The sequence below is a fragment of the Camelus ferus genome, chromosome 9 (assembly GCF_009834535.1).
Source record: "Camelus ferus isolate YT-003-E chromosome 9, BCGSAC_Cfer_1.0, whole genome shotgun sequence".
Classification (NCBI taxonomy): Eukaryota; Metazoa; Chordata; class Mammalia; order Artiodactyla; family Camelidae; genus Camelus; species Camelus ferus.
The window spans coordinates 7,149,838-7,221,102 of record NC_045704.1 but is presented as its reverse complement, the minus strand read 5'-3'; the positions used below and the strand labels follow the sequence as shown (position 1 = coordinate 7,221,102).

Genomic DNA, 71,265 nt, shown 5'->3' with positions numbered 1-71,265 from the left:
TACAAACATTTGTGTCAGTTCTTTATATGGATGTATGATTCCTTTATCTTTCATTGATAACTCAGTGCAATGTGTGAGTCATGGGGCAGGTGAATGTTTAACTCTTTTTGAGAATAAGAAACTGATCGAAAAGAACTATTCCCTTTTGCGTTCCCATCAGCACTGTGGGAGAGTTCCAGTTCCTCAAAGTCCATGAGAAGCGGTTTTTTTTTTTTAAGTGGAGATACTGGGAATTGGACCTCATGTATGCTGAGCATGTGTTCTGCCGGTGAGCTACACCCCAGCTCCCTGTGGCAATCCGGAATGTCAGCCCTTTGAGTCAATGAGTAGTGCTATCTCTCTGGTTTTCATTATACTTCCCTAGAGATTTGTGACCTTGAACGTTTGTATAATGTGCTGTTTACCACGTAGACATCTATTGTACAATTTTTGATCATATCATTTCCCAATTTTTTTCAATATGTTTTTGCTGTTTCCATCATTTAAGTCCCAGCACTCAGTAAAGCAATAAATTTAGCTGCACTTTGTAGGTTTTGCCAATTTCCAAGGTATAAATTCTCCCACCGTGTAAGTGGGATGTACTCAGAGAAGGAGCTGAGAAATTCTCCTTGGGGTCCCCTGGGTGCTTGGTGAAAACTAAACTTAGCCTGTGTGAGGGGAGACTTGAAAAGGCCAGGCGGACAACAGGTTTCCGGACTGGGAGGTGGCTGGAGATGCCAGCGGCCTCATGCTGAAGAGAGAATCCTGACCAGCCAGAGGGGAGGGACCTCCCTGCACACCCTGGGAGGGGCAGTAGAATCCCTGAGTGGCCTCATCTCAGTAGCCATCTGGTGCTGGAGCCGATATGCAGCCTCCTCAGAGGGGCAGTGGGAGGAGAGTGGGAATGAAGTGGGGGGCTGGGAAGATCCCCTGCACAGCCATATTCCCTCTGGCCTCATCTGATTCCTTGTAAGGGATTCTCATCCTCTGAACACTCTTCAAAGTTCTTTTCATCTTTCTTTTTTTGTGATTATTGACTGATGGTTTCCCACTAGTATTTCCCCTTCATGGACTTCACCATCACTTGGGGCTGCTTTTCCAGACACCCCATCGGGCAAGGGGAATACCGTGGGCCTCTCCTTCCCTTTTGAGGTATCTCAGGAGGACTCAGGTCCAGAAACATCAGGTGGAAGGGCCTCTGGATCCTGAGGAAACCTAGTGAGGCTTTTTCTATCAAGGCCTACATGAGCCATGTCTGATTGAAGGTCGCATCTTAGAGGTGACAGTGAGGAAGTGGTGATCCTAGTCAGGTATATGGAGTCTGGTTGGAGTGTGACCTTGGTAGTGGTGGGGCAGTAATAGGTTAGGAGTAAGGCCGGAACCTAGGAAACGGAGAAGTGTCTGGCGCCCTGCGAAGGCAGTTTAGATAGGACCCTTCTGAGTGTGTAACCAATTCTCCCTCTGTGGGTAAACTTTCTACCATTCATCCCTAAGGCGATGCCCTGCCCAGAATTCTAGTCCCTCTTGCCCTTGGTGTTCCCTCAGCACTGCTGAACAGTTCTTCCAACCTATAGGCTTGGTGACCTGCTGACGACTCCCCACCTCCTGCCCTCAACGTGCATGGTGTAAACACTGGGATTCCCTCAGTGAAGTGAAAAGTCAGGTGTCAGCCTCTGAGGGAAGAATCAGAGATTCAGTCTTTGGAGCAAAGTAAAGACTGAATGTCTGTAGCAATTGTGTTGTCCTAGACATATTGTTAAGAGGAAAATTAATGTCAGACAAAGAAGCACAGATCCAGGAGACTTAGCAGGAGAAATGTACAAAAACTACCTGTAGACATTTTGAAATTACGGAAAATCAATGATAAGAAATCCTGAAAGGAGCCAGAGGGGGAAAATACTCATTGAGGAACAAATTTAAGAATTTTTTTATCTAATATCTCCTCAGAAACTATGGAAGCAAGGAGAGGTGTGACGTATTTAAAGTGCTGATTTGAAAAAAAATCAACCTGGAATTCTGTACTATCAAAATTATCCTTCAATAGTGCAAGGAAATCAAACCCTTTAACAGACCAAAACAAAACAAAAACCAAGGGCATTTGTTGCCAGTAAACCTGCCATGTTAGTCTATTTGAGGTGCTGTAACAAAATACCATAGATTTGTTTATCAATGTAAGTATTTCTCTCTGATTCGGTGGCTGTGTTGTACCAGGTCAAGCTGCGCCTGTGGGTGAATTGTGGTGGGGTGGGGCGGGCAATGTGGAAATCAGGAGCTTTTCATATTCATGTATAAAGCTGGGGGGAAATGGAGGGACTTTGCTACTTGCAAAAAAAAATTCTTTAAAGTAAATAGATCTTAAATATAGAAATATCCTCATGGTATAATACTTTCTATGAAAAAACCCAAAACCCTCTATGACCCTCTTCCTGGTTCATGTCCGTGCCTTGCTGTATCCTCATGTTAGGGAAGGCGTTAGGGGTCTCTCTGGAGCCTCTTACAAAGGCACTGTTCCCACTCAGGAGTGCTCTGTACTTGCTATGACCGAAGCATCTCTCAAGGACTCTACCTCCTAATACTGTCATCTTTGCGAGTCATGCTTTCAACACACACAAAATTTTGGAAGGACAACACAAATATTCAGACCATAGAACTTGCCTTGCAAGAAATGTTTAAAAAGCTTTACAGATGCCAAAAAAATGATAGAGGTCAGAAAGTTCAATCTATATGAGGAAGAGGATCGAATAAGGAATAAATGAAGGTAAAATAAAAAGTGTGTCTCAAAAAAAGTAGTATTCTTGTTCTTAATTGATCTAACAGATAACAATTTGTTCAAAATAGTAATACCAAGAAGATAGTCTGTTATGTATGCTTATGTGCATGCTTACCTTTTGTGTATATGTTTACGCTCTTATGTAAGTGGAATGAATGACATCTATGATTAAAGGGACTAGAGGGAAGAATTGGGATTACTTGTTATTATGAGGTACACTGTGAAGCAGAAAGGTGTTATTTGAAAGTAGACTAGAGGGGAGGGCACAGCTCAAGTGACAGAGCATATTTTCAGTATGCACGAGGTCCTGGGTTTAACTCCCAGTAGTACCTCCATCAAAAAAGTAAGTAAATAATTAAACAAAATTACCTCCTCCCTGCAAAAAGTAAAATAAAAGAAAATGGACTTGGATTAGTTGTCAAAAGTTTACTGCAGACTCCTGGGCAATAATTCAAAAGATAAAAAAAGAAGTATAACTGATACTCTAACAAGAGAAAATGGAATCATAAACTAAGAAAAGCAGAAAAGGAAAAAGTGGAAGACAAAAATTGGAACAAAAAACAAGGGCAACAAATACAAATTAGTAACAAATATGGGAGATATTAATCCCAGTATATCGATAAACCCTTTGAACAGGAAGGAGTAATTACAAAAGATTTTCAGAGGAGATAAAAGCTGAGATCCTGCTATGTGTTGTCTATAGAAACTGTCTTAAGCCTCTAATTTTATAATAATTTGTTGCAGGGCAATAGAAAATGAAGAGGGACAAATGCAAAGAAATGAAATAATTGAGAAAGGCAAGGTTTGCGTAACCAAGTCAGAGAGCACTCACTTTGAAGTTTCTAACTATGTGACGTGGTGGAGTCAGGTCAGTGTGTTAAGTAAACACTCATTTGCTGTGGCTTCACTGCTTAACAATATCGATTAGCTGTTGTCGCCATACCAAGGAATGTTATATTAATGTTTATTCATGAAATTATTCAGTTTATGACTGGGTTAGAAATGGCCTTATGACTAACTACTGGGGCAAAAGTTAGTTGGTGAGCTATTTAGCTAATTGGAAATCATTTAGGTCTTTGTTTACCAAAACACGCTTGACCTGATTGTATAGATTCTGTGAATGGAGCTATGGGAAGGACACAGCCTCATTACAGCTTATTGCATGAGCTTTAATCCCAATAAATATTTACAGAGCGTACTGAATTTTAGAAATGTGCAATAATACTCTCAGTATAATATGAGGGTTTGGAATTAAACATGCTTTAAAAAATTTTTAACATTGTCTTCTTTTGGTTGGGGGAAGTAATTAGGTCTATTTTTATTTATTTACTTTTTTTTTTTTTTAACGGAGGTATTGGAGATTGAACCCAGGACCTTGTGCTAGCTAAGCACACACTCTACTGCTGAGCTATACCCTCCCCCTAAACATGCTTTTAAATCCCACCATTGGCATAGAAACAACTACGTAGATCAACAGAACAGAATATAGAGCCCAGAAATAAACATGTGCATATATGGTCAATTTACTCACACCAAAGGAGTCAAGAATACACAAGGAGGAAAGGATTGTCTCTTCAATTAATGGTGGTGGGGAAAACTGGACAGACACAAAAGAATGATTATCTTACACCTTACACAAAAATCAATCCTAAATTGGTGAAAGACTTGAACATGTGACCTGGAACTCTTAAAACTCCTAAAAGAAAATATAGGGGAAAGCTCCTTGTCATTTGTCTTGGTATTGTTTTTTTGTTTTTTTGATTTGATAACCAAAGGCAAAGGTAATAAAAGCAAAAGTAAACAAGTGGGATTACATCCATCTTAAAAAGCTTCTATGCAGCAACAGAAACCATCAGCAAAATGAAAAGGGAATGGACATAACGGGATGAAATACTTGCAATGGGTTAATATCTAAAATATACAAAGAACTCATACAACTTGATAGCAAAGTAATAATTCAATTTTAAAATGGGCAGTGGACATTTTCCATTAAACATACAAAGGGGCAACAAGTATATGAAAATATGTTTAACATTACTAAATATGCAAACAAGGTGATAACATCACATGTTAGAATGGCTATCATCAAAAAGACAAGTGCTAACAAGTGTTAGTGAGGATGCTGAGAAATGTGAACACTTGTGTACTCATTCTGGGAATGTAAATTAGTGCAGCCACTATGGAAAAAAGTAGGGAGTTTCCTCAAAAAAAAAAAAATAGAACTACCATACTATCCAGCATTTCCACATATGGGTGTAATTCCAAAGGAAATGAAAACAGGATATTGAAGTGATAAGTGCTCTCCTATGTTCATTACAGCATTGTTCACCATACCCAAGATGGAAACAATCTGTGTCCATCAGTGGATGAATGGATAAAGACGATGTTTTAAACATATATAACGGAATACTGCCCAGCCATGAGAAAGAAGGAACTCTTGCCATTTGTGACAACATCAATGGACCTTTAAGGCATTGTGCTGTGAAATAAGTGAAACAGGAAGACAAATACTGTATAGTATCACTTACATGCAGAATCTTAAAAAGTCAAACTTACAACGTATAAATGTTGTTGGGGTGATGCGGGGTGGACGAAATAGGGTAAGGTTGGTGAAAGGAAAGAAACTCAGGCATAAAATGAATAAGACCTGAGGATCTAATGTAAAATATGAGTATGATTGATAACAGTGTATTGTATAATTGAAGTATGTAAGAGAGTAGAACTTAAATGTTCTCTCACACACCCACAAGATATGTGAAGTGATCATGTGTTAACTAGATGGGAATCATTTCACAGTGTATACATATATTAAATCAGCACTATGTTCATATTGATATCTTACAGTTTTAAGTCAATTATAAGTCAGTAAAGCTGATTAAAAAATAAAACCATAAATAAGTCAAACCCCCCAGACATGCCTTTCTTGATCAAACTAACAAATATCAAATCTATCTGATGCTTCGTATTTTTAAATTATCTGACAGATTTGTAGAAAGACCCTGACTTATAGAAATGGAGTTCCAAAAAGTGTTCACTGACATGATGAATCCAAACTTACTCAAAATCTGTCAGAGATTTGTATTCCCCAACTCATTTTATGGTGCTAGAATAGCATTCTCAAAACTTATAAATAAGTAAGTTTTATTTATAAAATAAATTCAGCTATGCTTCCTGAATGTAGTACGAGTTTAAAGCATCTCAGTAATTCAGGAATGGTTTATTAGAAAATACATCTAATAGCATTCAACATATTAATGAATTATAAACATGTTTAGCTTAAATGCAAAAAAAAAATCTATTCACATCAGAAAACAACACAACCATGCAGAGAAATCTGTATCATTAACTGTTCAAATTTTATCAAAGAATACACTACAATAAACCAGAATTTTAGCAATAAAATCAAGTTTTGGTTTGAGATTAGCAAGCAAACAAGCCTGTCAGTATTAGTGCTTACTAGACATTCTACCTGGTTCTATGACACAGACAATAAAGAATTAAAATAGTTGGAAAACCACTTACAGATCTTTAATCTCATTGTCTGATTAAATACATATAAGAATTTAAAAAAATAAGATGTCATGAATGCTGTGTTTACGACACTTCATCAATTTGCCATATTTAAGATCAATATCCAGAAATAAATTACAATTCCACAAAATAGAAGCACAAGGGTATTAAGGACCTTTTAAAAAATATTTGCATTAAAAGCAAAACAACTTACAGATACTCAGGATGAAATTAACAAAATATGTGCAAATTTGCATTGCTGCCCTTGGCCTCTGGGAAAAGATTTGTCATCCTAATTCATGGCGGAAAGATTTGATATCTGAAAAAAATAAGGGAAAAAAATCCTAATTTATTTATTAATTTTTTATTTTTTGATATCCTAATTCTTAGCCTGAATGTCTGGGTAATCAGTACCAATTTAGGTTTGACGCCTTTAGAAAGGGGCCAGTGCCTGCGCTGGCCTTGGATAGGGAGGAGTCGTTTCCCGGCGCCCTTTGACGGCGACCCTGGCCTTTTCTGCTGGAAAGTGGGAGTTACAAGACCCAGAGTGCCCTGCGCGGCGGCCGCGTCACTGAGCCGACAAAGCCGCGGGAAAAGGCATTTCCGTTTGGGCACAAGGTTCCCGCCTCCTCACGGTGGCGGCCATTTTAACTGCTCTGCGTCTGTTCCTGCTCCGGGCGCTAGGTGGATTCTGAGGTGGCGGTACTGAGAAGGTCCGAGAGGAGGCGCTGTTCCCGTGCACAGGAGCCACGCCGCTCGGGCACCCCGCGCCAGGCCCGGCATGCGGACCCCCGCGCCCGCCCTCAGACCCCGATGGCGGCGGCCGCGCTGAGGGACCCGCCGCAGGTGGACGCGCGTCCTCCGGGCCCGCACCGCCCTCTCCCGCCGGACACTAGCGGGGCGCCTGCTCGCGTGCCTGCGGCCCGGGCGCCGGGGTCCAGGCCGGGGAGGCGGCCGCCGGCGGGGCCGTTTCTGACAGGCGGCGTGACGGCGCGGGGACGGGCCCCCCGGCGGGGGGACCCGCAGGTGCAGAGGCCTGGAGGCCGGGCTGAGGCGGGGGGTCGGGAAACCTGGGGTCCGCCTTCTGCTCGCAGGGAACAGAGTGTTAGCGGGATTAATCCTAGAAAGCCGTCGCAGGTTGTACCCAGTTGTGAGGATTCTAGAGGCCACGGGGAGTTTTGAATAAAGGGGGGATACGTCAGAGGTCAAAGCGTTCCCACGAGCTGTTTCAAGGAAGAACAAGGTGGAGGGGGGTGATGAGGACGTTTAGGCGCTGGGAGGTTGAACCTCGGTTAGAGGCCACACAGCTGGTAACAGCGGACACTGAGCATTGAGGCCCGGAGGTCAGTCAGCCAGCCTTCGGTCACCTGGCTTCAGGGCCAGATCGGAGTACATGCAGGGGCCCACAGAATCCCAGCATGGACGCATTCCTTCAGGGCCTACCTCTCGACTCAGGTTCTCACGGCTTATGGGACCTGCACAGGGAAGTAGAGGGTGTCCCCCTGCCTCACTGGCCGGACTCCCACCTCCAGGTCCTTTGGAATTGATTGTGTCCTGAGATGCTTCATGCGATTTCCCCTGCCTCCTTTAGTCTGGCGATCCTCAGATCCAAACCCAGGTCTCCAAGTCCATGCCAGAGGTTATATGGAGGTGCTCCCATTTCTGACAACCATTGTAAATAGATGTGGAAGGTTAACGCAAGAGGTGGTTCCAGGATGTGCACATACCTAGAGGTGAAATTGAGCTCAGGAATGTTCGGGAACCACAGCTCTCCTCTCTTTCAGGTACAGATAAATAGCAGATGAGTAGGAGTCAAGAGAGGAATGACTGCCTGAGATACTAGGTGTGTGCTGTAGAGGTAAGTAGAGGTTTGGTTCACAGGAGGGAAGTGAAGGACCAAAGCCTTAACAGGCTTCATTTGGCTTTAAAGTAGAAAATAGACCGTGGGCTTGAGAGAGGAAAGACCATCATTGTGGAGGCCACTACCATAGTCCACGTGCGGGTTAATGGAGCAGGGTATGCCCTGGGAAATGGTTGTATTCTGGCTGCATATTTTTAAAAGAGACCACTAGATTTTCTAACTTGGTGGATAGCGAGGGAGTGAAACACAGAAGTTACTGATGACCTTGGCTTTGCAACTGTAGGATGGAAGCTGCATCAGTTAAGATGAGCAAGCTGGTTGCAGGTGTAACATTCGCTAGGTTTAACAGGAGCTTTGTTTTGACCATGTTTAAGAATCTGAGGTATTTCGGACACCACTGAGTGGAGGCATCAAATGAGCAGCTAACATACAGTTTTGGAATTCTTGGTAGTGATTCAGGTATGATATCCAAAGTATGATTACAGGGTGGCCCAAGATGAGGGAGCAGTGGGTCACATTTAGGAGAAGCAAACTTAAGGTTGTGGTGGCAAAACTTGTAGAGGGAGAGGTGTGGGGGGTGGGGGCAAAGGATTGAGTCTCTGGCTTAGATACCTGGGTGATGGTGTCAGCCTTCATAAACGTAGGTAAACGGCAATGAAGTTTTGGTGTATGAGATAGTCTGGCAGGTGACCAGGGCTTCCCAGAGAAGAATGGACATAAGGTGGATGTAGAAGCAAGGGGTAATTCACGCATATTCACTCAGGCAGAGCTGGTGCTCATTCAACCACTTGATAGGCTCACCAAGATTTGTGAGGACTTTGATGGTGCCTGGGGTGTTTCACTCAACCTGATGTATATGGTCGTGAGCAAGTAACATTGTCTATGAGAATCACTAGGCTTGGGGTGGGCCATTAACGGGGCTAGGGTTTGAATGAAGGTAAAGGAGAGGAGAAAGGCCACCGCTGAAGGACAGCTCATGTGGCACAGAAGTAGCACGGTACTCTGGGTATCTGAGATCCACTTGTGCTTCTGTTTGTCTGAATCTGAGGCAAGGATCAGAGCTATGCAGTAAGGCCTTTATAAATGATTTCTGACACTGCTACTGGGACTTGTGGGAGGTCTGTGGTCATATCGGATCCTGTTTGACTTTGTCAATTGTATTGTGGGTGCTGTCTGCCAACTTCTGGTGTAAGGCCTAAACCCAGTATGATGTGCTTCCTTGACACTGGGTGAAACCTGGGTGCCCTCAGATAGTGTGCATGCAGGTTTCTCTCCCCACTGTGTTCCTGTGGGTAGTGTCTCCTAACCTAACAACCGTTTTTTACAAAGGAAACCAGGTACAGTTCCTGCTTACCTCTTTGTAGCAGGTATCAGTTCCCCAACAGCCTCCAGAATTATTATATAAGCCAGTCACATCCTGCTGTGGGAACCATGGATATCCCAACCTCTTCATCCTACAAAGGTTGCATCGCACAGCCCTTGTTTGTTTACTCTTCTGGAGTGCAGCTCTCTTGCGGCTTTGTGTGGTGAGTGGTGTCCTGTTCTCAGAGGTGTGAATTTATGTGATTAGTAAACTGCTTTTGGGCTCATCTCTTCAGTCTCAGGTGTCTTGTGTTAGGCCACCATCATAACCCTATGGTGGGGTTAGGAGGCTGATTTAATTACAAGTAACATGTGGGAAGTAACATAGGGGATGCCTATGGTGTGCAGCAGTGAGGTGGTGGTGGCCATAGTCATGTGGCTGTGGGATACAGAGACAGAGGGATGTGCAGTCTAAAGAGTGATGTGTGCTTGGAGAGGAAGCGTGTCTGATGGTCTAGGGCATTGCATTGATAATTACATGACAGTGGCCATAGCAGGGGATTTGCTTGGCAAGAGGAAATGGATCCCTTTTTGCCAGGCCTTTAGATGAGGTATATATATCCTTCCACCGAATACCCAGTGATCAATGGGCCCCTGGGGAGACAAGCACACCAGTGGTGCCAGGGCCTGGTTGTTCCTCTGAGTTTTGAGGCTTGGGCATTGGGTGGTCATAGGGTAGATGTGTGGTGAAATGGATTGACTCCGTAGATGTAGACTGTTTGTGGTTTCATTTGTCACTGTGAGCTTTAAAGATGTGAACTTTAAAGATGTAGCTGTGACCTTTTCCTGGGAGGAATGGGGTCTCCTTGATGAGGCTCAGAGATGCCTGTACTGTGATGTGATTCTGGATAACTTGGCACTTAGAACCTCCCTAGGTAAGAACCTCAAACCTTTCCCCATGCCCTGAGCTATTCTCTGCCCTTTCCTTTTCCCCAGTAACAAGTCTGTCCTTCTCACATCAGGACCATGGTCATTGCTTTTGTCCCCAGTTCCCTGGGTAGCTGCTGTGGTTGGTTGGGCTGAGGTGTTTGCACTGCCATCTGTTCTCCTTTAAGAGCCAGTATCTGCTTCCCTGCAGCTTTCCCTGGAAGGATCCAGAGTCAGGAGTCTTGAATTCAGCCTGATATATCCCACTATACTTGCCCTCCTCTTGGCTGGATGACCTTGTCCAGATCCAAGGCCTGTGTGTGCCTCAGATTCTGCTTCCTTCTTCTCATTGACATTTCCTCTCGACTGCCTGTGCCAGGAGTTACATCTCTGATGTGGACCATGGACTGTTCTTGCAAGACCCAAAGTTCTATTAAAAATATTTAGATTTGTTTCCTCTGGGCTATGATGTGATGAGTATGGGTCAGCTGCTTGTATGTTGTGTCTTTCCCCTGGTACTTGCATCATCCAGGTCCCATACACTTGTTCATTTCAGAAGTGGGGTGGCGAGCCCTTGGTTGTTCACAGGACGGATATGAGTTCAGACTTTTAGCCAAAATGGCTCCAAGGGAACTTGCTTCTGTGCAGTAGTACCCTGTGGGGGTGCATGATGTCAATCCTGTGTTCAAGTGATACCAGAAGTTTATTTTGTTTGACTAGTATTTTGATGCTATGTCCAGAGGCCATACCTTACTTCTGAATTTTTTGCCCCATTCTTGACAGTGCTGACTTGTCATTTCTCTCCTGAGGTTCTTCCACTGTTAATTCAGCCTGTGGCTAATCCTCACATCTCTGCACTCCCTGTATCACTCACTTTTCTCAGGGCTGTATCTGTGCTGTCTCTCACATTGGCCCAGGTATTTTCTGTAATCAAACATGTACCCATTCTTAAAACATCCCTGACTGACAGTTGCTCTGTTGCAGTCATATTTTCTTGGGCCTGGAAATACCCATCTACATTGCAGTCATGTGTTACTGGCAGACAAGATCTTGCTGAGAGTTGTTTGCAGAGAAAGTAATTTTACACCCTGCTTCCCTTCCCTGTGACATACCACATAATTGTGTCTTTTCCTTCATATGGCCTTCCCTGTCCTGTGGTCCTTATAGCCCAATATTGCTAAACAGCCACATCATTCAGCCACCTGAACCCAACTCACTGTTCTTGTAAATACTCACACAAACTCGTTGATGAGTTTGTCAAACACACACTTGTGTGAGGGCTGCCCCTCCCACTAAAGTCAACGTGTACTTCATCGACATTTCTTGCTTTCAGGTTGTTGCCATGAAGCGGAGAATGAGAAGGCTTCTTTTGAGCAGAGTATTTCTGTTCAGAGTGTCACAGGTCAGGACTCCCAAGACAGATCTGTCTTCCAAAAAGGCCCACCCCTGTGACATCTGTGTCCTGATATTAAGAGACATTTTGCTCTTGGATGAATATCAAGGAATGCAGTCAAACAAGAAACTATACAGATATGAGACATGTCAGAAACAACCATTAATGTCACTGCAAACATTCATCAGCATCAGAAGTAGTGCACTGGGGAGAAATCCCCAGAGGTGATGTGCCCACAACCTCATTTGTGAAGAGCTGCAAATGACATGGGTCAGGAAGCCGTTACTCTTTAGGGTGGTTGGGAAGGACTTCTTGGCCAGCTCTCAATTCCTCCAGCAACAGGCCACTCACTCCTGGGAGAGGGGAAACAGCAGAACCAAGTGTGGGGCGGCCTTTCAGAAGGGAGAAACTTATCATAAATGGGGAGAATGCACAAATGCCTCAGCCCCAAACACACACTTGTTCAGCTCCAGCGACTTCTCACTAGAGAAACATGTTTTATATGCGGTGAACTTGAGAGAAGCTATAACCTCAGTCAACATTGGAAAGTTTACAGTGGAGAAAGAACTTTTGAACCTGGGGAATGTGGGGTATTTAACAAAGATTCCAACCTCATTGAACACCAGAGAGGTAACACTAGAAGTAGGCCTTATGAGTGTATGGACTGTGGGAAATCATTTACCCAGTACTTCAACCTCATTACACATAGGAGAGTTCACCTGAAACAAAAGCCATATGAGTGTGATGTATGTGCAGAATCGTTTAGCCAAAGCTCTGCCCTCCTTCAACATTGGAAAGTTCACACTGGAGAAAGGCCTTATGAGTGTGGGGAATGTAAGAAATTCTTTAGCAAGAAGTCTCACCTCATCATACTCTGGAGAGTTCACACCAGGGAAAGGCCATATAAATGCAGTGAATGTGGGAAATCATTTAGCCAAAACTCTGCTCTCTCAGCATCAGAGACTTCCCTCTGGTTCAAGGCCTATGAGTACAATGAATGTGGGAAATTCTTTGCTGATAATTCTACCTTCATTAAACAAAGGAGAGTTCACACTGGAGAAAGGCCTTATGAGTGCAACAAATATGGAAAAGCATTTACCCAAAATTCTTCACTCTTTCGACATCAGAGTTCACTGGAGAAAGGCCTTTTAAGTAAAGAAAATTTGGGAAATTGGTTAGCTGAAGCTAACCATCAACATCAGAGAACTCACCTGGATCAAAGCTGCAGGAGTGCAGTGAATGTGGGAAGTCTTTTGCTAAGAACTCCAGGCTCATTAAACACAGGAGTAGTCACACTACAGGAATTCCTAATGTAGGAAATGTTGAAAGTCTTTTACCTACAACCCCAGTTTCATAGAACACCATAATGTTCTGGATAATGGCCTTGTGGATATGATGAATGTGGGAAGCCTTTAGTGAAAACTCTAACCTCATTACACACTGGAGAGTTCACAGCCTTCAGTCTTTTATTGGATACCACAAAGTTCACTTCAGAAAAAGAATAGTTGTGCAGGGATGGGTTATGGCTTACTAAAACACTAGGGAGATTCCTTATGAGGGTGCTGTCTGCTGTGTTGAATTTATACATGTAATAAACCACTTAAATTTCAGGTATACGGGAGCTGCATTGCACTTCTTAACCTGCCCAGGACACTTACCAGATTTACATCACTGCCAGTTTACCCCCACCGCATGGCAGGTGCCCATGACATGCATCACTGAACCAGGGAAGGAAACCTTGATGTCCCATTTGTGGGAGCCTTTGTAAGAAGCCTGAGCACTCACTCCTTTCTTTCTAATTTCTGTGATGGGTTACATCACTGACCTGACCAGTTTTTGGCCTAGAGGACTCTGCTGGTGACTTGCAACTGGGACTGCTCTTTTCAGGGATATTGTTGGTCTCGCGTGACTCCTGTGATGGGATTTTCCTCCCTTTACGTCTCCAGCCCAGGAACAGCCTGCTTCTCATTTTACTGGTTTGTGTGAAAATGGAGGCCTTACTCTTTAAACTCCTTTAATCTTGGGGTTCTGTGCACTGTGGTGATTTGAAGACAACTGGGTTCTGCCAACAATCAGGGCTGAACAGCTTTCCTCAGGGATCCCAAACTCTGCCTCAGAAGGGACAGTATGATGGCAGAATATACCTCTCTGTAGTGTTGGCCTAGTTGGCCTTGCTGTCCGAGGCCTCCAAGAAAAGACTGGGGATTTGTGGTCCTTATCTGTAGCCTGGATGCATTGGTATTTTGTTGGTTCAGAGGTCAGCCTGTGGAGGAGCAGTTGTGATAACCTTCAGTGTTTCCAAAGGCACGAAGAAATTGTCTTGTTTATGGGGTATGTTGCACTGTGTCCAGCTGGTGAGGGAAATCTGTTCCCCAGGTCCTGCAGTGGAGCCATGTACCTGAATGTTCAGAATTCCAGATAGCGGTATCATAGGTTTTGTGATTGTATGGGCAAGGAAATCCTATTTGTTACAGAAACACTGGATTTATAGGGAGGGGAAGAGACCATCACAAGCTTTTTGGAGTGTGCCTTCTTTGAAGGGGGCTCCACAATAATCCAGTCACTACTGTTGTGAAGGATGAGCAGGTGCAGAAATTCTCATGGCCTCTAGAACTAAGTCTCTTGTATAGGGAGGTCTTTGTGGGAGGAAATAATTCTAAATGTTTTGTGAATTCCTATAGCATCTCTGAGTGTTCACCTCAGATCTGTTGCTGTGCAGGAAAATGAGGATAGTGAAGGCCCTTTGTAACTCAGCCTGCCTTCCCATCGATTCTGACGGAAATTGCCTCATTGCTTCTGATATTTGCCACCACTAAGGCAAGGTGTCCTTCCTAGGGCATGAAGGAAGAAATGGTAGAGTCAATATAGGTTTGCCAAACTGATGGTCCAGAACTGTAGAAAATCAAAATTCTTATTTTAAATCATACTTTTAGAGTTTTAGTAAGGTATAAGTGACATGCAGCAAACTGCTGATATTTAAACTTGACAACTTGGTAAGTTTTGGCAATCATATAAATCCATGAAACCACCATCACAATCATAATAATGAACCTCTCCCTCTCTTGGTTTACTCATTCCATCTAATAGGGTCTCTGTCTACTGTCTCTGCCCTCCAGGCAACCATTGGTTTATTTTCCATTATAATAGATTAGCTTCCATTTTAGAATTGTATATAATTCTTCTCATAAAGTGTCTACTGTTTTTTCCTTTGAGTAGCTTCATGTGGCTCACTCATTTTGAGAGTCATCAATGGTGCTTAATGAGTAGTTTGTTCTTTTTGTATTGCTGAGAAGTCTGTGGGTGTACCACTGTTCCTTTGTTCTTCTATCTTTTTATGCATGTTTTGTGAATGGTTTCCAGTTTTTGATTCTTGCAAATAAACCTGCTAAGTTATTTGAACTTAGTTCTTCATATACATATGTTTCATTTAATTTGTGTTAACTTGGGGCGGGGCAGTGCAGTGCCTGAGTTACAGGGTAGGTGGGTAGATAACTTTTTAAGAAATTGCAGATTATGGTCTTTTGTATTCCTGCTAGTAGTGTATGAGGCACACAGTTCTTTCATATCCTTGCCAACAGTGAAAGGCTGAAAGAAGCCAATTTCTTACAAACAAGGAACAAAAGGGGCAGGGAGACATGGAAAGGATTTGTACCCTGGAAGGTCCCACAGGGTCCTGCTTAGTTTCACTCTTTTGGTTTTACCAGAATCTGTGTATCCTAATTTGCAATTCTTAGGACCCCAGATGAACTCTTTTCTTATCTGCAGTCTTCTGCATTGTTTTGTTGTTGTGGTGGTTTTGTTTGATTGTTTTTTGGGGTTGGGTGTTTTGCTTTGGTTAATAACCTAGGGATATAAAAGTTGATTGAATTGAGATAAAAGTTGGTAGGAAAATTGGTATGTGTGAACAATCCGATTGCATTGTGCGGATGGAAATTTATCTGATCAGGGAATGTTTCCACTACCAAGTATTATATAAAAGAAGGCATGTAAATCCACCCTTCAAACAATGGTAATTGGACATGGTAAAGGGAACCAGTAAGATTGCATTAGCTCACACAGTGTGGAGTAGATGCTGGAGTGTTGTTAGGGACAAATTCTCTGTCGGCTAGAGCTGTGTGGAATGTAGACTGGGCTTAATGGCAAAAAGCCCAGGAGTGATATGATAATTTACAATAAGAAATATATATTTGGTCTTCATCCCCTTTCTGACACAGAGCTCCTAAAACCATTGAAATATTCCCTCTAAGAGCGATGAAGGTGTCTTTTGTTATCTTAATGAGGTGACTTTTGGAAGGCACCTAAGGATGGGGTTGGTGGGCTGGTGGTGGAGCCAACCACGTGATCAGAGAGTTTGAATTTTCATTCCCAGTCCTGAGCACTGGGGAGGGTAGAGGGGCTGGAAATTGAGTTCAGCCCCTGGTGACCAATGATTCAATCAGCTGTCCCTATGCTCTGAAGCCTCCAAAAACCCCGAAAGGACAGTTTGGAAAGCTTTCATATTGGTGAACATATAGAAATTCTGGGAGAGTGGCACACTTGGAGAGGGCATGGAAGCTCTTTGCCCCTTACCCGTACCTTGCCCCATGCATTTCTTCCATCTGGCTCTTCATCAGTATTCTATATCGTATCCTTTAATAAAGTGGTAAAATAGGTAATATTTCTCTGTCTCCTGTGAGCCACTCTAGCAAGTAATTGGATCCAAGGGGGAGGAGGTCATTAGAACTTCCGATTTGTAGCCAAGTTGCAGAGAAGTTGGAGAGAAGTAGCTGGGGACCTACTACTTGAGATTGGCATCTGAAGAGAGGGACTTGGTAGACTTCTCTCATGAACAGTGTCAGTGGCTAGATTCTACTCAAAGAGATTTATATATGAAAGTGATTGTGTAGTATTATGAGAACCTGTCATTTCTAATGTTGTGCCACTCTCTATTGCCAGGGACTCTCCTCAGTAAATGCCTAAATTTCTGGTCCATGTTCCCAAGGAAACGAGCAGCTCTACTGTGCTATTTCTGATGCTTATCTTCCCATTTCAACAACATCTATCAATTTTCCCTCTAATCCTTCTTGTGGTGGCCTCTCCTCCCTGAGGACTATAGCTTTGTGACAGTAAGGAAGATGTGACCATCCTACTGGAGGAAGGGAAAGAGCCTTAGATGCTGGTAGAAAAAAACCTGTCAGAAGGTATGTTTCCAGCTTAGTTGTGGTGAATTAGCCCAAAGAAGTCTTTGTAGAAAAGATCCTTGTAGGAATTGTGGAGACATTTTAGGATATTTTAGCTACTCTATTCTAGGATCCCAGATGAAAAGGAAGTTGAGAGATCTTCAGCATAGATACCAAAAGGACCATCCCTCTGTCTCCATTTACTATATGTCTGTATCTGTCATGGCATCTACTCTAAGGTGGAAGTATTTACCATCATAATTCAAATAGATATTTTATTTTTTTAAGTGGCAAAGTATTATTTTTTTAATTAATTAAATTTTTGTGGGTTTTTTTTTTTTTTTGAGGGTAAGGCAAATTATTCTCAAGTCCACTTAAGGAAAATATACTACGGGGTTTTGGCTAGGAAAATCTGTCAATTAGGTTGAAAAATAATTTTCTTCTAAAGCTGAGCTTCAAAGACCAGATATGAACATAAGTATTACAGGAAACATAGAGCACACAAGATGGTTTCTAGGAACAACAAGATGGTTTCTAGGAACAACATTGCCAATGTTCTATAAATGACTGAATGTAGTCACAGACCCTGCATAAAAGCTGGGCATCTAAATCTTCATTTTCCCTAGGAGCACTTACATTAAAATTATTTTGTTGGCATTCCTATTATTTTTCCTTAATATAGTACCATACATTGCCCATTTTAAGCAGATTAAAATGGCAGTAAATTCATGGGTTTTTTAAAAATTAAAGCATAGTTGATTTACAATGTTCTGTTAGTTTCTGGTGTACAGCATAGTGATTCAGTTATACCTGTGTGTGTGTATATGTGTGTGTGTGTGTGTATATATTCTTTTTTTATAATAGGTTATTACAAGATATTGAATATAGTTCCCTGTGCCATACAGTAGGACCTTGTAGTTTTATGTTAATTATAGTTTGGAGAACCAAGACAAAATGTAGTCTTCATATGAATATAGGCTCAAAATGATGGCTTTGAATCCAGAATGCCTTTCTCAATTTTTTTCTGATTCTACCATTTTTCACATACTAAATGCTTATATTTAACATATTCCCCTATCACTCTGTTTATGCCTCTGTGGTTGGACTCTATTCTCTCTGGTGTGTTCAGAAATCATTGAAATATCTGAGTGGAAGAGGGCTTTGTATTTGTTCCATTCTCTAACTTCCAGCATAGAAGTTTATTTTTGAGACATATAGGTGATGCTGTGGTCATTATGAAAACAGTATGGCAATGCCTTAAAAAATTAAAAATAGACTTACCATGTGACCCAGCAGTCCCATTCCTGGGCATATATCCAGAGGAAACTCTAATTTGAAAAGATAAATGTACCCAAATGTTCAGAGTAGCAGTATTTACAATAGCCAAGACATGGAAGCAACCTAAATGTCAATTGACAGATGATTGGATGAAGAAGTTGTGGTATGTATATGCAACGGAATACTACTCGGCCATAAAAAATAATAACATAATGCCATTTGCAGCAACACAAGTGGACCTGGAGATCATCATACTAAATGAAGCAAGCCAGAAAGAGAAAAAAATACCATATGATATCACTTATATGTGGAATCTTAAAAAAATAACACAAATGAATTTATTTTCAAAACAGAAACAGACTCACAGATGTAGAAAACAAACTTATGGTTACCAGAGGGAAAGGGAGTCGGGAGGGATAAATTGGGCTTTTGGGATTTGCAGATACACACTACTGTATATAAAATAGGTACACAACAAGGAGCTACTGTATAGCACATGGAACTATATTCAGTACCTTACAATAGCCTATAATGAAAAAGAATATGAAAAGGAATTTGTATATATGTATAACTGAATCATTATGCTATATACCAGAAATTAACATGGTAAATAGACTATAATTCAATTTTTTTTAAAGAGAAAAATATAGGGGAAAGGGTAATGATTTGCTTTATTGATATATTTCAGGTTGGAGCTGGAAAAGATAGAAAGATGGGGAAAAAAAAGATGGAAAATCAATGAGTATTAACACAGGACAGTAGTTATCCAAACAATCCATCCCAAAGTTTAGTAACAAAAATTATAAAGTTAGTATCTCAAATGCTCCAAGTTTGACAGGGACTCGTAATATCTGGTGCAGTCGGATGGGCAGTATGGAAAGCAGGTAAACATTCCTGACCAGTGACCATGACCTTTGCAGAAAGCCCCACTGGGGAAAGTGTTTATTTATGCAATACATTTGTAAGCAGTTTCTCTCTAAAGTGAATTTATGAATGTGTGAAAACTTTTGACCATCCTGATCCATTCCTAGACTGAGACAACCTCTCCAGAAAGTGTGTTTGGGCACGTGAAATACAGTCAACACCATCTAGAGGCCAGTTATTATATATCTGAGAGCATTTTTATGTTTGTTAATTTTCCCCATTCTCAACAGCATGAGCGTTTTTTAACATTGATCATAGAGAGAATGAAGTTATCATAAGCAGGAAATAAGTGAAGTAAGTTCCTTGAGAAAATTGAAGATGACATTTAGATTCAGATGCAGATAATAGCTTTAGCCAGAGTCAGGACCACTTCTGCAGAGGTGAGAAAGGAAGAAGGCAGTAGGATATAGCTGCTTATGAGTAGGCAAGGGGAAAGGAGCAAAAACAGAAGTATGGACTTACGATGAGTGAGCAGCTGTGTAGAAAGTGGGAAAGGTCTGAGTGGATTTGGGAACGGGTGCATGAGTCAGAGCTGACCAGTGGCACAGAGCAAATATGAGGAAACCAGTTAGGATTTGGGGAACAACATTCAGGCAAGAGTTGATAACTTGGAATAGGAGAGTAGTGTCGGAGCTCACTGACTTGGTCAAGGTGGTAAATCCAGGGGGTGAAAATAATGGAAGATGGACAGGATGTGTGGGTGGCTGCATGATGGGTTTGATAGAGAAAGGACTGAGGGATCTGAGGTTCCAGCCTTCTCAAAATGTTGGCAGGCAGTGCCACCCACTAAAACAGGGAAATTTGGGGGTCTGGGCAAGATCATGGGCCCTTCTTAGGATTTTTGTATTGAAGTTGATGCATGGGATTGAGGAGAGGTGAAGATTTAGAACAGTTTTGGAGGAACAGTGGAGAATCTGGCCAGCTAGAGAAGCAACCAGAAGGAAGAGACTGTGACTCTGTGTCATAGCCATCAATATGCTTAACGACTCCAGCTGCCCACATCAGCCCCGATATGAAAGAGCAGGTTACCTCTTGAGGTTGTACAGGACAGCGAGAACAGGAGGACATGGGGGGAAAGACTTTTTCAGTATCTGACTAATAAAAGAGGAGGGTCAGCAGATACAGTGAAGGTAGAAAGGGTGGGATGATATTCATGGGTATATTAAGCTAGGAAGTGTGACTTTTCAAGCGTGTCCACAAGTAACTTTGAGATAGTAGTATTCATTATGACTACATTACACGAATAATATTAATAAATAACTTTTGTTGAGCTACTCGTTATCTGCTTACATGGCATAGAAACTATTATGGCTGTCATTTTTCAAGAGATGTCATTTTTCAAGAGTAGGCTGAGTGCAGCCAACATATATGTTCACCAAACTCACTGGGTCTTCTCTTGGGCACAGAGCTCAGCCTCATTTTCCTGCCCATGCACACAGGGTTGGCCCAAAGACCAGTCCTTGTCAACAGAATGTGACTAGAAGTCATATATGTGGAAGTGGGTGTGACTTCTCCACTTCCTCTTGTTTCCTCTTGGTCACCTAGACAGTGCCAGGGGAGCCTTAGAGCCATATATTGACCATAGAAGGCATTTTGGTCCCAGAATCACTGTGTGGTGCAGAGCTCACTGCCTATACACAGGAACGTATCTATGAATGAGAAAAGCTCATCCTCTGATAAACCATTGAGATGCTGTACATTTGTGAAATAAGCTAATTTTAACTTGGGCTAACTTATATCTTGAGGTACAAAGACATTTTACAACTCTTCCAGAGTCACAGAGTGATGCACTACCCATGCGATGATAACCAATGTGTTAAGCCTCAGCAGTTGTATCTCAGAGCCTGACTCTTACCTGATACAAATCGTTCCTCTCCCAGTAGAAGCCAAGAGTGGGTTGGGGCTGAAGGACAGAGCCACCACAGACCTCAGGGCTCTGTAGCCACCCAGGTCCCTAGAGAGATTACAGAAAACTCCCACTGGCTGAGGCAGTGGGTCCCTGACAGTCTACAGGCTGCAGTGCCTTTCTCCTACTTGGCTCTAGTGTGCTCACATGGAATGGGTACGTATAGGTTAACAGACTAACAAGATGCACTTAATAATTGGCTGAAGATGTATTTTGTATGCAGATTGCAATCTGCCCTAAATAACCAATACTACAACTGAGAAAACTCAGCACTGATAACATGTTTACATTAATTTTAAATATGATTTTTTATGCCAAAGTTATTGGACTTATGAAAGAACCCTTATATTTTAGAAACACATTCTGAAGAGATTATACATTGAAATACATGATGTCTGGATTACAGGTTAAATAATATACTAATGTGGGGGGGTAGATGAATCAAGACCAACCATGAAATGATAAATAATAATGGAATATTGCAAAACACTGCAGTCATTCCCATGCCAAAATGGCATTTGTTCTGCTGTTCTCTTTTTGAGATTGATTCAGATTCAGATAGGAATTAAACATATGTCAGGATATGAAGTAAGATATATTAAATAGTTAAAAGTGTTGCTCAAAATTGGACAGTATATTTAACTATACAGACAGGAGATGTTCTCCGTGAAGACCACTGTCAGAGACCCATCTTTGTACTCCTTTAAGGTGGCCAGCATCCTTCTATCTTCCTTATCACAACACTATCTTGGGTATTTGTTCTGTGTTGACCAAGCATACGCAGGCTGACAGTACAGAACTGTTTATAAAGCTTCAGTTTCCAGTGTCCCCATTGTGTGTCTAAATGACTCTGCAGTGGTAGGTACCTTTAGTGTTTTTTTTTTTTTTTTTTTTAGGTTAAGAGTTATGTAGTAGGTACCTTTGGATTGGTGGATTTGAGAGCATCTCGAAAGGTACTTTCAGGCTCTGGGACACACTGAGCTTCACAGAGTCTGAAATTCACATCTTCAAACCCTTGGGTAATCAGTTACAAATAATACACCTCAAACATCTGTGAGTGCACCCTCTTTAAGAAGAAACGCCCATCCTCAGTCTGTGGCCTTAGTGTTGATGTTTCCCAGCAACCTTCACGGTGTGGCTTTCTCCTGGACGTCAGACGCGGAACATCTGGGACCTATGCCTGTGGCTCTGTGGGAAATACATTACCCAGAAGGCTGTGCAATGGGTGGCTGCGACGATCAGCCAATTCAGTCAAGAGAAGACGCGCCTCCGTGTGAGGTAATAGCGTTGGGGCGGGACTTCCGGCCTCCACGTAGTGGGCGTCATTTTGAACGTGCTGTGGGGCGTTTTCTCAATTCAAAAGCTTCAGATACCGGGAAGAGGTGACAGGACTGAGGAGGTCCGAGAGGAGGCGCTGTCACCGCTGCACCGAGGCGGGTTCGAAGCTCCGCGACGCCGCCCAGGGACCCCGCCCCAGGCCTGGAATACGGACCGCCGCTCGCGGTCTCCTCTCTTCTCCCGCTGCTGCCCACCTCGCTGCGCCCTCAGACCCCGATGGCGGCGGCCGCGCTGAGGGACCCGCCGCAGGTGAACGCGCGTCCTCCGGGCCCGCACCGCCCTCTCCCGCCGGACACGAGAGCCCTGAGTGCGGGGCGCCTGCTCGCGTGCCTGCGGCCCGGGCGCCGGGGTCCAGGCCTGGGAGGCGGCCGCGGGTGGGGCCGTGTTTCTGACAGACGGCGTGACGGCGCGGGGAGAGGCCCCCAGGCGGGGGACCCGCAGGTGCGGAGGCGTGGAGGGCGGGCTGAGCCAGATCTGGGGTGTAGCAATTCTCCATTCTTAATGCTAGGAGCAAGATGCAGCAGGGTGAGAGTCAGGCGTGCAGTGTTGTTGCATGAAAAGTTGGCCAACTATTATACAGGTAATATGAGGTTTGAATCCCAGTTGGGAGGTAGTCTTAACCAGGCATAATATCCCTCTGGCTTGCAAAGAAGGGAACAAACTACTGGGATAAGGGAGGAAGCAGGCAGCACAGGAGGATTAATTGCAAGAGTCGTAGTGAATGTTGATGGACCAGAGTGACCGCCCTGGATGTGTGAGAAGTGGTTGAATTCTGGATCCATTTTTGGAGAAGGGCCTCTCGGAATTGGGGGTGTTGCTCTTGGTGAGAGAAGGGAAGTAGTGAGGGATGACCCCAGGGTTCTGGGTCCTAGTAGGCGACGGATGGGGACGTCCCTCTGGATGGGGACGTTAGTAGTAGGTTAATTTTCCTTGGCGATTCTGTAAGTTTATTTCCGCTCTTAAGAGTCTGAGATGTTTCAGAGAAGAGTGAGTGTAGGCAACAAGCGGGCAGCTGGACAGGCAGGTCTGGACAGCTGGGGAAGTCGTTGAGGATGGAGACTTTCAAAAATGATGGCCGTTATGTGCACCAGGGTGAAGCTGTGGATCACATTTAGGAGGGGAACGCAGGTTACTGTGGCAATGCTATTAGTAGGTGGAAAAGATGGGTGTGTGCTATGTAGTGGCTCTCTCGCTGAGTGCCTGGTTGGGTTTGCTGGGCAGTGCAAACGCAAGCGAGGTGGAGAAGTGGCAGTGGGAACGGTGTGGGAGAGGAGTTGATCGGGCAGGTGGCCAAGGCTTCCATGAGATGAGTGGACGAGAGATGGCTGGGGAGACGTAGCGGGAACTGAGACAAGATGGCAGGGAGGCTGGGAGTGCTGCTTATTTAGCACTGAATGTCTTCTCCAGAATTTGTTTGGCAGGGAGATCTTTAGGGCTGTTTTTTTATTTGTTTGTTTGTTTTTCTTTTAAACGAAGGTTGAGTGAAGAGAGGAGTGTTGTGGCTACTGAAAGGACAAAACTGGCAGTAAATTCACCTGTGGTTCTGGGTGGATAATATTGAAGCAAGGATTAGAGGTAGGTGGGGAGATCTAAGCAGCATTTGTGGCTTTCTCTGGCATTGGATCCATCAGAGAGCTGGGGTTGTACCAAATCTTACTTGAATTTCTCAAGCATTCTCTGGATGCGGAGTGCCAAATGTGAGGGTATGTTCAGGGAGAGTCCTATAGTATGGTGCAAGGAGGTGGAAGGCTATGAAATTCTGAGAGATTCGGTCTACAGAGGATGTGCACATCAAGAGGAAATGTGAGCTGATGGCCCCAGGGCCAAGGTATTGAAGATTTACAGATGAAGCATGAGTCTATATTTACACTGGGCTGTGTCTGGATTCCCACAGTTGGGGAGATCCCAGGGGAATTGCTTGGCTGGAGGGACAAGACATTGCAGGCCAGGCCCAGAGCTGAGATGGCATCTGTGTGCCCCTGTCTGTTGTTGCTGAAGACTGAACACAGTGATTAACGGGCAGTGAGCAGACTGCGGGCATCAGTGGCACCAGGGCCTGGCATCCTCTGTCAGGTGGGAGGTCTGGTGGAGGGTGGGAATGGCATAGATGTGTGGGGAGTTGGATTGTGGGTTGTCAGAGGGAGAACGTTCAAGATTTCGTCTGTCTCCTTCATGACAGGGTGGTGTGACCTTTCTGGATGTTGCTGTGCGCTTCTCCTGGGAAGAATGGAGGCTCCTTGATGAGGCTCAGAGACACCTGTACCTTGATGTGATGCTGGAGAACTATGCACTTGTATCCTCACTGGGTAAGACCTTTCTTCTCCCCAGTGCCCTGGTCTAGGCTCTGTATCCTGCCTCACCCTCCTTTCCGAGGGAGGTGCTCCATCCTAATCACGTGTGTAGGCACTGCTTGCTTCCCCAGCTTTCTGGGAAGTTGTTGTGGCACGTAGAAGGCTGGATTAGAAGGATTCAAGGTCAGCAGTCGTGCAGTAAGGCTGATGGATGCACCTTGCTTGCCCCTTCCCTGGATGGGGCAGTGTGTCCAGATCCATGTAATTTCTGTGGCCCCTCCTTTAACTGACAATTCCTTGTGCTTGCCTGTGTGTGGAATTGCAGCCATTGTCATGAGGGCTACTTTCATGGGCTGTGGGTTACTGTTCAGCTCTATCCTGTATAGTTCTTTTTGTGGTGTTTGGACTTCTCTCCCTGTTTCATCTTGACCCAACTTTATTGAGATACAACTAACACGATTATATGTATTTAATATATATAATGTTATGATTTGATATACATATACTTAATGAAATAATTACCACCATAGAGTTAATTAACACACCTCTTACCTGACATAGTTACTTTTTTTCTTTTCTTTCTTTTTTTTTCAGTGAGGACACTTAGGATCTATTCCTTTAGCAAATTTCAAGTTTACAATACAGTATTAATATCTATAGTCACTGTGGTGCACATTAGATCCTCAGAACTTACTTGCATTATAACTGAAAGTGTTTTGGCCAACATCTCCCCATTTCTCCAGCCCTCAGTATCTGGCATTCTACTTTATGGTTCTCTAAGTTTGTCTTTTTTTGTAGATTCTATATATAAGTAATATTATACAGTATTTGTTTTTCTCTCTGTGACTTATTTAATTTAGCATAATGTCCTTTAGTTCCATCCTTGTTGTTGCAAGTGGCAGTTTTTCTTTTTTCATGGCTGAATGTTCCTGCATGCATGTGCATGGGGGAGTTACGTGTGTGTGTGCATGCGTGTGTGTGTGTATGCTGTATTTTCTTTATCAATTCATCACTGGTGAACGCCTTAGAAAGTTTCCATATCTTGGCTATTCTGAATAATGCTGCAGTGACTATGTACATGCACATATTTTATGGAGATACTGATTTAGTTCCTTGGCATATATACCCATAAGTGCGTATGGTGGATCATATGGTAGTTTTTTTTCCCAATTTTTTGAGGAATATCCATGATATTTTCCATGACTGCACTAATTTATGTTCCCAGCAATGGTGTTCAAGGGTTCCCTTTTCTCCATATCCTTGCCAACATGTTACCTCGTTTTGATAATAGCCATTCTAACAGGTGTGACGTGACATCTTGTGGTTTTGATTTGCATTCCCTTTGATGGTTAGTGATTGTGAGCACCTGTTGACCATTTGTAGCTCCTTTCACTCCAGTAAGTGTTTCTTTTGCTGTTTACTAATTTTTTAATTTGTTGAGTTCCAGTTGTTTATTTTGGCTTTTCATGTCATATTGAAAAAAAATTACTGTCAGGAATAAAGTCATGAAGACTTTTCCCTATGTTTTATTCTAGGAGTTTAAGGTTTCAGGTCTTCTATTTGTCTTTAATTCATGTCAAGTTCTGTAAGATGGGGATCCAGTTCCTTTTTTTTGCATGTGGATATCCAGCTTTCCCAACACTATCTATTGAGGACACTCTCTTTTCTCTATTGTGTGTTCTCTGTGCACTTGTGAAAGATTAGTTGACTGTCTATGCGTGGGTTTGCTTCTGGGCTGTCTCTTCTGTTCCATAGTTCTGTCCATTTTTATACCAGTACTATACTGTTTTGAATACTATAGCTTTGTAATATAATTTGAAATTAGGATAGCAGTGTTTTTCATTTTGATCTTCTCTCTCAAGATTGCTTTGGCTATTCAGGCTCTTTTGTGCTTCTATGCAGATTTTAGGTATGTTTTTTCTATTTCTGTGAAAAATACCATTGGAATTTTAATAGGAATTGCATACAAACTGTAGATTACTTTGGGTATTATATCATTTTAACAATATTAATTTTCCAATCATGTATACAGATATCTTGCCACATATTTCCATCTTCTCCATTTCCCTTCATCAGTGTTTCATAGTTTTCACTGTACACATCTTTCTGCTCCTTGGTTTTATTCCTAAGTATTTTATCAGTCTTGATGCTGTTATAACTGGGATTATTTTCTTCTCAAATAGTTCATTGTTACTGTGCTGAAACGCATGATGTTTTTCTTTATATATTTTTATTGACGTATAGTCAGTTTACAGTGTTGTGTCAATTTCTGGTGTAGAGCTTCAGTCATACATGAACATACATACATTTGTTTTCATATTCTTTTTCACCATAAGTTACTACAAGGTATTGAATATAGTTCCCTGTGCTATTCAGTATGAATTTGTTGTTTCTGTATTTTATATATATTAGTATCTGCAAATCTCAAACTCCTAATTTATCCCTTACCACCCTCTCCCCCCACCACCTCTTAACCATAGGTTTGTTTTCTATGCCTGTGAGTCTATTTCTGTTTTATAAAGAAGTTCATTTGTCTTTTTTTTTTTTTTTAATTCTACATATGAGTAACATCATATGGTATTTTTCTTTCTCTTTCTGGCTTACTTCACTTAGAATGATGATCTCTAGGTTCATCCATGTTGCTGCAAGTGGCATTGTTTTGTTCTTTTTATGGCTGAGTAGTATTCCACTGTATAAATATACCACTTCTTCTTTATCCAGTCCTCTACTGATGGGACATTTAGGTTGTTCCCGTGTCTTGGCTACTGTAAATAGTGCTGCTTTGAACATTGAGGTGCATGTATCTTTTTGAATTAAGGTTCCCTCTGGATATATGCCCAGGGTGGGATTGCTGAATCATATGGTAAGTATTTTTAGTGTTTTGAGGAATCTCCATACTGTGTTCCACAGGTGATTTTTCTGTTGATTTGTATCCTGCAACTTTTTGAATTTGTATTCTAGTTTGGTGGAGGAGTCTTCAGGGTCTTCTATACATATGACCATATCATTGGTATAGATAACTTTACTTATTCATTTCAGATTTGGATATCTTCTTACTTTCTTTCTGTTTTCTATTCAGCAATGCTGAATAGAAGTGATAAAGAAGTGGCCTTGTTCCTGATCTTAGAGGATAAGCTTTTAGCTTTCACCATTGCAAACTTTGTAGGCTGTGACTTGTCATATACGGTGCATATTATGGTAAAATGCATTCCTTCTGTAGCTAATTTGTTGAGAGTTTTTATCATGAAAGTATGCTGAACTTTTTAAAATGCTTTTTCCATATCTATTGTGATAATCATACGGTTTTTATATTCCATCTGTTAAGGCAGTATATCACGTTGAATTGTGTATGTTGAGGCATTCTTGCATCTCCGGGATAAATCTGACTTGATTAAGGTATATTATTTTTTTATTGTGCTTTGAAGCACAATATTGTCTTGAGGATTTCTGTTTATGTGTTCATCATGGATGTTGGGCTGCAATTTTTTTTCTTGTAGTGTCCTCGTAGTCTTTGTAGTGTGAGGCAGCAGGTTAATGCTGGCCTCATAAAATGAGTTTGGAAGTGGCTCGTCCTCTTTAATTTTGGGAGTTTGTGGATGATTAGTGTTAATTCTTCCTGAAATGTTTGATAGAATTCACTGGTGAATGTATCTGGTCCCAGACTTTTCACTGTTGGCAGATTTTTGGTTACTGATTGCATCTCCTTACTAGTTTTATGTTTATTCATATTTTCGGTGTTCTATCAGTCTTGAGAACTTGCGTCTTTGTAGAAATGTATCCATTTCTTCTAGGTTATCGAAATTTGTTGACATTTAAATGTTCATAGTAGTCTCATGGTCTTTTTTGTTTCTGTGGTATCAGTTGTAATATCTCTTTTTCATTTCTGATTTTATTTTAGTCTTCTCTTTTTTTCTTAGTGTTTCTTAAGGTTTGTCAATAGTTTATCTTTTCAAAAAATATGCTTTTTATGTCCTTTATCTTTTCTATTTTTCTAGATCTATTTCATTTGTTTATTTATTAGGTTTTTTTCGGCAGGGAGGTTAATTAGGTTTATTTATTTATTTACTTTTAGAGGAAATACTTGGGATTGAACCCTGGACCCCTTGCTTGCTAAGCATGCACTCTACCACTTTACCTATACCCTCCCCACTATTTCATTTATTTCTTCATTGATCTTTTTTTATTTCCTTTCTTCTATTAAATTTGTTCTTTTTCTAGTTCCTTAAGGTATAAATTTAATTAGTTTTTTTGAGTTTTTGAATTGTTTTGCTTGTTGATTTATCATTTTATTTGTTTAGATTTATTTTTTTATTAAGCTACCATTGGTTTATAACATTATATAAGTTTTATATGTACATTATATTTCTCCTTCTGTATACCTTACAGAAAATTTATTTTTCATTCATTCTTACCGTATGGTTGATTCATTTAACCTTGTGGTGATCACTACTCTGTTCTCTGTATCCCTGTATTTAGTTTGGTTTGTTTGTTTTTATATTCCCTATATGAGTGCATCATACAGTATTTGTCTTTCTACATCTGATTTATTTCACTTAGCATACCACCCTCAGGGTCCATCCATGTTGTCACAAATGGTAAAATTTCTTTTTTTTTAATGACCGAGTGGTACTCCATTGTGTTTATTGTGTCTGTGTGCGTGCATGTGCGCATGTGATTGACACATCTTTATCCATTCATCCGTTGGTGGCACTCTTGTTTCCATATCTTGGCTAATGTAAATAATGCTGCAGTGAACATAAGGGTGCATTTTTTTTTCAAATTACTGTTTTTGTATTCTTGGAATATATACCAACTAGTGGAATAGCTAGTTCATATAGTAGTTCTATTCTTAAATTTTTTGAAGAATCTTTATTCCTTTTTCTGTATTGACTGCACCAATTTTCATTGCCACCAACAGTGTATGAGATGGGGAAGGGTATAGCTCAAGTGCTAGAGCACATGCTTAACATGCATGAGGTCCAGGTTGAATCCCCAGTACTTCCTCTAAAAATAAATAAACCTAATCACACCCCCCCAACAAAATAAAATAATTCAATAATACAATAGTTAATAAATAAAAATATTTTTAAAAGGCATAGGAAGTACTAAAACAAACAGTGTATGAGAGTTCCTTTTTCTCCACATTCTCATCAACATTTATTATTTCTTGCCTTTTGATAATAGCAATTATAACACAGATGAGTTTTGATCATTGTGGTTTTGATTTGCATTTTCCTAATAAGTAGTGATGTTGAACATCACTAGTGTGCATTTTGGCCATCTGTATGTCTTTTGAAAGATTTCTGTTCAACTCCTCTGCCCATTTTTTAATTGGATTGTTTTTTGTTGTTGTTGTTGAATTGTATCAATTTGGGGGGGTAATTATGTTTATTTACTTGTTTATGTCTTTATTATTTTAATGGAAGTACTGATTGAACCCAGGACCTGGTGCATGCTAAGCATGCATGTACCACTGAACTATACTCCCCCCTGCCCATGAGTTCTTTATATATTTTGGATATTAACCCATTGTTAGAGATATCATTTACAGATACCTTCTTCCATTCAGTAGGATGTCTTTTCATTTTGTTAATGGTTTCCTTTGCCACGCAGCTTTTTGGTTTGATGTAATCCCATTTGTTTATTTTTTTCTTTTGTTTCCTTTGCCTGAATAGACATATCTAGAAAGGTATTGCTAAGACCAACATCAAAGAATGTACTGCCCATTTTTTTTTCTAGGAGTTCTGTGGTTTTCGGTATTGCATACATGCCCTCAGCCAGCCTGTTTTGTTGTTCTTTATGATTTCTATCTCTTTGTTGAATAACTTGTTAGTCTATTTAATTGCCTGACTGTGTTTCCTTGCAGCTCAGTGAACTCTGTTAAAACAATTGATTTCTTTGTCTAGCTCTTCACTGATTTCTATTGCTTTGGAATTTGTTTCTGATAAATTATTGTAGTTCTTTGATGGTTTTATCTTCCTTAATTTTCTTGTGTTTCCTGTAGCCTTGCATTGATGTCTGCTGATTTGATGGTGTAGTCATTTCTTCCAAATTTCATGGTACAGTTTTGGTGGGAAAAGACCTCCACCTGTGGTTTATGCAGCAGCTTGGTGGGCTGTGGCCAAACTGGCTCCAGTGGAGGCCAACCGTGTGGAATCCGTACCGCTTCTGCACCTGATGTCAGCCTCGGTGAAGGTAGTGGGGGTCTTCAATACATGAGGCTGAGGGTGTCTGCAACGGTGGAGAAGGCTGAAGGGGAACTCCTGATCTCTTTCCTCCCATGGAAGGAGGACCTTGTGGCCAAAGGGATTCCTCTTGTTGCCCAGTGGCTCTTGGGCTCCCTGTTGGTTATGGTGGCGCTGGCGTCTGACGCGCGGGCACCTGTGGAGTAGTGGGGTGTTGTGTGAGGATCCTTGTAGTCTGACAGCGGTTCTGGTTCTGGGACATTGGATGGCTCGATGGCTCCCAGTGCTCTCGGCTTTGGTTTGTGAGATGTGGCTGCACGTCCAGTGACCATGACATCTGTGTCAGGGTGCTTGTGTCGAGACACTAGTTTTTGGGATTTGGCTGGCCTACAGTGAGGGTGTCTGGTGTCTGTGACCACTGTGTGCACAATGCAGCAGTGGAGTCAGGGTCTGGGATGCAGGCACACATGGAGCAGGCACAGCTCTGGGGGTGAGGATATGCACAGGTTTGGGGGATGTGGCGGCCCTCATCCTGGATCGGCACAACAGCAGCTCCTTCTAGGGGTCGGGCGCAGTAACCTCGTATTCACCAGGGCATGAGCCATAGTGATGGCTTTTAGTTAGCGCAGTAGCAAAAGCTCCAGTGTCCTCTGGAAGCAGGCAACCGGGGACTGCAGCGGTACCCGCCCTGTGGCAGAGAGAGATAGCCCAGCCCCTGTTTCCCAGCCCCCTCCAAGTGTCTTTGCCAAAACAGTCTCCAGCAATCCTGTCTGTGTGCTTATTCTCTTACGCTCCACCGAGTTGGATTCGGTTCTTAATTGAGCCCTCCAAGGCTAATTTCACTCACGGAATTTGAGCCGATTGTGTTGGGTGTTAATGGTGGTGTCTCCTGTTCTGCTCTCTTGTGGACATCGCTTGCCTTTTGCTCGTTTCTTGGTCCTCTGTGTGCAGTTGCTTTGGAACAGTGCTAGCATTCACTTGTCCTATTTTTCATTCAGTACTTGCATCCTGTTGTCCCATTTAGCTGCTGAACTAGGGTTTATGGGGATGAGTCCTTCGTATATCACAGAATGGATGTGACGCCAGCCGTAGCCGGGTAGACTCAGAGGAGCCTAGCCCTGATGCATGGTAGCTGTGGAAGTGTGACATCAGCTATATTTAGAGCATACCAGGAACCTGTTTAACCAGAGTTTTGGTGCCGTAACCAGTGACCACATACCATTTCTATCTTTCCTTCTCCATTGTTCACACTCTGCTGACTTATCATTTCTGCTGTTTACTGTGACTCTCATCCCAGGGAAGCTCTCCACCCCTGTGGACTCCACATCTCACCTGTTTCTCTCACTGCTCTTTCTGTAATACTTTTCAGCACTGGCCTTCACTTGTGCCATGAGATGTTCACATATCCTTAAAATGACCTTGAAGACAGATCGATTGCAGTTGGGTTTTTATGGGCATGGATGTAGACTTCTGTACAGCCCCAAGTAAACAGCAGAAAAGGTCCTGCAGGAAGCCGTTGGGAGAGAAAGAAGTGAGTTGTAGACTCTGCCTCTCTTCCTTGTATCATACCCTCTGTGTCCTTCCCCTGGTGAGGTCTCCACTATGCTGTGACCTTGAGACCCAGTAATGCACAACAATCAGCTGTTCCCTCAACTGAATTCCAACCGTCTTGTCTTGAAAAGCATCCCCTAGACTCAGACCTAGATGAGACAGATGCACATTTGTGGTGAGTTGGCCCGTCCGTGTATCAACAGGTACTTGACCAGCGTCTCTTTCTGTTCAGGTTGCTGCTGTGGAGCAGGGGATGCAGAGGCACCTTTTGAATGGACAGTTCCTCTGGGAGGGTCACAGGCCAGGACTCCCAAGGCAGCTTTGTCTTCCCAGAAGACCCATCCCTGCGAGATGTGTGGTCCAGTCTTGAGAGACATTTTCCACTTGGCTGAGCACCAGGAAACACGACACAGCCAGAAACTATTGAGGTGTGGGGTGTGTGCGAAACACTTTGATTTTAGTGCAGACTTTCAGCAGCACCAGGAGCAACACATGGGAGAGAAGACCTTCAGAAGCAGCATAGACAAGGCATTGTTTGTGAAGAGCTGCAGATTCCATGTGTCGCAGAAGCCATTTACTTGGGGGACGTTTGAAAAGGACTTCCCTGCCATCGTGGGACATCTACAGCAACAGACCCCTCAAAGTGTGGAGAAGCCAAACCCAATCTCCCAGTGTGGGTCAACTTTAAAAAGCCAGATAAGTCATCATGCCTGGGGAGAGTGCAAGAAAACCCTCAGCCCCAAAGACACACTTGTTCAGGACCAGGGTGTCCACACTGGAAGACGGTGTTTTGTGTGCAGTGAATGTGGGAAAGCATTCAGGTACAAATCCTCGTTTGTTGTGCACCAGAGAGTCCACCCTGCAAAAAGCCTTCATGTGTGTGGTGAATGTGGAAAATCCTTTAAGCAAAGCTCAACCCTCAGTCAACATCAAAGCATTCATCCTGGGGCAAGGCAGTACAAGTGCAGCAATTGTGGGAAGTCCTTAAATCACAAATCTGTGTTCATTCATCCCCACACATGGTGCAGTGGAGAAAACAGTTACGTGTGTAGTGAATGTTCGAAATCTTTTTCCTCTGGCTCAGCCCTCAGTTATCATCAAAGATCTCACACAGGAGAAAGGCCTTATGAGTGCAGTGACTGTGGGAAATCTTTTATCTCTAGGCCTGCCCTCAGATATCATCAGAGATCTCACACGGGAGAAAGGCCTTATGAGTGCAGTGACTGTGGGAAATCCTTTACCACTAGCTCTAACCTCCATTATCATCAAAGAGTTCACACGGGAGAAAGGCCTTATAAATGCAGTGAATGTGGGAAATCTTTTAACAATAGGTGGGTTCTCATTCAACACCAGAGAGTTCACACAGGAGAAAGGCCTTATGAGTGTACTGAGTGTGGGAAATTGTTTAAATACGGATCCCAGTTGAATCAACACCAGAAAGCTCACACTGGAGAGAAGCCATTTAAGTGCACTGAATGTGGGAAATGTTTTAACAATAGGTGGACACTCATCCAGCACTGGAGAGTTCACACAGGAGAAAGGCCTTTTGAGTGCAGTGAATGTGGAAAATCCTTTAATCGAAGAAATAACCTCGTTTTACACCAGAGAATTCACACAGGAGAACGGCCTTATGAGTGCAGTGAATGTGGGAAATCTTTTACCTTTAGTTCCAGCCTCCGTTATCACCAGAGATCTCACACTGGAGAAAGGCCCTATGAGTGCAGTGAATGTGGGAAGTCTTTTATCTCAAGGTCTGACCTCCATTATCATCAGAGAGTTCATTCTGGAGAAAGGCCCTATGAATGTAATGACTGTGGGAAATCCTTTATCCAAAGAAATAACCTCATAATACACCAGAGAATTCACACAGGAGAAAGACCGTATGAGTGCACCGAATGTGGGAAATCTTTTACCTGTGGTTCTACCCTCCATTATCATCAGAGAGTTCACACTGGAGAAAGGCCTTATGTGTGCAGTGAATGTGGGAAATCTTTTATTACCACCTCCAAACTGCGTTGTCATCAGAGAAGCCACGCTGGAGAAAGGCCTTAAGAGTGCACTGAATGAGGGAAATTTTACAAGGAAGTCTAACCTCTTTCAACATCAGAGAGTTCCCACTACTCAAAGGCATAGATGTGCAGTTTCCTTGTACAGTGTAAGGGTCCTGGAGGAAACCTGAGGAGGAGCCATCTGTCTGAATTGAATCTCATACATGTGAGCATGCAGAGTGGGGAGGTTCCCTGTGAGTTTCAGTTATGTGGGAAGTGTGTATGGCTGTGTTACACTTTGGAACATGCCCATGGCGCTTCGAAGATTTATGTCACTGACATCTCTGTAGTCAAGGCCATTTCACCTGTACCACCTGGCAAGCCCACACCGTGTGCATCAGTCACTTCCCAGTGCACTCAAGGAAGCTGATTCCTCTTCTCCCATGTATTGGCCAAATTAGGAGTCACTTGAGCCCTAGCAGATCCTTCCCTTCGCTTTTGAATACCTCGAGCAGGGACCTGACCCAGTGTTGGTCCGTAGAACATCATATGACTTTGCTGGCAGCTTTCCAACAAGGAAAACAATTTTCAGGGACATGTTGGGTCATGTGATACTTGCGATGAGTTTTTCTGTCTTGCAAGTCCTGAACTCCAGAACTCTCTGCCACACGTTCCTTTGGCTTGAACGATAACAATGGCCTTATTCTTCTAAGTCCTTATTCATCTTGGGAGCTCTGTTCCTGTGTAGGGTAGTTTCTAAACAGATTTGTGCTCTGTTTTACGGGTCTCACACTCTGTGCCTGAGGAGGGACAGTATGATTGCAGAAAATAACTTGACACTTTTGACCAAATTTGTATTGCTGCCCAGAGCCTCTTAGGAGAAACTGCAGGGCTTTCTGTTCCTCCTTTGAGGTTTTTAAGGAAACTCGGGTGACTCTGTGGAGGGGCAGGTGTTAGAATCTTAAAATAGTGCTTCTGAGAGCAGCATGAATTCCTTTTTCCAGAGTAGAGATCACAGAGTGTTCCAGCACTGTTGAGGGGATGTCTTCTAGAGGTCGACAGCTGTGCTCCCTGGCATCCACGGTTCATTGGGTAGTTTCACTGGTTCCAGAGGAAGCTGTAATTGCTACAGAACCTCTGCTTTAGTAGGTAGTGGAGGAGACTGCAGCCAGCTAGATGGAATGTGCCTCTTCTTAAAGTTCATCCACAAATGTCTGTTTGACGATGACTGTGCAAGATGAGTGTGTGCACAAGTCTTAGGGCCTGTAGGCATGTTTGTCTTGTGTAGCTGAAGACACGGTCAGAGAGGTTACCCAGGAAGTTTTGTGGATTGCTGTAGCCTCACGGCCCTTACTGCCCAGGCAGGAAAGAAAAGAGAAAAGGGAACTTATATTCTGAGGAGGTGACCCTCTGGGTCCACGCAGCCTTCCTCCTGACTTGCATGGAGATTTTCATTTTCCCCATATCTGTTGCCACTGAGCCAAGACCAACCCCCAGAGGGCACAAGGAGAGAGAGGGTGGAGTCAGAACAGGGCTGCCAAACCTATTTTCCATAAAGAGTGGGACACAGAAGTTTTTTTAAATCTTGAGCCAGTTTTTAAAGCTTTATTGAAGTATGGTTTACATGTACTCAACAGCTTATATTGAAATTACACCATTTGAGAAGTTCTGATGTAGGTATATGAACCTGTGAAAACATTATCCTCATCCTGATAATGACCATCCCTGTCACAGTGGATGTATGTCATGTCCTTTTAGAATCTCTCCTTGCCTTTCCCACCTCACCAGATAACCACTGATTCACTTTCCCTTACAAGAGATAACCTTTGCATTTTCTTTTATTCATACAGTTTGAATCATAAACGGTTTATTGTTTTCTTTCTGATTTCCTTTGTATTTTGTGATTTTGAGGTGTTATTTGGGTAACTCACCTTTTTTTTCCCCCCGAGTAATATTCTTATCTTTGGATATGCTGCTGTTGTTTTAATTATCCATCTCTTTATGGGTCTTGAGGTTATTTCTAGGTTGTGACTACTGGAAATAAACCTGTTACAAACATTTGTGTCAGTTTATATGGATATATGTTTGTTTTATCTTTTGTCCATAACTTAGAGTGGAATGTCTGAGTCACAGGGTAGATCTGAAATGATTGTACTCTTTTGCATATTAACCAGCAGTGTTAAGCTCCATTTATTCCACATCCCTGCCTGTGCTTGATGTGGTCAGTCTTTTATATCAGCTTTTCTTAAGTGTATAGTGCTATCTCAGTGTGTTTTACTTTCATTTTTCTAATGATTCATGATCTTGAGCATTTTTCATGTCTTTATTTGATACCTGTATATCATTTTCTTGTGCTATTTCGATTTTTGTTATTTGCTTATTTTTTAAATGTGCATTATGGCTGTTTTCTTTTTCATTTACAAATAAGACTGAAACAAAGACATATGTGGGATTTTACTCATTCTTAAATGGAGTGAATAACATTTGCTGTATGGAATAATTGTTTTTAATACAGGTAGGATATTTCCTCATTATTTTTCCTTAAATTTTTTGTGTCATCCACAATGTCATGACCATAGACCCCATGTACGTTTACGTTAAGTCTGCATTGTTAACATAATTTTTGTCACTTAAGTCCAGGCATTCAGTAATACAGTAAATGTAGCCCTGCTTTGTAGTGTTTGCCAATTTCTGAAGTGTAAATTCTCCCACCACTAATTTGGAAAGCACTCAGAGGAGCTGAAAAAATCTACTCGAGGTCCCTCAGGTAGGAAACTCTGCTTGGTGTGAACAGGAGGAGACTTTCCCAGGCCAGGCAGACAGTAGCTGCAGGGCTGTGAGCCAGGTGGAGGTGCAGAAGCCTCACAGGTGAGAGTTGTAATTCTGATTGGCCAGAGAGAACGCAAGTCCCTGAAGACCCTGGAAGTGGTTAGTGGAGACCCTAGTTGGCCTTGTTAGTGAGAAGGTATCAGAGCAGTCACACTATTCTGAGCTGCCTCCTCTGATTCCACGTGTTACCTTGCAAGGGAGTCTCACCCTCTGAACTCTCCAAGTTCTTTTCATCTCCCTTTCTGTAAGTGTTGACTGTTTGCAATTGTATTTACCTTCTATAGATTTTGCCACCAATTTAGGCTGCTTTATCAGACAGCTGGACTCTAGGACCACATGCTGGATGTGGGGCCATTGCCTGCCTTCCCGGTTGGGGCAGGGTCTTAGAAGAACTGGGGCTAGGGAGTGTGCAGGGCAGAGTTCTGGGTAATTCTTTCTCAGCTCCACACCTAAAGAGGGAACCTGATTACATCTTTCCTCCCAGATGCACGTGTCAAGTCAGTGGGGACACCTGGGATCAAAGGTTGCATCTGAAAAGGGACACAGAGGAAGGGGCTGAACCAGGTGGAGTACAGGTGTGGGGATGGTGGAGGACCACAGTAGGGGATGTCAGACCCGCAATGCTCGCTGGCAGAGTACAGGGACTGCAGGGGACATCTACCATGTGTCTGCACCCTGTGGAGATTCAGGAAGGACCTTCTGAGTCACTGCTTGATCTCACAGAGAAAATTTGTTCCAAATAATATCAGTAATATATTCCACTATATATGCTTATGCTTATGCTTATGGGTGTGTGTGTGTGTGTGTGTGTGTGTGTGTGTGTGTGTGTACACAGACTCCAGTGGCAGTGGCTGCGCTGAGGGACCTGCCTCAGGTGAACGCACGTCCTCCGGGCCTGCACCGCCCTCTCCCACCGGACACTAGAGCCCCGAGTGCGAGGCGCCTGCTTGCGTGCCTGCGGCCCGGGCCCCGGGGTCCAGGCCAGGGAGGCGGCTGCTGGTGGGGTCCTGTTTCTGACAGTATAATGGTGTGCGTGTGTGAGAAAGAGAGAGAGGGTTACAGGTGGAGGAGGGCCCTGTAGATGCAAAGGCTTGGAGGTCACATTGAGGCTAGAGGGGTCTGGAAACCTGGGGTTGTGACGGAGTCCAAACACGTTCTGCTCTCCACACTACAGGCCAATAAATTGGGAGACGAATTGTTGGGGCAAGGCATTAAGACTTTATTTGGAAAGCCATCAGACTGAGAAGATGGCAGACTAATGTCCTGGAGAACCATCTTCCCCAAGTCAGAATTCAGGCTTCTTTTATACTAAAAAGGGGAGGAATGTGGTTGGTTGTTGCAAACATCTTGGTGTCAGAATCCTTTGTTCTTGCAGTGTCCAGGTAGTGTCCATGATGTTCCTGTAAATAAGACAAATGTTATTCTCTGTTCTGCAACTTTTTATCTATATGAATGGAAAAGTGTTATATCCTTAAAGGTCAGAGCCTTGATAATGGGCTCTCCTGTATATTTCAGGCTCTAGGCAACATTCTTTTACAAAAGATGCAGAACCAGCAGGACTAAGCACAGGAAACTGAGCACAGGGTTAGAGCTGCCATAAACATAAAGGTGCCATAAACATCCATCTGAAGGTTTTTGTGCAGACATGTCTTTAACTGCTTTGGGTAAATACCATGGAGCTCTGTGCTAGATTACATGACGAGCGTGATGAGTTTTATAGGAAGCTGCCAAACTCTTCCAAAGTGGCCGTACAATTTTACATTCCCACCAGCAATGAATGAGAGTTTCTGTTGCTCCATATTCTCACCAGCATTTGGTGCTGACAGTATTCTGAATTTTGGCCATTTCTAACAGGTGTGTAGTGATATCTCATTGTTTTAATTAAAAAAATCCCTGATAACAAATGATACTGAGCATCTCTGCATATGCTGTTTTCTGTTTGTATATGTTCTTTCGTAAGGTGTCTGTTAATGGTTATATAAAAGAACAAAAACAGAACAGATTTATTAGCCCATTTAAGTTAAGAGAAATTTTTTAAACCACCTAAAATTTAGTTGCTCCTAGAGAATTCAAATTAAGATTCATCATAGCATCACATACTTCAAGTTTATAATAATATTTTACTTTACATTAATAGTCAATAAATTATTAAATAACAATAAATGATTTATTGGGGCTAGAGTTTAAGGAGTACCCGACTGTTGATAAAGTACAGATTAGTTACCATGAATTTATGCTAACAAAAAATATTTCTGGAAGGATACACAATAATTGATAACACAACTTGTGTATTACAGAGGATGGGGAGTGGAATAGAAGAATGAGGAAATAACATTTATTTTATGTATATGCACTTAAATCTCAGAATTTTCTGAACAAGAAGTTTAGGTTTTATAGTACACATTGAGGAAACAATTAGGAAAATACTGATAAACCAAAGTTTAAAAAGTTTGTGTGTGTGTGTGTATGAAATTAATCAATACATGCAAATAGAAAGATATAGGGGAATTGTAATAAAGAGAAATTATATAAGTTAATTTAAATAATAACCAGACATATCATTTAAATGAGAATCACAAAATTTGGGTAATTAATGGAGACCACAAAATATCTTTGAATCCTGGGCCAGTTGTAGTCACATGTCTCACCCCCATTAAAAACTCCAGTCATTCAGGAAAAAAATCTAGCCTGTCTCCTGTCTTTTCCAGAGTGGTTTCTGTGGAAGGACAGTTAGGGAGTAAATTAGGCACATCTTAGTTTCAGGGGAAGTGGCAGGAAAATCCCTACCTCACAGCTCTGTGGCTTAAATTTTGGAGGTCAGAATGAGCCCAAGTTATCACTGCTCAAAGAACGAGTGGGGCAGTATCATTAGAAATCCTCACAGATAGGAATTTGGGAAGTTTGGGTTTATCGTGGAATTTATGCCAGGACATTGGACGAGATCACCAATAAAATGTGTGTAGATTGTGAAGACAGGTGACTAATGATTGAGCCCTCAGGAATTCCATTACTAAGTGGGAAAAAATGAAGAATCAGCAAATTTAAGTTAGAAATACAGAAATTAAGGGAAGAGGGCCTAGCTCAGTGGTAGAGTGCACGGTTAGCATGCGCGAGGTCCTGGGTTCAATCCCCAGTACCTGCAGGAAAGAAAAGAAAGGAAGAAATCTCATTCTTCCCGCCCAAAGTAAACCAAAAACTTTTAACACAAAAATTATCAATGCTGTCAAGAGCTACTGAGAAATTTAACCAAAATTTTACACAGGACTGAGCTGTTACGGAAACGACAGGCCAGCCAGAAACAGGCACCACTCGGAGGGCGGGAGCACTCAGATGTATTACGCCGCCGGCGGGCTCAGAGGGGCTTCCGCTCCGAAGCTCTGAGCACCTCCAAGACGTGCACAGGAGGTTTCATAGGGTTAATTACAAGTAGGGGTTATTAGCCAATAAGGCTCAAACAACAAAAATTAAGGAATCAGTACACTGGAGCTTATCAATTCGGAACAGATCACGTTACTGACACTTGCTGAGCTTGGATTTACGAGTTAGCTCGTTAGCCCAGTAAACTGACACTAAACTTCAGATTTACAAGTTAGCCCGGCAGAACTCAGATCAGTAAACCGACACTTACCACACTTAGATTTGTGACTTAGCTCGTTAGCCCAGCTGGGCTTTTCCTTCACAATATGTTTGGGAGTTTTTCGTGATATTGAATTTGTGAGGCTAAAACTGCGTATGGAATGAGTGAAGAATTATGTAAGAGTTCAGATAATAGAATTAGAGAGGAAAACAGCTTTTAAAAAAGTTGAGTTGTAAAGGGTGTGAGAAATGGTAGAATCAGGAACTGTTCTGGATGAAAAAGTGAAGCATAATTGTTTGAAGGTGTCCAATATTTATAGTTATTTTTAAGAGATTCAAAGAGACTGAGTAACAATGATGGGGAGATTATTTGTTAAGAGATTTGATAAAACAGCTTGTCTTCACCAAGGGTTTTTAAAGACAATGGCAGCTCTGGAAGGAAATACTTTCTAGATGATGTTGAATATAAATGTATCTTCACAGAGCGGGCTGAAGGATTTGTGTCAGCACTCCCTGCTCTTAAGTGGCTTCCAGGCCATTAAACTTTGCCCTAGTATTTCAAGGTGGGTGGTGCTCAGACTGACATCCCCAAAATGCATTGGATTCTTCTCCTTCCTCTGCTGGGTACTGCAACTCCTGATAAATACCTTTCATTGCTATGAATAGACTGGACCAAGAAAGGGGAAAAACAACTACTGAAAAAATTGCATATATACTATTTTTTCAGTTATTTCAGAACAACATGGTGCATTCATGTTGTTCTTCATTGACATTCAGTGTTATGGCCTCATGGTCTGCCAGTGGCTCCGTGGTTCTCCCATACAGGCACAAGCAGAGAATCCAGCAGGTTCACAGAAATAGCCTTTCCCCTAGACTTCCCCATGAGACCGAAGTAGCCTTCTCATCCTGATGAATATGTTGTCTCCTTTTACCTTCTCCCTTCTATTTTATCTTTTTGGATAACCCTGGTTATGAACCCACACTGTGGTCTGGTGAACGCCTCTGCACACATGTTTTCAGGCTTCATCCCTTCCTCCCTTTGGTGGTGATACCCAGGTCCCTCCTCAGTTTTGCTTTGCCTACAAGACAAATTAAGCTCCTGGGCCGTAAGTTCTCTCTAGAACATCCCACCATTTATTTAACCAACTTTGTGTATTTGTAGGCTTACATTCCATGTCATTCATCTTCTGGAATATTTTTATTAAAGACTGAGGAACAGTGATTATAACTGCTTCATATCGCATCTAGAGTATAAAAACATGAAAGCTACTCATAATTATTCAAAAATAATTTTCTATAATTTTATAATGTTCACTAGAGGTTCAGGGAATTTTATGATAGTATAGAGAATGTTCTGGATTTAGGAGTTTGGGGTATAAAAGCACTTTAACTTAAATTTTAGGCTGACACTTAAAAGATTTATTTGAATTTACAAAGCATTGTGGGGGAAAAAGATGTTTCACTTGGAGAGAAAAAGACCTGGGAATACCCTGAGGTATAAAGTCACATGTGGGATTTAGAGAACTGAAGGAAGACTACTGTGCTTTGGCATAGTGTGTGATGAGAAGAGTGTTGAGGAAAGAAGCAGAGAAAGTAGGTGAAGGCTTCTTTTGCCAGGAATCAGAGGAAATCTCAATGATCAGAATGATCAGAACTTTCTGTAGGGGAGGTGATGGGTGTATAGGGGCTTAATTGGGGTAGTAATCAGTATCATAAATGATAAAAAGTCTAAGCATTCAATTCAAAATTTACTTTATTAAATTCTAAATTTTAGCACTATTTGAGATTTGTTTTTTTCTTTTTTCATTTTTCCTTTTTGTTTTTTTTTCTTTTTTGTGTGTTTATTTTTGTTTTTATTATTTTGATATTTATTTTAATCTAAAGCTTTTTTTGTTGGCAATTGTTCTTAGAACCGATGGATTTACAGTATTTAATGGGCAGCTTTTGGAAATTAAGCTTTTACGAAAGTCAGCTTTAGAAATTACTGTGATCCATTGGCACCTGGAGGATACTTTGAAAAGTTGACTGCTCTTTTCTTCTTTATTACCTAACTTTAGTAAGTCACTTGCCTTTTGTTACCACTATTTTTAACATAATACTTGTCGTATGTTGAAGCCCTAACCTACAATGTGACTGTATTTGGAGACAGGGCATTTACAGAGGTGATTAAAGTTAACTGTGTGCCCATACTCCATAAAGGTTTCCCTACGTCGACAAAAATTAACAATCAAGAAGAAAGAAGGGAATTTTATTTGAGCCAAATTGAGGATTATAATCCAGAAGAGAGACTCAGAAGCTCTGAGATCTGTTCTGCCTGTTAGAAGTTGAAGGCACAGTCATATACATTTATGAGACAAAAGATCGTAAGTCAAAATGACATTGACATTTTACATAAAGTTCATCAAAGTTACACAGACCAAGTAAGCATGTCCAAAGTGAGCAGCAAGTCACCATGACCCCCAACAAAGCTAGGAAGGAACACTAATATTTTAAGAAGTTAACATTGCTAGCATCAAAAGGAAAAAATTGATCTTTGCAGTCAAGAAAGCATTTCTATCTTTGAGGATGTCTGGCTAATGTGTGATGCAGATGCACCATGCACACTAGGGAGGGAAGGAGGGGCCAAAACAGAAAATTTTATGTTTAAATTTTCTCGTCCTGCCTTAAAATATAAATTGTATGTCATCACTTATAAGAAGAGGGATAGACACCAGGAGTATGCCTACAGGGAGAAAAGGCCATGTGAGGACACAGGAAGAAGTTGGCTACCCAAGAGCCAAATCCAGAAGCCACAGGAGAAACTAAACCTGTTGACACCTTCCTCTTAGACCTGAGCATTCGGAACTGAGAAAATAACTTTCTCTTGTTTGAGTCGCCTACTCCATACCTTTGTCAAACCAGTTTCCTTTGCCTGTTGCACAGCAAGCCAAAGGCTGAGACCCTGAGGTCTGCAACAGAGAATGTTTATTCACAAGGCACCTCCCCAAAGGCGAGGGGCTAGGGATATTTATGGGATAAACTGGGGTTGGGAGGGGGCTGTCACTGAAGATAAGAAAAAGGTGCAGCACCTTTTTTACAGTTTACAATAGCTGAGACATGGAAACAACCTAACTGTCCATCAACAGATGACTGGATCAAGAAGGGGGGTGTGTGTGTGTGTGTGTGTGTGTGTGTATGTGTGTGTGTGTGTGTGTGTGTGTGTTGGAGTATTAGCCATAAAAAGAATGAAATAATGGCATTTGCAGCAACATGGATTGACCTAGAGATTATATTAAGTGAAGTAGGTCAGACAGAGAAAGAAAAATATGATGTTGCTTATATGTTGAATCTAAAAAATCCCCAAAATTTTATTTAGAAACCAGAAATAGACTCATGGACATAGAAAACAAACTGGTTATTGGGTGGGGGAGAGGGAGGAGGAATAGATTAGGAGTTTGTGAGTAACAGATACACACTACTGTATATCAAATAGATAAACAACAAGGATCTACAGTATAGCACAGGGAACTAAGTTCAATTTCTTGTAATGAGCTGTAATGGAAAATAAACTGAAAAAAATGTATATATAATTGAATCACTTAGCTGTACACCTGAAATATTGTAAATTGACTACACTTCAATAAAAAATTAAAAAAAAGGAAAAGGTGCAGTAATTGTCATTATGTACAGGTGAAAGTAAACTACAGACTTCTTCATGGGACACTTGTTCAGAAAATGGCAGCCTTACCATGTTCTGAGGGTGGAGTTTTTGGCCCTCTGATGTCAAAAGGTCACTGAGCAGACACTTGCACATGCCCAGATGGAGGGTCAGTGGTCTTAACCAGTCTTTACCGGCTCCAGCTCAATCTGGATACAGCTAACTCAAAGTTTCTAAAACACTTGTTACTTGGGCAAAGATCTTATTTTTTAGGCTATATGGTGCTTGGAGTACATGTGAATTTTTGTAAAAACAAAGTGAGCTTGATCAGTGAAGGCAGGTTACAGTTTATTGGTTTATTGATGACTACCCTCGGTTTCAATAGTATTTAGATGTTTTGGCAGTCCTAGCAGACTAACACAGCTCTTATTTAATATTTTCTCCTCACCAAATAAATAAATGAACTCAACATCCCAAAATACATAGTTATCAGACACAATTGTTACAATTCTAAAAAGGCTATAAGACTAAAAAAAACAAAAACAACCCCCCCCCCCAAAAACTAGCTTTCATAAAATTTAGGGGATTTAGTTTGTCACTTCCTATTTTGCTTCCACTTCTGTTCATTCTGTTGATTTTTCCTTCCACTTCTGAAAATGACTGATAATACAGGCAAGGGAGACGTTTTCTCTGGGAACCCGAGGCAGAGCTCCTGCTTTTCCACCTGCTTCAGGGCAGCCTAACATACCTCTACTTGCTTTTCTGTCATGGACCTGTATGGAGTCTTTTCCCTTCTTCCTGACCAAACATACTGAACTCACAAAACGGACAAAACGGAGTAACACTTGAGGCTACATACATTTGAAATGCAACACCACAACATTTCCAGCTATGTGGCCTCACTTTATGTCCGAGTGACTATGTAAATGATACGGCCGTTTGGATCAGTAGAATTGGGAGCCGGCTGAGTTTCATGGAGTCTGAAATGATGTCTCTTCAGCGCTTTTGACAACGAGCAAAGCCCCTTCCACTTCTGAGGTAGGAACACCCGGTCCATCGCTCCTCCGAGCGCCTCAAAGCTAATGCTCCGCGTGAGCAGCGCGAACACCCTTTCCTGCGGCCGCTGGAGCGCTGGGAACTACATTACCCAGAAGACCCCGGGACAAGAGACGGCAGTTACGGGCCAACGACGGATCAGGAGGCGGGACTTCCATGCGTGCGCAGCGCGCCGGGGCCGGACTTCTGGCGTCCTCATTGCGGCCGTTGCTTTTGCTCCTCTCGGGTCGGCTCCGGTTCCGGAACGCTGTGTCAGGACTGAGGTGACGTGACTGGGAAGGTCCGATAGGAGCCGTTGTCCTCGCTGCACTGAGGCGGGTTCGAGGCTCCGCGACGCTGCCTGGGGACCCCGCGACAGGCCCGGGATACAGACCGCCGTGCCCGCGTCCCTCTCCGCTCCCGCCGCGCTCCGCTCTCAGACCCCGATGGCGGCGGCCGCGCTGAGGGACCCGCCGCAGGTGAACGCGCGTCCTCCGGGCCCGCACCGCCCTCTCCCGCCGGACACTAGAGCCCGAGTGCGGGGCGCCTGCTCGCGTGCCTGCGGCCCGGGCGCCGGGGTCCAGGCCAGGGAGGTGGTGGAGGGTGGGGCCGTGTTTCTGACAGACGGCGTGACGGCGCGGGGACGGGCCCCCAAGCGGGGGGACCCGCAGGTGCGGAGGCCTGGAGGCCGGGCTGAGGCGGGGGGTCGGGAAACCTGGGTCAGTCTTAGGTCTGCGGGACACGGTGTGAGGCGGTATCACGCCTGACTGGCCGTCAGAGAGGTTTTCCATTCGTTCTGAGAGACCTGGGAGCCGCGGAAGGTTGTGAACAGAAGAGGGATAGTCTGCGTTAGGGCTTTAAGTTTTCGAAAAGTTGCTCAAAGAGCGAACAGACTGGAAAGGCGATGACAAGGACAGAGAGGCACAGGGAGTTGAGTCCTCGTCCAGGGTCACAACACTGAGGACTGAGACGCAGGGGTCAGTCACCCCGAGGTCACTAGATTTCAGGGCTGGGTGTGGATACAGGAGAGCCCTGCACACGGGAGCCCAGCGATGGTTGCTTTCCTCTACCTACAGGTGCTGAACGTTGAAAAAGCGCTTAGGGATCCTACACAAGACGCGGGGATGGCCCCAGTCCCTCACTGGTTCTAGGTGGCTAACATTGAAACAAAGATCAGAGGCAAGGCGGACTGTCCTTCAAAAGACCAATCAAGGATTTCCCTGGCTATGGGACCCGTCATACAGAGAACTGGGGTTGTAGTAGGTCATGTTTGATTTTTGTCAAGCACTCTGGGTGCCTTAATTCAAGTACCTGTGTGAGTCCTGAGAGATGCCTGTGGCGCGGGGCAGGGAGATGGCAGAGCCGAGGAGTGTAACTATGGGATCTGAAGATGTGAGAACGAAGGTTTGGTCAACTGAATGATATGCACACCAAGAGGAAGTGTGAGTCAAGGGCCCAGGGCTCTGGTATTCGTGACTTAAGGGTAAAGAGGAGCCCGTGTTTGGCTGTATCTTGGAGGCACATTGTGGGACACCTTAAGGGAACTGCTTGGCGGGAGGGACTGGCTCCTGCAGACCAGGCCATAACTTAGATGGAGTTTAGCCCCTGTCTGTCGTTGCTGAGCGCTGACTACAGTGAGTAAGGGACAGTGAGGAGAGAGTGGGCATCTGTGTCACCAGGGCCTGGTATCTTCTCTGAGGCGGGAGCTCTGGAGGAGGATAACTGTGGGGTACATGTGTGAGCAGATGGATTCTGGGTTCTCAGAGAGAATGTTTACAGTTTCATCTATTCCATTCATGACAGGGTGGTGTGACCTTTGAGGACATTGCCGTGCACTTCTCCTGGGAGGAATGGTGCCTCCTTGATGAGGCTCAGAGACACCTATACTTCAGTGTGATGCTGGAGAACTATGCACTTATATCCTCACTGGGTAAGACCCTCACCTCCCCACTGCCCTAGTCTAGGCTCTGTATCCTGCCTCACTCCCCTTTCCCCAAGGGTTGCTCCAACCTTCTCACATGTGGACCTGGTCACTGCTTGTTTCCCCAGCTTTCTGGGTAACTGCTGTGGTAACTAGGGTTGTTTTGTTTGCGCTGCTCTTGTCTCTCCCTGCATCCCGGGTACGGTCCATACTCAACCCTCATTGAAATGGATTTGAGGTCAGTAGTCTTGCAGTGAGGCTAATGGATTGCACCATGCTTGCACTTTCCCTAGCCAGGTCGTATATCCAGGTCCCTGGCACTCGTGTGTCCCGGGGGTTTGTTCCCTTTTATTATCTGACATTTCCTTGTGCCTGCCTATGGCAGGAATTGAAGGCGTTGTCGTGGCCATTACCTGGACCATGGGCTGTTTTTTAAGGCTATCCTGTATGGTTCTGTTTGCAGTGTTTAGATCTCTTTTCTCACTAATGTTAATCATTTCTAGCTTTTGATTTAAAATGAGAGACATGTGACTCTTCCTTTCACTTGAGCACTTAGAGGCCATTGTAAGATTCTTAATTGGCCTAATTTTAATATTGTTGTATCTCAGGAAACAGGGACGCTTCAGGAGAGGGAGAGAGACACAGGAATCACCAATTGGTTGAACAGTCAGAACACATATAATGTTTATTGATTAAGTTTCTCTTTTATATGGGTGCAGTTTTTGGCACCCCCAACAATTATAGTAGTCACACCAAAGATAATAATTATGAAAAAGTTGAAATATTGCAAAAATTACCCAAATGTGCCACAAAGACATGAAGTGAGCAGATGCTGTTGAAAAAATGGTACCATTAGACTTGCTTGACATAGGTTACCACAGACCTTCAATTTGTAAAAAAATGCCTTATCCATAAAGCACAGTAAAATGAGGTATACCTTGTTCTTGTGTTGTTTCTATACCTTGGCTATTGTGAATAATGCTGCAGTGAACATGGGTGTGCAAATATCTCTCTGAGATACTGATTTTGTTTCCTTTAGAAATATACAGGATGTGTAGTAGTTCTATTTTTAATTTTTTCTCTTTCTTTTTTTAATTTATGAAGCACTTCCATACTGTTTTCCATAATGGCTGTACCTGTTTACATTCCTACCAACAGTGTATGAGGGTTTCTTTTTCTTCATATCCTCATGAACACATATCACTTGTCTTTTTGATAATAGTGTTCTTCACAGGTGTGAAGTGATATCTCATTGTGGTTTGGATTTGCATTTCCCAGATGTTAGTGATATTGACCATCTTTTTATGTACTTGTTGACCATTTATATATCTTTGGATAAATGTCTGTTCAGAGCCTTTGCCCATTTTTAATTGGATTCTTTAGTTTTTTATTATTGGGTTGTATGAATTCTTTATATTTTCCAATATTAGTGTCAAGGAGCTTTTTCTCTCTTTTCTTCTAAACATTTTATAATTTCAGGTCTTATGTTTTAAGTTTCTAATCCATTTCAAGTTAATTTTTGTGAGTAGTATAAATAAGGGGCTAGTTTCTCTCTCTCTCTTTTTTTTTTCTTTTGCATATGGATATCCAGTTTTCCCATCACCATTTATAGACGAGACTATCCTTTCTCCATTGCGTGTTCTTCTTGTGCCTATCAAAGATTAGTTGATCATATATATGTGGGTTTTATTCCTGGGCTCTCTGTTCTGTTCCATTGGTCTATATGTTTGATTTTATGCTAGTACCGCACTGTGTTGATTACCATAGCTTTGTGATATTTTGAAATCAGGAAGTGTCATGCCTCTAGCTTTTTTCTTCTTTCTGAAGATTGCTTTAACTATTTGGGATTTTTTTGTGGGACCATATGAATTTTAGGATTATTTTTTCTATTTCTGTGAAAATGTCTTTGGAATTTTGATACGGATTGTTTTGAATCTGTAAATTGCTCTTGGTAAAATTAACAATGTTAATTCTTCTAATCCAAGAACACTAGATATCTTTCCATTTATTTGTTTCTTCTTCAATTTTTTTCATCATTGTCTTAGAATTTTCAGAATACAGGTCTTTCACCTCCTAGATTAAATTTACTCCTGAGTATTTTATTCTTTGTGATGCTATTTTAAATGAGATTGTTTTCTTAGTTTTCTTTTCAGACAGTTTATTAACAGCGTATGTAAATGCAACTGAATTTTGTATATATATTTTTTTATCCTGCAACTTTACTGAATTCATTTATTAGGGTGGAATATGGGGGGGGGGTTGCATATAAAAGTATATGATCTACAAACAGATAGTTTTGCTTTTCATTCTGATTTGGATGCCTTTTTTTTTCTTTTTCTTCTGTAATTTGTCTCGGACTTCCAGTACTATGTTGAATAAAAGTGGGGAGAATAATGATCCTTGTCTTGTTCCTGATGTTAGAGGAAAAGCTTTTAGCTTTTGATTGTTGAATAGGATGTTAGCTGTGGACTTCTCAGATGTGTTAAGGTACATACCTTCTATACCTAACTTGTTGAGGGTACTTACCATGAAAGGATATTAAATTTTGTTAAATGCTTTTTTTGGCATCTGTTGATATGACTATTATTTTTATCCTTCATTTTATTAATCTCATGTGTCACATTTATTGATTTGCACATGATGTTCAACCGTCCTTTCATCCCAGGGATATATCCTAGTTGATTGTGATGTATGATCCTTTTAATGTGCTATTGTATTTGGTTTGCAAGTATTTTGTTAAGAATTTTTGCGTCTTTATTCATCAGGAATATTGACCTGTAATTTTCTTGTGTTGCATTAGTCTTACATGATTTTGATATCAGGATAATGCTGGTCTCATAATATGAGCTTGGAAGTTGTCCCTCTTCAATCTTTTGGAAGACTTTGAGAAGGATTGATGTTAATTCTTAAATATTTAATAGAATTCCCAGTGATTCTCCCTAGTCTTGGGCTTTTCTTTGTTGGGAGATTTTTAAATTAGTGATTTAATCTCCTTACCAGTTATAGATCTATTCAGATTTCCTATTTCTTCATGATTCCCTTTTGGTAGGTTGTATGTTTTTAGGTGTTTGTCCATTTCTTCTAGGTTAGGTTATCCAGTTTGTTGGCAAAGAATTGTCCATTGTAGTTTCTTGTGATTGATTTTATTCCTGCAGTGTCAGTTGTGATGTTTCCTCTTTTATTTTTGATTTTGAATCTTCTTTCTTTCATAGTTAGGGAAAGTTTTGTCAATTTATCTTTTCAAAAAAAAAGCAACTCTTAGTTTCATTGGTGTTTTCTACCATTTTTCTAGTCTCTGTTTCATTTATTTCTTTTCTGATCTTTGTTATTTGCCTCCTTCTACTAACTTTAACCTTAGTTTGTGCTTTTTCTGGTACCTTGAGGTATAGAGATATGTTGTTTATTTGAGAGCATTCTCTTTTGTTAATGTAGGCATTTATTGGCATAAACTTTCCTCTTACGATTGCTTTTGTGCACCCCATAAGTTTTGGCGTGTTATGTTTTCATTTTCGTTTGAGTATATTTGAAATTGTTTTCTTTGACCCATTGGTTGTTCAGGAGTGTGTCATTTAAGTTCCACGTATTTGTGAATTTTATAGCTCTCATCTAAATCTATTAGTGATTTGTAGTTTCATACCATTGTGGTTGGAAAAGATACTCAATATGATTTCTGCCTTCTTAATTTTGTTAAGACTTGTTTTGTGACCTAACTTTGGTGTATCCTAGAGAATGTTCTGTGTGCACTTGAGAAGAATATGTATTCTGCTGCAGGTGGGTGGCATCGTTTGTACATGTCATTAGGTCCATTTGGTCTTAGGTGCAGTGCAGCTCCAACATTTTCTTACCGTTTTTTTCTCATCTATCATCCATTGTTGAAAATGGTGTTTGACTCCATACTATTACTGCATTGCCGTCTATTTCTGACTTAAGTTTTGTTACTATTTGCTTAATGTGGTTAGGTGCTCCAGTGTTGGGTGCATATGCTTATAATTGTTATTTCCTCTTGATGAATTGACTGCTTTATCACTGTGCAATGACCTTCTTTGTCTCTTGTGACAGTTACTTACTTAAAAGTCTATTTTGCCTGACATAGTATAGTTATCCCTGTTCTTTTTTGGTTTCGCTTACACATTTGTGGTTCTGTTGTTTCTTCCAAGAAAGTGAATGTGTACTTCACCAGCATTTCTTTGCATTCAGGTTTCTGGAGTGGAGAAGAGGATGTTAAGGCACCCTTTGAGCAGAGTGTTTCTGTAGTAATGTCACAGGCCAGGACTTCCAAAGAACCTTTATCTTCCCAGAAGACTCACCCCTGTGAGATGTGTAGTCCAGTCTTGAGAGCTGAGTCCATTCTTCATTTGGCTGAGCAGCTGGGAACACAACACAGCAAGAAACTGTTCAAGTGTGGGGCATGTACAAAAGGATTTTATTTCAGTACAAACCTTCAACAGCACCAGGAGCAGCACATGGGAGAAAAACCGTTCGTAAGCAGCATGGACAAGGCCTTATTTGTGAAGAGCTGCAATTTGCATGTGTCAGAGAAGGCTTTTACCTATGAAGAGGTGGATAAGGACTTCCTGACCACCTCGGGACATCTGAAGCAGGGAGAAACAGGGAAGCAGGCCATTCACACCAGGGAGAAGCCAAACACAATCACCCAGAGCAATGAAACTTTACAAAGCACTGGGGGAGAATGCAAGAAAGCTTTTGGCGCCAAAGACACACTTGTTCAGGACCAGGGTGTCTACACTAAAAGACAGTGTTTTGTGTGCAGTGAATGTGGGAAAACATTCAGGTACAAATCGTCATTTCTCGTGCACCAGAGAGTTCACACTGGTGACAGGCTTTATGTCTGTGGTGACTATGGAAAATCCTTTAGGGGAAGCTCAGCCCTCAATCAACATCAAAAAATTCACACTGGGGCAAGGCAGTACAAGTGCAGCAAATGTGGGAAATCCTTTAGCCAAGAATTTGTCCTCATTTATCCTCAGAGGAGTCACACTGGAGAAGATCATCATGCGTGCCACAAATGTGCACAATCTTTTAGCCACAGCTCCATCTTCATTCAACAACAGACAGTTCACACTGGAGACATGAGTTATGAGTGCACTGAATGTGGGAAGTCCTTTAGACGAAAATCTGACCTCATTGAGCACTGGAGGGTTCACACAGGAGAAAGGCCTTATGAGTGCAGTGAATGTGGGAAATCTTTTACTTCTAGCTCCGCCCTCCGTTATCATCAGAGAGTTCACACTGGAGAAAAGCCTTATAAATGTAGGGACTGTGGGAAATCTTTTACGTCTAGCTCTGGCCTACGTTATCATCAGAGAGTTCACACAGGAGAAAGGCCATATGAATGTACTGATTGTGGGAAATCTTTTACCCAAATAAATCACCTCATTATACACCGAAGAGTTCACACAGGAGAAAGGCCTTATAAGTGCAGCGAATGTGGGAAATCCTTTAGCCACAAATCTTACCTCTCTCAACACCAGAGAGTTCACACTGGAGAAAGGCCTTATGAGTGCTGTGAATGTGGGAAATCTTTCACCTCTGGTTCTGCCCTCTGTTATCATCAGAGAGTTCACACAGGAGAAAAACCGTATGAGTGCAGTGAATGTGGGAAATCATTTACCAATGGACCGATACTCATTCGACACCGTAGAATTCACACAGGAGAAAGACCTTATGAATGCAATCAGTGTGGGAAATCTTTTACTCAAAGAAATCATCTTAATATACACAAGAGAGTTCATACAGGAGAAAGGCCTTACGAATGCAGCGAATGTGGGAAATCTTTTACCTCTGGCTCTGCCCTTCGTTATCATCAGAAAATTCACGTTGGAGAAAGGCCTTATGAATGCAAGGAATGTGAAAAGTCTTTTACCTGTAGCTCTGCCCTCCGTTGTCATCAGAGAGTTCACACAGGAGAAAGGCCTTTTGAGTGCAGTGAATGTGGGAAATGTTTTAGGGATAGTTCCCAACTGAATCAACACCAGAGAGTTCACACTGGAGAAAAGCCTTATGAATGTAGTGATTGTGGAAGATCCTTTAGCCAGAATTCATACCTCTCTAAACACCGGAGAGTTCATACTGGAGAAAGGCCTTATGAGTGCAGTGAATGTGAGAAATCTTTTACTTCTGTTTCTGCGCTTGGCTATCATCAGAGAGTTCACACTGGAGAGCGGCCTTATAAGTGCAGTGAATGTGGGAAATCTTTTACCAATAGCTCGATACTCATTCGACATCGCAGAGTTCACACAGGAGAAAGGCCTCATGAGTGCAGTGACTGTGGGAAGTCCTTTACCCAGAGAATTCACCTCGTAATTCACCGGAGAGTTCATACAGGAGAAAGACCGTACGAGTGCAGTGAATGTGGGAAATCTTTTACCTCTCGTTCCACCCTCCATTATCATCAGAGAGTTCACACTGGAGAAAAGCCTTATGACTGCAGCAAATGTGGGAAATCTTTTAGCCGAAAATCTAATCTCTCTCAGCACCAGAGAATTCACACTGGAGAAAGGACTTAGATGTGTAAGAAATATGTAATTTCCTTGTTCAGTGCAATGGCACTGAAGGAAACTGAGGCTCTAATTGAACTGAATTCAAACATAATAGTAGGGAGATAGCTCATGACCTTCAGTTATGTGGGATGCATGTGTGGCTGTGTCGCAGTTTCTTACCTGCCCAGGGCTCTTGGCAGATTTATTATTGCTGGTTTCTTCAGCCAGGTCCATCTCATCTCTGTAATCTGGCAGGTCCCCACAGTGTGCATCAGTCACTAGCCCAGTCTGCTCAGGGGTGCTGACTTCTCTCATTTGTTGGAGGAAATTAGGAATAGCTTGAGCCCTTCAGATGTCCTCATTCCCTTCTCTCTGACCAGCTTGAGCTTGGGCCTGACCCAGTACTGGCCCAGAGAACATCGTATGAGTTCACCTGGCAGCTTGCAGAGAAGGACTACCATTTTCAGGGACCTGTTGGTCTCAAGATAGTTGTGATGAATTTTTCCAGCTCCCAAGTCACCAGCTAAAGAACTGCCAGCCCCACATTGCTTTGGTTTGTCCAGTAACAAAGGCCTTATTGTTTAAGTCCTCTTTCATCTTGGACGTTCCGTTTACCATGTGAGGTGGGCTCTACAGGCATGAAGGGGTGAGCAACTTTTATGGAGGTCTCAAACTTTCTGTGCCTCAGAGGAGACATTACAGAGGCTTACCAGTTTCTGCCAAATTTGTGTTGCTGCCCATGGCCTCCTAAAAGACTGCAGGGCTTTCTTGCCCTCATTTGAGGCCAGGATGCTATGAGTTTTAGGAGGCTCAGTGATCACCCTGAGGAGAGGCCAAGTGTGACAACCTCAGGAGCTTCTGGGAGCAGCATGAATTCTTTCCCTTGTTCACAGGAGATGTCAGCACTGTTGAGGGGAATTGTTTCCCCAGGTCCTGCAAAGAGCCATGTGTCCACAGTTCAGTGGGTGATAGTCACTAGGGCTCAGGGCTCAGGGCAAACCAGGATTACTACAGAAACACCGGCTTATTAAAGGGATTCTAGGCGACTGCAGCCGAGTAGATGGAAAATACCTGTTTTCAACGTGCGTCCAGGAATGTCTGTGACAATGGTTGGGCAAGATCAGTATGTACATAAATCTGAGGTCCTCTAGGCATAATTGTCTTGTGTAGCTTAAGTCATTGTCATTGACAATAATCAAAAGGTTTTGTAGATTCCTGTACCCTCTCATTGATACTCATCTCAAGGTTATTACTGCACAGGCAGGTTTAGAAAAAGAGAGAGAGGGGGAAAAGCTGTGGTCCGCAGATGTGTCTCTTGTGACCCAGGCAGCATTTCTGTTGACTTGAGTGGCAGGTCCTTCATTGCCCACTCTACTTGCTGTTATTGAGGGAAGACTGACCTCCAGAAGGCATGAGAAGGTGGCATGAATGTTGGATTGCCAAACCTCTTTTCCAAAACGAGTTTGACATAGAGTTTTTATCTTGAACCATTTTAAAAAGCTATTTGATAAGTTCTGACATGTGTATGAAACTGAAACCATCATCATAGTTTTGGTAACGACCACATCTGTCACGTATATTTATCTCATGACTTTTTATAATCTTTCCCTGCCCTGCACAGCCCTCCAAGGAACCGTCGACTTACTTTCCATTAGAACAGGTACTTTGCATTTTCTAGAGTTCATATGGTGGACGTCAAGATATTTACTCATGTTCATGCCTTTATTTATGTTGCATAAATACTTGGAGATTCATCAATGATACTTGAGTGGCTCATACTTTTTTTTTTCCTCTAAGAAATACTCTTCTCTTTATATATCCCACTATTAGTTTATCCATTCATTTGCTTATGGACATGTGGTATTTCTAGTATTTGAATATTGGGAAAAAGCTGTTACAAACATTTGTGTGTAATTCTTTGTATGGATATATGTTTCATTTATCTTTTGTCAGTAACGCAGTGCAAAGTCTGAGTCCTAGGGTAGGTGAGTGTTTAGCTTAAACAAACTAGCAAATTGTGATCTGAACCAATTTTACCTTTTTGCATTTTTACCAGCAGTATATGAGAGTTCCACATCTTAGTGAATACTTGGTCAGTCGTTCTTAATTCTGACCCTTTTTGTAAGTTTGTCATGCTATCTGACTTTTTTACTTGGATTTCTCTAAGGATTCATGTTGAGCATTTTTCAGATGTGTATTTGCTATCTCTATATCTGTAATGAAATGTTCATATCTTCTGCCTATTCTGTGGATTTTGGCTAATTTTTTTCTTTAACAAAAGAACAGTGAGACAAAGATGTATTGGAATTTCACTCGTTTTGTGACTTTTTACTTTGTGGTTAGTTGTTTTTAATGCTGGAATAATATGGTCTATAATTTTTTCAGTTTTCATATGCTGTGTGCAATGTAATGGACACATATACCAGACACTTAATTTTAGTCTGTATTACTTACATATTCTCCATCGCTTTTTAAAGTGTAGGCATTTAATAATACCACAAACCCTTGCTTGGTAGAGTACACCCCTTTTCCTGGTCTATCATCTGGGGGTTAGTCAGTTGAAGCAGATACCTCAGGGGGACCACATTGCGTCAGGATGGACACAGTGTTTTTTGAGTCCCAGAGCCAAGTAGGGAGGGAAGTAGGGCAGTGATCTGACTCCCCAGGCCCCGGGTCAGGCAGACTGGGTTTGAATCCTGATTCTGAAATACCACTGTGACTCACAGTTAAATGACCCTCCACCGACTCTGGGACTCAGTTTCCCCCTTTGTAAAAGAGGTATAAGGTGTGACTCTACCCTTGAGCTGTGGGAGGAGGTGACGAGCTGAGGGGCCCCTTTGCTGCACCCACCACTGCACCAGGCCTCCTGGGGCCTTGGCAGCTCTAGCCTCCGCCTTCAGTGAAATTCCCTGGCCAGGCCCCCTTTGCTTTATGAGCATATTCTCTTTCATTCTCACCCCTGAGAATGCTGGGGGAATCGAGGGTCAGAACGATGAAGTGGGTTCCCCGAGGTCACACAGTGGACAAGTGTCTGATTGAAGATGCTGGATTCAGACCCCGAGTCTAGGTTAGAGCTGGGGATGTTTAAGCCCTTTACCTCAGCATGTGAGCCCTCAGCCCAGGATAGGCACGTGGCGCGGACCAAGGGGTCTCGGCTGCTGCTGCTATTACCATTGTTGGACCTGTCGGCATGTCCCCACTTAAGCCTGCCCTCTCAGTCCTCATGGGAGTGCCCCTGTCTGTCATCTCAAGTGGCTTCCCCCACAGGAGGCTTTTCTCTCAGTTGAAATTGCATTATGTCCAAAGGCCACACCTTCCCCTTCGAGCACAGCACAGGACTCAGCCCTCAAGAATCGGCAGCTTGGGGCAGATCTCTGCACCTTCATCAGCGGCTAAGTGACAGGCTCTGATCCCATCCAACAACCCACTGTGAAGCCTGTTTGCCTTTTCAGGTGTTTGATCTTCACCCTGGAGTGTCAGAAACAGCCCAGCCCAGAGGACCCATTACCAGGAGGTGGTAATGGAGACATCTGGGCTCCTGGCCTCACTGGGTAAGGGCTCACCTCTGCTCCATTCAGGGCACCTGCTGCCACTTGATCCTGTCCTCTAGTCCAGGACGGCTGGTTGGGAAGACCGGTGGCATATACCATCTTTCCCTGCAGTCCTCACCAAGTTCTGGACCCATATCCTCTGTTCTTATCTCCCTGTGTCTGCACCAAGGATCTTTTGGTTAAAAAAAAAAAATAGACCTTCTAAACATAAATCCTTACCCCACTGCCCAGCACTGTGGCCACATCTGAGATCACCATTCCAGATTCCACAGGCGGGGAGCTCACTGGCCCAGCCTAGTTGGGTTAGGTGTCCTCTTGGCCCAGTTATCAGGGTCATGGGTGGTGGGCAGGGTAAGAGAAGAGGGTGAGTCAGGCAGTACTTTTTGAAGCCACTTGCCATGAGTCCACCCAGGGTATCTTCCTAAGCAATACTGTTGCAGTTAAAATGGTCTCCTGAAGGCTGCACCATCACCCCTTGTTTCTTAAGGCCTGAGCCACGCTCCTGTGCTGGTTCAGGAGATTATTTTAGAGAGTCCACCGATCTGACATCAGATGGCATGCCAGGACACCTTGAGTAAGCTGATGCTTTCCCCTGCTCGTTTTGTTCCCTTGCTGCTGTCAGGAGAAAGTCTTGGAATAGAGCTGATCTCTCTTGCCCCATCCCCACCCACTGTCACTAAAATCCCTTTTCAACAGAGAGCAGGCCTCAGGAAGTCTCTGGGACTTCAGAGCATTCTTTTGATTTCATCGTATTTTTGTGGTAAATTTCCATTTGTCAGAAGTCAAACTGGTTTTCCCATTAGCAGAGCAATACAAATAGACATTTTAGCTATAATCTATATAAGAAAAATAAAATGTAGGTCATTTTAAATAGAATTATAACATTGGCCACAGCTAAGGTCCCCTAAGCACAGACCAGGTGTCAGGTCTGTTGCAGGTATTGTCCAAGTTCCACTCATTGGATTCCAACATCTTATTGTCCTCGGCAAAGTAAGGAAAATACAGCCACTGAGCGAGTCCCTCAGGAACCTCAGCTTACTCAATGTAGAATATGTGCCTTTATTATGAGGTGCCAACCTGTGCTTTCTTACCCGCTAGAAGTCCTTTTTTTAAAATGAAATAGGAGTGACTATAGATGATAATTTGTGTCTTTACTGGACCAAATCACTGTGTGGGTTTTTTGATTTTTAAAAAATTTCAGAAGTCCATGAAATATCAAAATCTGGGAATGACCAAGTCATCCCCTCACGCAGATTCCCATTCCCTGATGATTAAATACTCCAGACCACCTCCCTCTCACTTCATGGTTACCTTCTCCAAGAATGCTGATCCCACACGGGGCTGTGAGCTGTTTCCTCCTGGAGCCAGAGCTTCCGGTGAGACTCCCAAACCTGCCGCTCACAGGCTGTGCGGCCTCAGGCAAGTTTCTGAACCTTTCTGTGGCTCAGGTTCATCCTTCACAAAATGGGGTAGTATGGTATCTATGTCACAGCATTATTGTTTGTCTAAATGGGTTCATGTGTGAAAACAGAATGGTCTGTACTTCCTGACAATGCAGGTCTGAGGTGATGATCTCTGCTGGATCATTATGTTTTTGTTTTTGATTTTTTATTTCTCTCCAGGTATTTTTTAATTTCTTCTTGACTTCTTCAGTGATCAGTGACCAGTTGGTTGTTTAGCCTCCATGTGTTTGTATTTTTTGCAGTTTTTTTTCATGTAGTTGATTTCTACTCTCATAGTGTTGAGGTTAGAAAAGGTGCTTGAAAAGTATGAAGAGTTGTGGTTAGAGAAGGATTTTTGAAAAGATAAAACAAAATTGACAAACATTTAGCCAGACAAATCCAGAAAAAAAAAGAGAGGGCCCAAATCAAGTTTCCAGCATAGCCATGGGCTCAGCTTAATTCTCTCACATATTAGAACTCAGGATATGCATTTTTTAATGTTTTGGGAGAACGATTTGCAAATGGAATCTATAGTAGTATTTTACTAAGATGGCTTTGATGCATGGAAGAGTTAAAACATCCTGTCCGATCTAGTGAAAGCAAGACACAAAAAATAATGTGACTAGAAGATTGCAAAATACAAACAGCAAGATAAGCAGGGAGGTAAAGAATCTCAAAGCTAAAGCTTATCCTATATGACATCATGTTTTATATGGATATAATATCTTCACTATCATTAACATTTTGCTCTCTTCTCTCTGCAAAGAGCTCTGATGATCCACTTGTGATTCAGTAGGTTTCTAGTGTGTCATGTAGAAGTCATGAGATGGCTTGTTCTAACAAATCACATCAGGATCACACACACTGACAAAAGTACCTTTCAATCCCTTTGTGGAGAGTGAAATTTTCTTGATTACACCATAATTGTGCTCACATAGAACCTCTGTAATTAGGGGAAATTTAATGGCCTTTATTTTCTCAAAAAACTGCAGTTTCTCAAGGGCCAAGTGTTCAATAATGAGAGCAAGTCCAGAATTTTCAGGCCGTACTTGTCTCTAATTAAAACAATTTCTGTTAATCCTCATAGGAAATCAGTAGTGCTACTTGTATATGACTTAATTTCATTTCAGAGGTTTTATATAAACTACATTTTTTTCCTTCTTATAATTCACTTTAATTTCTTGGTATTTTTTTTCTTCTTTGTTTTTGATTTTTTTTGTTATTTGTTTTTTTTTAATTTCTTGGTATTTTTATTGTACTACCAATTACCTAATTTTGTTCAATCTTGTGGAATGCTATATAAATCAATACACTCACTGAGAACATTCTTACCCAGCCGATACATATATGATGTTTTCATGCATAAGTTTGATTAAATTATTTTTCAGTTTGAGAAGAGGTATAAATCAAGATGTTTTTGCATCTCAATTTACAATCCATTTTAATATTTTATTGCATTACCTATTTTCTCTTCAAGTTGATAATCAAGTTTAATACATATGCTCCTATAAATTAATTCAGTATGTAAATATAGTAACATGTTTCCAGGCTCACTACTATGTACTATTAACCCAACTATGTTGTTTTATTTTTTTGCCAGAATAAGCTGTTGGATATATTTATAAGTTCTTTATATAAACTTTTTATTATCCTTTAAATAAGTTTTAACTAATAAGCTCTGAAACATTAGCATTTTATTTGAAATACATTAAGTAAATGATCTCTTGTATTTTTATTCATAATGATCTTTCTACATAGAAACTTGGCTTATACCTATTTTTATTTAGAGGTGGTTTTTATAATTTCTGGTTTAATTTCCAAGTTTTAAAAGTTTTTTTCAATTGTCACATTTCTTACTTTTGCTGGTTTTCAAATTTTTGTTTATATGTTAGTAACATGTTTGCTTTAAATTTTTAAATAGGAGGAAGCTCCTTACAGAATAACTATTGATTTTTAATTTTTATTGCTCCTTACAGAATTACTATTGATTTTAAATTTTATTTTATTAATTTATTTTAAATTTTTAAAATTTTTATATACATACCCATAATTTCTTGTTAATTATAATATTTCAAATGATTTTTTAAAGGATTCTCAGCTATGCATAGATCAACTTTTGGTATGAATATTACTTCTTCATTATCTCTAAATATAATTCATAAATATTTTCCTAATCTTATAGCATTGAAAATGCCATCAATTCCCAGTACCTGCCTGCAAAACAAATAAACAAAATACCCTCCAAAAAAAGAAAATGCCAGACACATCTCACCTATAAATCTTTCAAATATATCTCTAAAGTACAAGTTCTCTTTCATTATAATTGCAATAGCATTTTCACACCAGCAGAAATACTAATAATTTAGAATTCAATTTTCCCCTTTTCTAAGATTTGTTTTTCATAATCATTAAATCATAAACAGTATGCTCCCATTTTATGTTCATATTCTGCATCTTAGTTCTTTTTTATTTCATAGGTTTGTCCTACATTCTTGTGTTTGTCTTATATGATGGTGGGACTAGGTCATCTGTCTGGTATAATTACATCTTCTAAGGTAATTGTGTCTCTTTGATGGCCTCAACATGTCCTCCATTGCTTCCAATAAAAGTATAATTAGAGCCAGAGGCATTAATCATATTCACTCTGGTCACAGTGCTCCACAGGCAGGGCTGAGACTTCTGTTTTCAACACTAACATAGTCTGAAGTCTGGATGTCTTCTGTTTTTCGAAGTAAATGGTTGATGCAATAAAAATTTGTATCCTAGGGCAAGTCAAGGAAATTTAAACAAAAAATTTTCTCTGCACTTTGGCTTCCTCTTTCCCTTCTACCGTGCATTGTGTATCTGCATTATGCATCCACCAAACCTCCCCATCGGCAGAAATACCTGTTCAGCTATAAAGAGCAACATTTTCCTAGCACCAACAAGATGACTCCTTCAAAGATAACATGCCTTCTTGATCTTGTAAGGGGTCATAATGACCCACCACTTTGTACTTGCAGTTTTGGCTCGTGCGAAATACTCACTGCATTTAATGTATAGCCCTCTGTCTCCAAAACCTATTATATAACTATGCTTTGACTTCTAACGGGCAGAACAGTCCTCAGAGCTTTCTGAGAGGTGCTTCCCAGGTTATAACAATGTGTCTCAAATAAAAATTTCCATTTCTTCCTTAGATAGACTGATTAATTTTTGTCAACACTTTGCATACTGGGTCCAACTGTTGTTAGGGTTTGTTTTTCATCCAGCGTCATTTTTTTCTCCACTGGAATTTTATCTGTTGTGCTAGCTGTCCTTTGAAGTTATTTGATTGAAGTAATTGGTTGGTGATCATTGATTAAATTCATTATTTTATGAGCTTTAGATCTATCTGTATTCTACCTATTTTTTTCCCCTGAGCTTACAGGTTTTCTTTTTCTTTTTTTTAAACATAAAATTACCAATCCTCAAGTTAACCAAAAGTTGTTCTGGGCTCCTAGCGATAATCTTCTCTTCGTATCAGATTGCTCTGTAGTTTCTTCCATTTTAGACCTCTCCAATGGATTAATGCCTCAGTTTTCTTTGTCTTTTCCATGTGATTTTTTTTATGCTGGAAAAATGTATTCTACCTAATTTTATCAGAACTTATGAATATATTATCTAGAAATAATTTATAGAGAAGAAATTTTCCTAATTTTCTATTTGTTTACTGTAAAGTGCACTCTGAACATCAAAGTAAAGAAAATGCATGCTTCCTTCGCTCTCCTTAGCCATTTTCAAAATGGCCCTTGGACATCTTGCACGGCATGTCTCTGTGCAACTTCCCCGGTCATCTTGGCCTTTTCTCCTGGAATTGAGAACTACATGACCCAGAATGCCTTGCGTGGGACCCAGGGCTTTTGAGCCAATACTCAGAAGAAAAGGTGTTTCCGTTTGGGCACGGGGGTTGGGCGGGACTTCCTGGCTCCTCCTCCTAGCAGCCATGTTAACTGCTCTGGGTCCGCTCCGCCTCCAGAACGCTGAGTCCGGGCTGAGGTGACGGTACGGTGAAGGTCTGAGGGGAGACGCTGGCCCCGCTGCACCGAGGCGGGTTCGAGGCTCTGCGACTCCCCGGAGGGGCCCCCGCGTCCCACTCTTCTCCCCGCCGCACTCCGCCGTCAGACCCCGATGGCGGCCGCGCTGAGGGACCCGCCTCAGGTAAACGCGCGTCCTCCGGGCCCGCACCGCCCTCTCCCGCCGGACACTAGAGCCCCGAGTGCGGGGCGCCTGCCCGCGTGCCTGCGGCCCGGGCCCCGGGGTCCAGGCCGGGGAGGCGGCCGCGGGTGGGGCCGTGTGTCTGACAGACGGCGTGACGGCGCGGGGAGGGGCCCCCAGGCGGGGGGACCCGCAGGTGCGGAGGCCTGGAGGCCGGGCTGAGGCGGGAGGATTCGGGAAACCTGGGGTCGGTCTTCTGTCGGCCGGGAAAAAACAACGTGAGGCGGAGTTAAACCGGGGAAACAGGTTGTTCATTACTGTGAGAACTGTAGAAGCCATGGGGAGTTTTAAGAAAGGAGGGGCACGATCTACGTACAGGTTAAAGCGTTCCCACGGGCTCTTTAAAGGAAGAACAGTGGAGTGGGGGATGAGGACATTGAGGCGCTGGGAGGTTGAATCTTTGTTCAGGGTCACACAGCTAGTAAGGGCAGACACTGATCATTGAGATCAGACAGGCAGCCTGGGTCACCTGTCTCCAGGGTCAGGGAAGGGTACAGGGAGGCAGTGAGCACAAGGAACTCCACCATGGATTCGTTCCTCTGAGGCCTGCCTCTTAGCATAGTTTCCGATGGCTGCAGAGCGTTTACGGAATTTGCACAGGTACGTGGAGGGTGTCCCGGCTCCACACCCCACTCCTGTGTTCTCTGAATTGTGGTTTCCTCAGATTCTTAATGCTAGTCCTCCAATTTTTGAGTCTGGGGTCCCTGGAGAAACCTCAAACCCAGGGTCCTAAGTACATGTCGTGCTTTATACAGAGGTGTTTCCATTACTGGCAACCAGTGTAAACAGGTGTGGAGTGTTCTTGCAGGCACCAGTTCCAAGATTTCTAAACGCTTAGAGGTAAAACTGAGCAGGGATTGTTTAGGAAACCATAGATCTCCTTTTTTTTAGGTGAAAACAAAGAGCGGCGTCAGGAGTCAGTACAGAAACGGTTGCCTGAAAAGATGGGTGTCTCTTCAAGAGGTGACGGGAGGTTTGAATCAAAGTGGGCAGGTGATCTTACCAAGGTCTTAACAGGCTCCATCTGGCTGTAGAGTGGAGAACAGATGGGCATGGGGGAGGGGGGTGGAAATCAGGGTAGAGGCTACTGTCTTCATCTAAGTGAGGGTTAATGGACCATACTGGTGGCTTAGGGAAAGTGGTTGGATTCTGATCATGTTTTAAAAGAAACAGTGAGATTTTTTTTCTAATATGAACAGGGAGGGAGTAAAACAAAGCACCAGCGGCGGCCACCGTGACAAGAGGGGCCCCAGGCCAGCCGGAGAGGGGACCCTGGAGCTCAGGCCTGGTGGCAGAACAGAAGCTGGAGTGTGGGAGCTGCTGCCTCCCCACAGTAGAGGGCCTGGACTCTGCATTCGGGGGTAGGGTGAGACTGACTGCATTCTTGAGACCAGAGCTGACATCTGCCAACAGGCCTTGGTTGGCTGAGGGTCTGCACCCTGGCCAGGACCTCACTTTGGGGTGGAGCTGGGGCTGATGTTGCTCTGTACCCACGAACTCCCAGTTTGTACACTAAACAATCTATTTTGTTACTTGTACTTATTACTTGAACCACTGAAAGAGTAATGAGATACATATATTTTTACTTTTATGATGGCATTGTAATATTCTAAAGCTTCACACACAAAAAAGAAGTCAGAGATGGCTCCAGGGTTTTCAGTCTTAGCAGCAGTAGGGATGGAAACTCCATCTGGGATGAGAAGGATTTAAGTAAGTGATATTCAATGGGGGTAGCAAGAGCTTTGTTTTAGCCATATTTGAAGTCTGAGGTGTATCGGAGATTACTGAGTGGAGGCATGAAAGGGGCAGCTGAACACATAAGTCTGGAAATGTTGGGAGGTGGTACAGGATGGAGACATCTAAAATGTGGATGGCACTGTGTAGACCAGGTTTAATAAGCTGTGGTGACATTTAGGAGGGACAATCTTCAGGATCGGGTGAAAAACTGTTAGGCAGCTGGGAAAGGGTCAGTGGGGCTGTGGACGGGATCTCTTGCTTGAGTACCTGGGCCATGGTGTTGGGCTTAACAAGCCAAAATGAGGAAGGTAAGTGGCCACAGAGGAGGATGTTTTGGAGACAAGATAGAGTGGCTGGTGACCATTCTAAGGGGAAAATGGACCTGAGATGATGAGGTCTAGAAGTAGTTGAGGCAAGTTGACACTCAGGCTGGAGCTGGTGCTTACCTCCCTATGGACTCTGCAGGGGTTTTTTTGATGACTTTGGTGTGCTCTGGCATGTTTCATTCACCCTGAATGAACAAGATCAGGGTGAAATGTGGTCATTTATGAGCAACAGTAGGCCTGAGTGGGCCACCAATGGGCTGGGATTTGCATGAGGGTTAAGTGGACAGAGGAAGGTTGTGACTGGTTAGGGAACAGCAGGTACAGCATGGAAGTGGAATAGGCCATGGGGTCTGAAATTACAGGAGATTCTGTGTGGCTCAGTCTGAAGTAAGGAATGGAGCCTGGCAGGGAGGCCTTCATAGAAGATTGTGGTGCTGTCCCTGCTAGTGGGATTTGTGGGAAGTCTAGGGAAATAAAGGATCCTGTATGAATCTGCCAAGCATATTCTAGGTACTCTCTGCTGAATTTTGTTGTAAGGCCCAAAATTAAGTCCCAGTGTTATATGCTGCCATGCCATGTGCTGAAACTGAGAGGACCTCATGTGGTCTGAGCACCAGTTCTCACCTCACTCTACTCCAATGGATAAGGTCTCCTAACCAAACAACCTGTTTTTATAAAGGGGATTGTATGAGGAGACCAGGTATAATTGCTGCTTATCCTTTTGTAGTGGGTTTCAGTTCCCTGTCAGCCCTTGGAATTATTCAGGAAAGGAAACTGTATCCTCCCGTGGGAACCAAGGGCATCTTACCCTCTTGATACTACAAAGCTTACCCACAGCCCTTAGTTGTTCATCTTTTCCAGAGTAACTCCATGTAGCCTTATGTGGTGTGTAATGTCCTCCTATTCCAGACTGTGGGTATAGATTAGTAAGATGCTACTGATTGCATCTGTCCAGTGTCAGCTGCCCTGTGTTTGGCCATCCCCATACCTCTAGGCACAATTTCACCCTCACCAGTGAAGTGCAAAAGAGGTGATCAAAATACTTCAGCAGTGGGGAGGCTAGGGAGATGCTTCTGGATTGGGACAGTGAGGTGGTGGTGGCCATGGGCATGTGGCTGTGGCATCTAGAGATGTGAGGGATGTGCAGTTTAAAGAGTGATGTGTACTTGGAGGAGGAGTATGTCTGGTGGCCCCAGGCCCCTGCTGTTGGGACTTACATGACCTTGATCATACCAGGGGTATTGCCTGGCAGAGGCGCTGATGCCTCTGTGTCAGGCCCACAGTTTGGATGTCTGTGCACCTAACTCTTGTTGCTGATGGCTGAATCTAGTAGTCAGGGGGTCCATAGGGAGACAGTAGCACCAGTAGCACCAGGGCCTAGTTCTTCCTCTAATTGGGGAGATTGGGAGGAGGATGGGCATAGAATAGATACCTGGAGGAATGGATCATAGGTCCTCAGGAGATGGGCTTGTTTGTGGTCTCATCTGTCCTAATCATGACAGGGCAGTGTGACTTTTGAAGATGTGGCCGTGAACTTTTCCTGGGAGGAATGGGGTCTCCTTGATGAGGCTCAGAGATGCCTGTACCACAACGTGATGCTGGAGAACCTGGCACTTATAACGTCCCTGGGTAAGGCCCTCGCACCCACCCCTGTGCCCTGAGCTAGTCTCTGCCCCTCTATCCATTGGCACATCTGCCCTTCTCACATCAGGACTTTGGGTGCTGCTTTGTGGTGGGGCTGAGGTGGGAGCACTTCTCTTCTTGAGCAGCCCCTACTCCGGCTACCTGTCACCTCACAGGGATGGGTCCAGAGTCAAGAGTCTTGCAGTCATGAATCCTACCTTGTTTACCCTCTCAGCTTAGCCAGGTGCATTTTCCAGATCCAAGGCACTTGTGTACCATAGGTTCTACAGTATTCCTCGAGCTAACATTTCCTCATTCTTACTTGTGCCAGAAATTGCCATCACTAACTTGATCACTTTTTTTTTTAAGTATAGTTGATTTGTACTGTTGTATTGGTTTTAGGTGTACAGCATAGTGATTCCATATTTTTTATTTTATTTTTCAAAATTGTATGCAATTTTTAAAAGTTATTTCTGTACACATTTACTATAAAATATTGGCTATATTCCCTGTGCTGTACAGTACATCCTCGAGCCGGTCATACACCCAGTAGTTTGTACCTCCCACTCCTCACCTCTGTACTGCCCCTCTCCTTCTCCCACTGGTAACCGCTAATTTGGTCTCTATATCTGTGAGTCTCCTTTTTTTTGTTCACTATTTTGTTTTATCTTTTAGACTCCATGTATAAATGGTATCATAAAGTATTTGTCTGTCTTTGTCTGACTTACTTCACTTAGCATAATGCCTTCCAAGTCCATCCACATTGCTGCAAATGGCAAAATTTCATTCTTCATGACTGAGTAGTATTATATAATAATATAATATAAGTAATGTATACACACACACACACACACACCCCACTTCTTTATCCACTCATCTGTTGATGGACACTTGGGTTGGTTCCACATCTTGCCAGTTGTAAATAATGCACCTATAAACATTGGGATGCATGTATTTTTTCAAATTAGTGTTTTTGCTTTTATCGGATATATACCCAGGGGTGGGAGCTCTGTTTTTTGGTTTGTGAGAAACCTCCATACTGTTTTCTACAGTGGCTGCACCAAATTACATTCCCACCAACAATGCATGAGGTTCTTTTGTCCACATGCTTGCCATCATTTGCTATTTGTGTTCTTTTTGATGACAGCAATTCTGACAGCTTTGAGGTGATACCTAATTCTGGTTTTGATTTGAGTTTCCCTGATGATTAGCGATGCTGAGCATCTTTTCATGTGCTTGTTGTCCGTCTGCATTTCCTCTTTGGAAAAATGTATGTTCAGTTCTTTTACCCATTTTTAAATTGAGTTGTTTGGTTATATGATGTTAAGTTGTCTGAGCTGCTTATATATGTTGGATATTAATGCCTCATCAGTCATATCATTTGCAAATATTTTCTCCCATTCAGTAGGTTATCTTTTTTGTCGATGGTTTCCTTTGCTGTGCAAAAGCTTTTAGGTTTAAATAGGTCCCATATGTTTATTTTTGCTTTTATTTCCTTTAGGAGACAGATCCAAAAAAGTAGTGCTGCAATTTATGCCACAGTGTTCTGTGTGTTCCTCTAGGGGTTTTATAGTATGACCTGGTCACTCTTATGTGGACCGTGAAGTATTCTTGAAAGACACTCCTCTGGGTTTTTTTTTGTTTGTTTCTTTTCTTTTTTGTTTTGTTTTGTTTTGTAATATTTAGTTTTCTTTCTTGTGATCTATCACGTGCTGAGTTATTTTTGGCTAGTCCTGAATGTTCACTTGTCCTCTTTTTACCTTAGTACTTAAATCATTCAGGTTCTTTTTAGTTGCTCATCAGTGGGGTCGGGTGGAGAGGAAAGAAATCCAACTACAGCAGGAGGAATTCAAACATGGCCTGGCCCTGAGAAGTGGCTCCTGAGGGAGGGCATGATGTCAGGTCTGTATACAAATCATAGCAGAAATCTTTCCTTTTTGACTAGCCTTTTGGTGCCAGTCACAGTGGTATCCACACCTCATTTCTGCCTGTCCTTCTGCATTCTTCAGTTAGCCACCTTCTCAGCTCTGTTACATGTCACTTCTTACTAGCAGCTCAAAGATAAGTCTTACCTCCCTGGAATACATGTCTCAGTGCTTTGTAACACTGGTCTGTCTGGAGGGTTGCCCAGCATTGGCTTGTACCTTTTGTGTCATGGGGTGTGCACATTCTTAATTTTTGTTTTTGTTTTTGTTTTTTTTCACATTCTTAATTTTTGAATACCAGCTGCTCTGTTGCAGTTGGATTTTCCTGGGCCTGGATTCAGCCTACTGCAGAGCACTCATGTGTCACCATCAGACAGGGTCCTGCTGAATGTTGTTTGCAGCAGAATGAGCTGTGGACCCTGCCTCTTCTCTTTGTTGCTTCCTGTGGTTGTGTCTTTCACTTTGTTAGGCCTCCCCTTTCTGTGATCTTTAAAGGGCCAGTACTGCAAAGCATCCCCATCCTCAACTTGAACCTAACCAACTTGTCTTGTAGACAGTCCCGAGGACTCATTCTTGGGTTTGTGAGACACACATATGTAATGGGGCTTTCTCCTCACACGAGTCAACATGCACTTCACCAGCATTTTTCTGCTTTCAGGTTGTTGGCATGGAGCAGATGAGGCAGTTTCTGAGCAGAAAATTCAAGGAGGGTCACAGATCAGCACTGTCAAGGCAGGTCTGTTTCCCCAGAAGGCCAACCCCTATGAGGTGTGCAGCCCAGTCTTCAGTGACATTTTTCACCTGGCTAAGTACCAGGGAACACATTGTGGGCAGAAACTACACACATTGGGGCCATGTGAGAAACCATTCTGTTTCAGAGCAAACTTCCATCAGCACCACAAGCACCACACTGGAGAGGAACCTTTGAGAAATCATGTGAGGAGATACTTGTTTGTGAACAACTGCAAATTCTACATATCAAGGAAGCCCTTTACCTCTGGGGCAGTTGAGAAGGACTTCCTGGGCGACTCAGAATTTCTTCACCAACAGGCCACAAACACCTGGGAGAAGTCAAATAGTGGAGCTGAGTGTGAGGCTGCATTTTCAGGGAAAAAAATTTGTCATAACCAGGGAGACTGCACAAAGACTTTGAGCTGCAAACACACACTTGTTCAGCACCAGAGAGTCGTCATGAGGGGAAGATGTTACATGTGCAGTGAATGTGGGAAATCATTTAGCAAAAGCTCCCACCTCATTCGACATTGGAGTATTCACACTGGAGAAAGGCCTTATGAGTGCAGTGAATGTGGGAAATCTTTCAGCCAAAGCTCAAATCTCATTCAACATCGGAGAGTTCACACTGGAGAAAGACCTTACAAGTGCAGTGAATGTGGAAAAGCCTTTATCCAAAGATCACATCTCATTCAACATGGGAGAGTTCACACTGGAAGAAGGTCTTGTGAATGTAAAGAATGTGGGAAATCTTTTAGCAGAAGCCACAGCCTCAGTCACCATCGGAGTGTTCATACTGGGAAAAGGCCTTATGAATGTAGCCAATGTGGGAAATCATTTTCCCAAAACTCTGTGCTCCTTCAACATCAGAGGGTTCACACTGGAGAAAGTCCCTATGAGTGCAGTGAATGTAGGAAATCTTTCCGTCAAAGCTCTGCACTCCTTCAGCATCAGAGAGTTCATACTGGAGAAAAGCCTTATGAGTGCAGTGAGTGTGGGAAGTCCTTTAGATACATCTCTAACCTCATTACACATCGGAGAGTTCACACTGGAGAAAAGCCTTATGAGTGCAGTGAGTGTGGGAAGTCCTTTAAGAAAAGCTCTTCACTCCTTCAACATCAGAGGGTTCACACTGGGAAAAGGCCTTATGAATGTAGCGAATGTGGAAAATCATTTCGCCAAAATGTTGTGCTGCTTCAACATCGGAGAGTTCACACTGGAGAAAGGCCTTACCAGTGCAGTGAATGTGGGAAGTCATTTAGATATATCTCCAACCTCACTGCTCATCGGAGGGTTCACACTGGAGAGAGGCCTTATAAGTGCAGTGAATGTGGGAGATCCTTTAGCCAAAGCTCTAACCTCATCACACATCGAAGAATTCACACTGGAAAAAGGCCTTAAAATCTGGGGAATATGCTCAATTCTCTACCTACAGCTCCAGTGTCCTAAATCACTGTTTACACTGGATCAAGGCCTTATGAATGCAGTGAATGTCGTAAGGGTATTAGCCCAAGGTCTTCACTCTTTGGATACCACACATTTCACAAGGGAAAAAACACCTTACGTGTGCAGGGATGTACAGTTTCCTTTTTCAGTGTATCGACACTTGGGATCCCTCGTGATGGTGCTGTCTGAATTGAACCTCTTAAATCCAAGTATCTGCAAACATCCCAGGTATCTGGGAGCTACATTGTACTTTTAAATCTGCCCAGGCCCTTTGCCAGATTTCTGTCACTGACAGTTTCTGTGGCTCAAGCCATTTCACCTCTGCTGCCTAGCTGGTGCTCACAGTGTAGAGCATTCACCCGCCCCAGTGTGTTCAGGGAAACACTGGTG

General features: G+C 42.6%; 3 protein-coding genes across 5 annotated transcripts in view; all 3 read left to right on the top strand.

The window, feature by feature from the left end:
• LOC116665961 (zinc finger protein 850-like) overlaps positions 1-20 on the top strand; it is a 5,507-nt gene extending 5,487 nt beyond the window's left edge. Inside the window, exon 2 of the mRNA XM_032487426.1 lies at positions 1-20. This exon is cut by the window's left edge and continues 4,197 nt beyond it. The gene's annotated coding sequence lies outside the window, so the exon portion shown is untranslated.
• Positions 21-21,915: 21,895 nt separating this feature from the next.
• On the top strand, positions 21,916-36,420 carry LOC116665962 (zinc finger protein 256-like). The gene is made up of 3 exons (XM_032487442.1): positions 21,916-22,788; positions 24,527-24,653; positions 32,607-36,420. Exons 1-3 carry the CDS (start codon positions 22,564-22,566, stop codon positions 34,424-34,426), a joined length of 2,172 nt encoding a protein of 723 aa, XP_032343333.1. The 5' UTR covers positions 21,916-22,563; the 3' UTR covers positions 34,427-36,420.
• Positions 36,421-45,612: 9,192 nt separating this feature from the next.
• On the top strand, positions 45,613-70,969 carry LOC102512325 (zinc finger protein 211-like). 3 transcript variants are annotated; one of them, XM_032487429.1, is made up of 3 exons: positions 45,613-45,918; positions 47,243-47,369; positions 51,558-56,167. In XM_032487429.1, the coding sequence occupies exons 1-3, from the start codon at positions 45,886-45,888 to the stop codon at positions 53,885-53,887; spliced, it is 2,490 nt and encodes an 829-aa protein (XP_032343320.1). In that variant the 5' UTR covers positions 45,613-45,885; the 3' UTR covers positions 53,888-56,167. The 3 variants fall into 3 exon arrangements, with proteins under 3 accessions (XP_032343320.1, XP_032343321.1, XP_032343322.1); XM_032487430.1 differs by lacking the exon at positions 51,558-56,167 and adding an exon at positions 69,356-70,969 and having other exon boundaries at positions 45,622-45,918; XM_032487431.1 differs by lacking the exons at positions 45,613-45,918; positions 47,243-47,369; positions 51,558-56,167 and adding exons at positions 62,783-63,029; positions 66,652-66,778; positions 69,356-70,969.
• The last annotated feature ends 296 nt before the right edge of the window (positions 70,970-71,265 follow it).

What these genes read in the sequence shown, in the direction of transcription:
- LOC116665962 (XM_032487442.1), top strand. Translation starts at nt 22,564, where the DNA reads ATGGCGGCGGCCGCGCTGAGGGACCCGCCGCAGGTGAACGCGCGTCCT. An exon ending in CCCAGGCGGGGGACCCGCAG is followed by an intron (nt 22,789 to 24,526) that starts GTGCGGAGGCGT and finishes CCTTCATGACAG; the next exon opens with GGTGGTGTGACCTTTCTGGA. An exon ending in TGCACTTGTATCCTCACTGG is followed by an intron (nt 24,654 to 32,606) that starts GTAAGACCTTTC and finishes CTTTCTGTTCAG; the next exon opens with GTTGCTGCTGTGGAGCAGGG.
- LOC102512325 (XM_032487429.1), top strand. Translation starts at nt 45,886, where the DNA reads ATGGCGGCGGCCGCGCTGAGGGACCCGCCGCAG. An exon ending in CGCTGAGGGACCCGCCGCAG is followed by an intron (nt 45,919 to 47,242) that starts GTGAACGCGCGT and finishes CATTCATGACAG; the next exon opens with GGTGGTGTGACCTTTGAGGA. An exon ending in TGCACTTATATCCTCACTGG is followed by an intron (nt 47,370 to 51,557) that starts GTAAGACCCTCA and finishes CTTTGCATTCAG; the next exon opens with GTTTCTGGAGTGGAGAAGAG.